This window comes from Chenopodium quinoa, unplaced genomic scaffold, assembly GCF_001683475.1.
Source record: "Chenopodium quinoa cultivar QQ74 unplaced genomic scaffold, ASM168347v1, whole genome shotgun sequence".
NCBI lineage: Eukaryota > Viridiplantae > Streptophyta > Magnoliopsida > Caryophyllales > Amaranthaceae > Chenopodium > Chenopodium quinoa.
This window is the reverse complement of record NW_018745454.1, coordinates 4,151,903-4,223,204: the sequence shown is the minus strand read 5'-3', so window position 1 is coordinate 4,223,204 and position 71,302 is coordinate 4,151,903. Positions and strand designations below refer to the sequence as shown.

The following is a 71,302-nucleotide window of genomic DNA, read 5'->3' as shown; positions in this document are numbered from 1 at the left end:
CTCTTCTCTCTGTTTTTGAAAACTTTATTTTAAGAAAACAGCCAATCCAGTTTGGTTGGTCCATGATATGGGTCCAATAGTGGTGTAGTTGGATGGGGCTTGCAAAGACCTTTCCAACGATATATAATAAGCCCAATTCCGAGGAATATTGAGGAATTTATGGCCAATTTACTAAACTGGGCCTGGTTTGAGCTTTAAGTACGGCCCAATGATCTAGGGGAGGGCCTAATATGATTTATAATTCCTAATGTAATTAGGAATGGTTTTGGTCTTCTAGAACATTCTAGAAGGTCTTATCATTCTTAATTCAATTAGGATTCTTCAGAGTTTTAATCAAGATCAAATAGCATTTTCGGCTGAAATTATATTATTTTATCTTCCAGTACGGGAAAATTATCAGATTTTCGAAAACGCGTTAAAATCCGGTTTGGCGTCCAACCCCAAGCCTTGGCGCCTGGAATCAGGATTGGCACCAGACACCAGCCATTGGCGCCTGGCGCTAGCCACTGGTCCTGGCGCCAATGACCTAGGGCTGGCGCCAAGGTGGTTTTGCGATCTTCAGACTCTGTTTTGATAAATTATCTTTTTGGATGATTTTCTCTATAAATATCATATCAAAAAATCCGTTTTCAATCATCATCTACATCTATCAATTGCCAATAATCAACTCTCTTCATTCACAAATCGTTCATCAATTCTTTTCATCTACATCTTTCATTCATCAATTTTCAATAATATTAATTCATTCATTCTTTCTTTTCTTTCTTGCTCTAATACATAATTCCGCATTCACAAGATCTAGAAACACCTAGCCATATTCGAAGTTGCCTTCGCCCTAGACGTGAAAGGTTTTAATTTCTGAGGGTTTGGTCCCAAATCTCTCTTTCAATTATTTAATTTAATTGCATTGTTTTGTTTATTATTTTCCTTGAAGTTACTAACGTGTGTATTTTGTTATTAGAAAGAGGTACGAGGCATCCAAGTAAGTACTTATTTGATTAATTGATATTATGATGTAGAAATCATGTTTATATTGTTATTATGATTCCTAGTATCATGTCTAGGGTAACTTTAATATTAAATATGATTGTTGCGATGCCTTTTATTCTCTTCCTAATATTTATTCATGTTAGTATCATGTTAGGGCTAAAGATTTGATTGTTATTGCTTAGTGACATGCTAGGATTTGTTATTAATCTTGTTAGTATCATGCCTAGGATCTTGCTATGCTTTAACATGATTATTATTAATGATGTTGATTATTTATTATGATTCTTGATATGTATTATTTTATGTTGTTATTGCTTGATCACCTTTTATTGCATGTTAAAGGGAATCGGTACTTGCAATCACACTTAATAAGATATTAATAATCTTGTTAGGTTAATTGTGATTATAATTCAAGTGATCGCCAATAATAGATTTGTTTGTGCATTAATATTCAACCAACATAGATTAAACAGGTTTAGGGTTAATCCTATTGATTGTATGTTAATCAGAAAGTGCACATGAATACGAGAAGAATAAAGTAGAGGCCTATTATTAGGGCAGGTTCAATCTCTTTTAGGTTGGATTTGTACCATCATCCTCGAACCCTTATTTGGTTCATGACCTTATGGAGTTGACGATATCTTGGATCGTTAAGGAGTGTAACCTTCACCTCGTGAACGGTTTACAAGTTCCTTAAAAACTTGTTGGCGACTCTTTTGCTCTATCTTCTTCCCTTTTGGACGCCACCGTACTTTAGTGTATGATCACAGTGGGGTTCGAGCTAGTGGGATTTTAAGGCTTGAAATTATTCCCTACAATAGCAAATAGTTGATCATCCGGGAATGAATCGTCGATTGGCAAGTTATCAAGATCACCTACAAGGATAAGCAACCGTGAAAGATGATCGGCCACCACATTTTCGGCACCCTTCTTGTCCCTAATCTCAATGTCATAGTCTTGTAAGAGCAAGACCCACCGTATTAACCTTGGCTTTGGTTCCTTCTTGGACAAGAGGTACTTCAAGGCCGCATGGTCGGTGAAGACTATGACTTTAGATCCCAACAAGTATGACCTAAACTTCTCAATTGCATGAACAATGGCTACTTTTCCGTGGTTGTGTAATTCCTTTGTGCATCATCCAAAGTTTTGCTAGTGTAGTAGATAGCATGGAGCTTCTTATCCTTCCTTTGTCCAAGAACGGACCCAATGGCAAAATCCGATGCATCACACATAAGCTCAAAAGGAAACTCCCAATTAGGGGGTTGAATGATAGGAGCCGAAATCAATGCCTCCTTCAACCTATCAAATGCTAGCAAACAATCATTAGTAAACACAAAAGGGGCATCCTTTACCAACAATTGAGTAAGCGGCTTTGCGATTTTTGAAAAATCCTTTATGAACCAGCGGTAAAAACCCGCGTGTCCAAGAAAGCTCCTTATCCCCTTCACATTTGTAGGGGGTGGGAGGCGCTCAATGACCTCAATTTTGGCACGATCTACTTCAATGCCCCTACTAGAAATTACATGACCAAGAACAATTCCTTCCTCTACCATGAAATGACATTTTTCCCAATTCAAAACTAAGTTCACATCTTGACATCTTTTCAATACTTTAATCAAATTTGAAAGGCAAATGTCAAAAGATGAACCAAAAACAGAAAAGTCATCCATGAATACTTCAATTGATGATTCAAGCATGTCGGAAAAAATAGACATCATACACCTTTGGAATGTGGAAGGTGCATTACAAAGTCCAAATGGCATCCTTCGATAAGCAAAGTTGCCAAAAGGGCATGTGAATGTAGTCTTCTCTTGATCCTCGGGTTGGATTGGGATTTGGAAGAATCCCGAGTATCCATCCAAGAAACAATAATGACTATGTGATGCTAGTCTTTCCAATATTTGATCGATGAAGGGGAGTGGGAAGTGGTCTTTCTGGGTGGACTTATTCAATTTTCGATAATCAATACACATCCTCCACCCGGTGACCGACCTCGTAGAAATGGTCTCACCCTTATCATTCTTGATGATGGTCATGCCTCCTTTTTTAGGCACAACTTGAACCGGGCTAACCCACTTACTATCGGAGATAGGGTAGATTATGCCCGCTTCAAGAAGTTTTAAAACTTCTTTTTTCACAACTTCCTTCATGTTTGGATTGAGCCTTCTTTGGTGCTCAATCGAGGAAGCATGATCATCATCAAGTAAAATCTTATGCATGCATATAGTAGGACTTATCCCCTTAATGTCATCAATTTTGTACCCAATGACGCCTCTATACTCCTTTAAAACAATTAGGAGTTTCCCAAGAGAGGTATCATCAAGTTTAGCATTGACAATAACGGGATAATTCTCACTATCATCAAGAAAAGAATATTTAAGTAAAGGAGGAAGGGGTTTAAGTTCAACCTTGTGAGGAGGCGTAGTCCAATCCTCTTTTACCTCCACATTAAGCACTTCCACTTTCTTTTCGTTGTGGAGCAAAGGTTGGTTGAGCAAAAGATCATACCCCCTCGTTTCTTCACCTTCCTCAACTAAGCCTCCCGTTAGGATAGCTTGTAAAGGATCTCCTTCAAGCAAATTTTCTTGGAACTTCTCTAAGTCCCTTTCCAATGTATCAACTCTATGAACTTCATCATACAATGGCTTTTTCAATGTTTGTGGAAATGAAAATGATATTTTCTCATCTCCCACATTCAAGGTCAATCTTCCTTGCTTCATATCAATCACAACACCCGCGGTGTTCAAAAACAGTCTTCCCAAGATTAGGGGCACCGTAGTATCTTCTTCCATTTCCATTACCACAAAATCACATGGCACAAATACTCTTCCAACTTGAACCGGTACATCTTCAAGAATTTCCAAAGGTAGCCTAACCGTGCGGTCGGCCAATTGTAAGGACATTCTTGTTGGCTTCAAGTCTCCCACTTTCAAACTCTTAGCAATAGAATAGGGCATCAAACTCACACTTGCCCCAAGATCACATAAAGCATCCATAGCCTCTAAGTCTCCAATCTTCACCGGTATTGCATAGCTACCGGGGTCACTAAGCTTTTGAGGGAGCTTGTTTTGAATGATTGCACTCACCTCCTTAGGAAGGGAGATGGTTGCACTCTCTTCAAGCCTACTCTTGTTGGATAAAAGATCCTTCAAAAATTTTGCATATGTAGGCATTTGTGACATAGCATGAAGAAAGGGGATATTCAATTGAAGTCCTCTCATGACTTCAAGAAAGTTTGAAAACTTTTCATTCAATTTCTTTTCAACAATCCTATGAGGGAATGGAATGGGAGGCTTGTATACTTTCATAGGGGGTTTTTCTACCTTTTCCTCATCTCCCTCATTCTTACTTTGTGGCTCCTTTCTCTCAACATCAACTATCTCATTTTCAAACTCATCCTCATTTCTTACCACAACTCCCTCATCTCTCTTTTGTGGCTCCTCTTCACTCATAACCGGCCCTTCATAACCTCTCCCCGATCTCAAAGTAATGGCCTTAGCTTGCTCCTTTGGTTTCAAAACCGTTGAGCTTGGGAAGTGACCACTAGGATTGGAGGATGAACTTCCAACTTGTTGCGCAATTTGAGCCAATTGATTCTCAATTATCTTGTTGTGTGCTTGAAGTTGTTGGATGTTCGCTTGCATATCCGCATTGCTTTTTCCTTGTTGTGTAATGAAGGTTTCAAGTGCGGCTTCAAGGCTAGATTTTTGAGGAGGTGGAGGAGCGGGTTGGTTATATTGTTGCCTTTGTTGGTTTTGGTCCCTTTGGTTAGGGTGACGGTAAGGAGCTTGTTGGTTTTGTGGATGAGATTGATTGTATTGGTTTTGAGGAGGGCCTTGATTTTGTTGTTTCCAACCCGTGTTTTGTTGGGGTTTCCAACCTTGATTGTAGGGTTGAGAGTATTGATCGTTTCTTTGCCCAATAGCCGCAGCTTGTTCTTGGTTAGTTGAGTTGCAATAGGAGGACAAGTGATCATTTCCTCCACAAGTTTCACAAGACATGACTTGTTGTGAAGAAGAGCTTGGAGATGTAAGGGTGGCTTGATCTAGCTTGTGAGCTAGCATGTCAAACTTTGATGCAATAAGGTCTATTGCACTAAGGTCGTGGATTCCGCCCTTCTTTGCTTGAGGTTGCCGTCTATCACCTCCGTATGCATAGTGCTTTTCCACTTCTTCAATCATCTTGTATGCATCATCCACCGATAGCTTTTTAAGACTACCACCGGCCCCGTTATCAAGGTTGGCCCTTGAAGTAGGAGTAAGACCATCATAAAAGCTTTGAACAATGATCCATGACGTGAAACCATGGTGTGGGCATTTTCTAGTGTAGTCCTTGAAACGCTCCCAAGCTTCACTTAAGGTTTCATCAATCTCTTGGTTGAAATTGGTGATTTTCCTTCTTAGTTCGGCGGTCTTTTCGGGTGGACAATACTTTCCAAGGAAAGTTCTAGTAACTTCATCCCATGTGGTCAATGATCCCTCTTCTACCGTTCTCAACCAATGCTTTGCTTTGTCACGGAGGGAGAATTGAAACATGTGCATACGGATGAACTCTTCCGCAATGTTTTTTTGCTTGATGGTTGTGCACAATTCGAGAAAGTCGTCCAAATGAGCAAAAGGACACTCATGATAACTCCCACCAAATTGATCACTTTGTATCATACGGAGGAGTTGAGGCGAAAGCTCAAAATTATTTGCATTCGTAGTAGGGAGACGTATGCCACTCCGAAGTGTGAAGGCATTGGGGTGGTCATAATCCCGTAACAATGGTGGAGGAGGATCGTTGTCACCCATGTTATCTTCTTCGTTGGTTGCAAAGATTTCCTCCGGATCGGAATCCGAATATACAATAGAGAACTCGGGGGTGCCTTGCAAAAGTCTCCTCACGTTTCTCAAAGTCCTATTTAACTCTAGATCAACGGGAATAAGCGGTGATTGCTTACTCTTCCGTGTCATGCAAGGTCAAACAAAGCTAAGAAAAACGTTAGCAATGACTATCACAAGTTGAAAACACAAATATACAAAAATAAATAAGAAAAATTATGATACAAATATACACACTTAGACTCATTCAGCAATAATACATTCAATGTGACTTTGCCTCCCCGGCAACGGCGCCAAAATTTGATAGGCCGTCGTCGAGCCTACCAAAGATAAAGTCCTATCTTGGTCTCACTAGCTAATAGCAAGGGTAATAAAGGGTCGAACCCAAGAGAGGCGTTGAATCAACCACCGAAATACTACCGCATAAATAAGCTAAATGAGGTCGAAATTGGTTTGGTTTTATGTAACAAGTGCTAGTTCAAGTCAACTAGAGCTAGGGGGAGATTAACTATATTTAGAGAGTTCTAGGGCTTGGGATATACCACTCAATTTCGTCACAAATCACAATTAGCAAGTAGCAAACAATGGTAATTAGGGGATGATATAGGGGAAGTCATCTAAAGCACCCAACTACTCTCTCAAGCTATAGGGATTACTCGAATTATGAATACAACCTACTCTCGTGGTTACAAAGCATAAAACAAGTATTAAAGCATAATCACGATGACAAAAACAATCCCTTGACTGGAAATTCCTATTCTCATGGTATTTCAAGTCAATTAAGCATAAGGGAGCTAACTCAAGTTCATCTCTCGATCCTTCGTTGAGAAAGCTTAGATAATAGTTCTAGCAATGGCCATATACAAGAACTAAGCAATTAAACCACTTAAGCTCAACTAATTAACACCTAACAATTACCAAATTAACACATGCAACAAGTAATTAGTGACTACATTGAGGGTTTTACCCAAACCCTAGAAAATTAGACTACTCACAATCCATGGAGATTAAAGCAATTAAGGATTTGAGAATATTTGTGTTTCTACAATTGCAAACTAAGAGGAGGCACTAAAAACTTCGGCCCCCCGTACAAATGAGCTTCCCAGGTTATTTATAAAGACCCCCAAATAAAAAAGACGGAGAAAACAAGAGTCGGGCACGGCTACAGGTCAGCACGGACGTGCTGAGGTTGGCACGGACGTGCATCTATACCTGTACGGACGTGCTGAGATTGGCACGGGCGTGCACCTGGGAGGCATAAGGTACTGTTTTAGTCAGGGCATCCTGCACGGACGTGCCAATATTGGCACGGGCGTGCACCTGGGAGGCAGAAGGATCAGTTTTGGCTGAGCAACCTGCACGGACGTGCAGGATCATGCACGGACGTGCAGGATCATGCACGGATGTGCTGAATAACCTGCACGGGCGTGCTGAGTTCTGCACGGACGTGCAGGCCTTGAAAACAGTAGGCAGTAGCTTCTGGTCGTGCTGGAACACTTCTGCACGGACGTGCCATACTTTGCACGTCCGTGCAGACTCTTTAAGGCCTTTATCTTCACTTTTCTTCGGTTTTGCATCATTGTTTCGGCTTCTAACCTCGGTTTATCATCCAAATGCCTCAAATGGTCGCCTTTGAACCTAAAAACCCAACAAAAACACTAACAACTCGTGAAGCAAGGGATACACAAAAGTTGAACAAAAATAGAGTAAAAGTGAACCAAAATGCCAATATACTAAGTAAACAAGATTCGAAATCACTCTAAAATCGTATCAAATAACAAGTTATCAATACACCAACCCAATTGGACTCCCGGAGGGTATTAGGGACCATAATAAAAATTTCGGCAAATTTTATTTCCGGGCGAAAAAAAGTCAAAAAATTCCAAAATTGAAGGCTTATATCCACGCTTTTTGAGAAATTTTGGAGATTTGGGACACGGTGTCGAAAAGCCTTGATATTTTAGAGAATACATATCGGGGTCATATAATGCCGTTTGGAACCATACATGATCATTATATGTTGTCATAAATATTCTTGGTAGGCTTGACTAATGATATAGGTGCAAGTTGTAAACTGGTAAATTGGTCGTTTAAAGGCAAATTGGATGGTTCCACCAAGCCAATTGGACTCTCGGTGGGTATTAGAAACTATGGTAAACATTTTAGCAAATTTTTTTTTCCGGGCAAAAAAAAAGTCAAAAAATTCCAAAATTGAATGCTAATATCCAGGTTTTTTAAGAAATTTTGCAGGTTTGAAGGCGCGGTGTCGAAAAGACTAGAGATTTTAGGGGATACATCTCAGGGTCATATAATTCCGTTTGGAACCATATATGATCAGTATATGTTGTCATAAATGTTCGTGGTGCGCTTGATTTAATGAAATCGGTGTAGGTATTAAACCGGTAAATTGGTCGTTTAAAGGAAAATAAGAATGGTTACACCCACCCCATTGGACTCCCGAAAGGTATTAGGGACCATGGTAAAAATTTCAGCAATTTTTATTTCCGGGCAAAAAGGTAAAAAAATTCCAATATTTAAGGCTTATATCCACGCTTTTTGAGAAATTTTAAAGGTTTCAGGGTCCAGTGTCGATAAGCGATGAGATTTGTGGGATACATCTCGGGGTCATATTATGTAGTTTGGAACCATATATGATCATTGTGTGTAGTCATAATATTCGTGGTAGGCTTGAGTTTATGAAATTGGTGCAAGTTGTAAACTGGTAAATTGGTCGTTTAAAGGCAAATTGAATGGTTCCACCCACCCAATTGGACTCCCGGAGGATATTTGGGACCGTGGTAAACGATTCGACAATTTTTATTTCTGGGCGAAAAAAGTTAAAAAAATTCCAAAAATTAAGGTTTATATCCACGATTTTTGAGAAAATTTGGAGGTTTCAAGGCCCGGTGTGGAAAAGCCTTGAGATTTTAGGGAATATATCTCGGGGTCATATAATGCCATTTGGAACCATATATGATCAGTGTATGTTGTCATAAATGTTTGTGGTGCGCTTCATTTAATGAAATCGGTGCAAGTATTAAACCGTTAAATTGGCCGTTTAAAGGTAAATTGGATGGTTACACCCACCCCATTGGACTCCCGGATGGTATTAGGGAACATGGTAAACATTTCAGCAATTTTTATTTACGGGCGAAAAAAAAAGTCAAAAAATTCCAAAACTGAAGGCTAATATCCACGTTTTTTGAGAAATTTTGGAGGTTTCGGGGTTCGGTGTCGAAATTTTTTGAGATTTTAGGGAATACATCTCGGGGTCATATAATGCCGTTTGAAACCATATATGATCATTATATGTTGTTATAAATGTTCGTGGTAGGTTTGAATTAATGAAATCGATGAGAGTTATAAATCGGTAAAATGGCCGTTTAAAGGCAAATTAGATGGTTCTACTCAACAAATTGGACTCCCAGAAGGTATTAGGGACCATGACAAACATTTCGGCAATTTTTTATTTTTAGGCGAAAAAAAGTCGAAAAAATCAAAAATTGAAGTCTAATATCCACGGTTTTTGAGAAATTTTAGAGGTTTCGGGACCCGGTTTCGAAAAGACTTGAAATTTTAGGGAATACATCTTGATGTCATATAATGTAACTTGGAACCATATATGATAATTATTTGTTGTCATAAATGTTCGTGATAGACTTGAGTTAATGAAATCGGTGCAAGTTGTAAACCAGTAAATTGGTTGTTTAAAGGCAAATTGGATGGTTCCACCCACCCAATTGGACTACCTGAGGGTATTAGAGACCATGGTAAACATTTTGTCAATTTTTAATTCCGGGCGAAAAAAAGTCAAAAATTTCCAAAATTTAAGGTTTATATGCACGCTTTTTGAAATTTTTTGGAGGTTTCAGGGCCCGGTGTCGAAAAGCAATGAGATTTTAGGGGATACATCTCTGGGTCATACAATTTCGTTTGGAACCTTATATGATCATTGTATGTTGTCATAAATGTTCGTAGTAGGCTTGAGTTAATGAAATCGGTGCAAGTTGTAAACCGGTAAATTGGTCGTTTAAAGGCAAATTGAATGGTTCCACCACCCAATTGGACTCCCGGAGAATATTAGGGACCGTGGTAATCGATTCGACAATTTTATTTTCGGGCAAAAAAAGTCAAAAAATTCCTAAAATTAAGTTTTATATCCACGATTTTTGAGAAATTTTGGAGGTTTCGAGGCCTGGTGTCGAAAAGCCTTGAGAATTTAGGGAATATATCTCTAGGTCATATAATGCCGTTTGAAACCATGTATGATCATAATATATTGTCATAAATATTCGTGGTAGTCTTTATTTAATGAAATCGGTGCAAGTATTAAACCGGTAAATTGGCCGTTGAAAGGTAAATTGGATGGTTACACCCACCCCATTGGACTCCTGAATGGTATTAGGGAACATGGAAAACATTTCGGCAATTTTTATTTAAGGGCGAAAAAAAGTCAAAAAATTCCAAAACTGAAGGCTAATATCCATGCGTTTAGAAAAAATTTGGAGGTTTCGGGGTCCTATGTCAAATTTTTTTGATATTTTAGGAGATACATCTTGTGGTCATATAATTCCGTTTTAAACCATATATGATCATTATATGTGTCATAAATGTTCGTGTTAGGCTTGAGTTAATGAAATCGATGAAGTTATAAACCGGTAAATTGGTCGCTTAAAGGCAAATTGGATGGTTCCACCCACCCAATTAGACTCCCGGAGGATATTAGGGACCATGTTAAACATTTTGGCAATTTTTATTTCTGAGCAAAAAAAATTCAAAAAATTCCAAAATTGAAGAATAATATCCAAGCATTTTGCGAAACTTTGAAGGTTTCAAGGTCGGTGTCGAAAAGTCTCAAAATTCTAGGGAATACATCTCGGGGTCATATTATGTCCTTTGGAACCATATATGATCATTATACGTTGTCATAAATGTTCGTGATAGGTTTGAGTTAATGAAATTAGTGCAAGATGTAAATCGGTAAATAGGTCGTTTAAAGGCAAATTGGATGGTTCAACCCACCCAATTTGACTCCCGAATGGTATTAGGGAACATGGTAAACGTTTCGGCAATTTTAATTTACGGGCGAAAAAAAAGTCAATAAATTCCAAAACTGAAGGCTAATATCCACGCTTTTTGAGAAATTTTGGAGGTTTCGGGGTCTGGTGTCGAAAAGTTTTGAGATTTTAGGGGATACATCTCGGGGTCATATAATGCTGTTTGAAACCATATATGATCATTATATGTTGTCATAAATGTTCGTGATAGGCTTGAGTTAATGAAATTGATGAAGTTATAAACCGGTAAATTGGTCGTTTAAAGGCAAATTGGATAGTTTCACCCACCCAATTGGATTCCCGGAGGATATTAGAGACCATGTTGAACATTTTGGAATTTTTTATTTTCGAGCAAAAAAAGTCAAAAAATTCCAAAATTGAAGACTAATATCCAAGCATTTTGCGAAATTTTGAAGGTTTCGGGGCTTGATGTCGAAAAGTCTTGAAATTCTAGGGAATACATCTCGGGGTCATATAATGCCGTTTGGAACCATATATGATCATTATACGTTGTCATAAATGTTCGTGGTAGACTTGAGTTAATGAAATTAGTGCAAGTTGTAAATCGGTAAATAAGCCGTTAAAGGAAAATTGGATGGTTCCACTCACCAAATTGAACTACCAGAGGTTATTACGGACCATGACAAACATTTTGGCAATTTTTATTTACGGGCGAAAAAAAAGTCAAAAAAATCCATAATTGAAGTCTAATATCCACGTTGTTTGAGAAATTTTTGAGGTTTCGGGAACCGGTGTTTAAAAGACTTGAAATTTTAGGGAATACATCTCGGGGTCATACAATGTCGTTTGGAACCATATATGATAATTATTTGTTGTCATAAGTGTTCGTGATAGGCTTGAGTTAATGAAATCGGTGCAAGTTGTAACCGGTAAATTGGTCGTTTAAAGGCAAATTGGATGGTTCCACCCACCCAATTGGACTCCCGGAGAGTATTAGGGACCATGGTAAACTTTTTGTCAATTTTTATTTCCGGGCGAAAAAAAGTCAAAATTTTCCAAAATTGAAGACTAATCTCCACGTTTTTTGAGAAATTTTGGTTTCAGGGCCCGGTGTTGAAAAGCAATGAGAATTTAGGGGATACATCTCGGGGTCATATAATATCGTTTGGAACAATATATGATCTTTATATGTTGTCATAAATGTTCGTGGTAGGCTTGAGTTTATGAGATCGGTGTAAGTTGTAAACCGTAAATTGGTCGTTTAAAGGCAAATTGGATGGTTCCATTCACCCTATTGGACTCCCAGAGAATATTAGGGACCGTGGTAAACGATTCGGCAATTTTTATTTCTGGGCGATAAAAGTCAAAAAAATCCAAAAATTAAGAATTTCGGATGTTTCGAGGCCCGATGTCGAAAAGTCTTGAGATTTTATTAGGGGATATATTTCGGTCATATAATGCAGTTTGTAACCATGTATGATCATTATATGTTGTCATAAATGTTCGAGGTAAACTTGAATTAATGATATCGGTGCAAGTTGTAAATCGGTAAATTAGCTGTTTCAAGGCAAATTGGATGGTTCAACCCACCCAATTGGACTCCCGAATGGTATTAGGGAACATGGTAAACATGTCGGAAATTTTTATTTACGGGCGAAAAAAAGTCAAAAAATTCCAAAATTGAAGGCTAATATCCACGCTTTTTGAAAAATTTTGGAGGTTTCGGGGTCCGGTGTCGAAAAGTTTTGAGATTTTAGGAGATTCATCTCGGGGTCATATAATGCCATTTGAAACCATATATGATCATTATATATTGTTATAAATGTTTGTGGTAGGCTTGAATTAATGAAATCAACGAGAGTTGTAAATCGGTAAATTGGCCGTTTAAAGACAAATTGGATGGTCCCACCTACCTAATTGGACTCCCGAAGGATATTAGGGACCATGGTAAACATTTCGGCAATTTTTATTTTCGGGCGAAAAAAATCAAAAAATTCCAAAATTAAAAGCTTATATCAACGCTTTTTTAAAATTTTTGTAATTGTCGAGGCCCGGTGTCTAAAAGTGTCGAAATTCAGGTAAACAATGATAGAGAACCAACAAAATAGTTCTAAAGTTAAGAGTTTAAGACGATTAAAGTAAATTTAGTTGGGCCAGTAAGAACTTTTGAGAAGTTTCAATTTGGGAACCACTTTGGTAGTAGTGGTGTTATATTAACATTGTACCATAATATAAAGCAATATATACAAAACTAAAATACTGGCATGACTAGCAGAAATCACCGTCCTTAACAATCTTAAATTTTTCAAGCACAACTTTGCCTTCCTTGTATTTCTGTGATGGCTCATAAGCTTTGATGTACTTCCACCCTAGCGCCTCGCCGCAGTCGGAACAGAAAACATCAGCAACTGAGTGAAGGCCTGTGAGGAGATTTCTGTTCTCCTTTGGCCCTGTAACTATATTCATTGCATGGGAGAACAAATATGCCCTCCCTGTATGTGCCTAATTTAAACAACATATACCATTTCATATAAATTAAATATTTCGCAAAATAATACTCCTTTTGTCTCTAGGTTACGCCACGTTCTCTTTAATTAATTAAAAATTAATTTTAATCGGTAAAAATTATTAACTGCACATGACGTGTATACAAGTGAATCAACAAATTCCAATTTTGATCAGGTAACACTACAAATCAAAATAATTTCAAATCAGAAAATGCTTGGTGAGACAAAACAATTAAGTCCTTATTGATTTAATACATGTTGCAATCTTTATACATATTGACCATTTACTCATAAATAATTCAAAAGTAATTAATTTGTGAAAAATGTAGATAAAATCATAAAATTTCTTTTTTTAGAAGCTCTGCAATTCTCTGTTTGAACAAATACCAGACTAAAAGATTTAAGTTTAATCCAAAAGGAGATATTTTTTCCTTAGATTTTGCTTAGATACATACAATGTTCTTGAATATATATGAATTTTTTTTTGTCTGTCTCTAATTATGCTAATCAAATACCTGGAATGATTTAGAGACAATATCATCATGCTCGGCGACATAATTTCGACAAACGAAACAGCAATAAGCCCTTAATCCAGCTTCATCAGCCATTAGATAAAACCTCTTGCACCTAAAACACAAGCAAGACTTAAACAACAGAAAAAGAAAAAAGATATATTGTTGAAAAATTATAAACTGGCAGGGTTATTTAGTAAATACAATAAAGTTGTTTTATTTTCAGAAGAAATGAAAATAAAAATCAAGTAAATACAAACCAGTACACTGAATTTCTACTGCAGTGATCACATGAAGGTGGATTTTTTCCAACTATGGAAAATAAAATTGGGGTATCAATAATTGGTGACAAGTGGATATAAAATTTGGTTGAAAAAGGTATCTTTATAAAGGAGTTATCAACTAGCTTAATATTGGATTTATGACTTTGGTTTAGCCTACAAGAATTAAAAAATTCAATTGTATAGATAAGTAGGGATATAATTCTATATTTTAAGCATTAAAGGGTCATTGTTACTTGTTTAGGTGAAGGAATTTTGTTGTGGTAATCAAGATTATAACTATTTATCAATTATTATCAGAAACTTGTTAAAATGAAAGTTCGTAGAATTTTTTAGCCTATTACGATCAATCTAGTTCGGTTTAACAAGCATAAGCCGTGGCGTGATCATGATCAGAAAATTGAAAGTTATTCTACAGCCACTAAGATCATCAAAAGAGATTTGTGAAGGGTGAGTATAGTTATGTCGACTGAATTTCTAAAAAAAAAAAAAATGACGTATAAGGTCTATATATTAAAATGTGACATATTATTTGTAGACGCAGAAAGACGTGTTATGAGTATTTAATAATGTAGGTACAATTAATAACCTACCTCAACTCCTCAAGATGAGATGGCCAGATGGGTCCTTTATTTCTTTTCCTCTTTCTGTATTGCATGCAGAGGCAGATATACTGTGCACAAACTCCACAAAGGGTATGGTAGGCACATGTAAACTCTGAGTTCAAAAGTGTTTTTGAAGCTGTTTGATATAATTGTAGATAGGGGAATAGGGTTGTGGGGAGTAATATAGCGTGGTCCTGTGTAAAACAACTACTACACAAGTATGGGAAATTAGAATGGAAAGATACATCAAATGTTAAAATAAAGATCAAAACTTTGGCATGAGATTGTCTAAACTAACAAAATCACTATAAGCTAGGGTGCAAATGATAATAGAGAAACATTTTAACCAGTATTTGTATGTAATATAGAGTATATACATTTACCTGTAATTCTTGAAAAAAATATAAGGAAAGATGTATAAGTAGGGGTGATAGAGCCTAGGGGCACAATCAATTTCTAAATGAACTAGTCTCGAGCCAAGTCAGAACCAGATCAACTTATGCTGATCACAGGGTATGTATACAGTGGGGTAGAGGGGATCGACTGACCTAGTTATTGCCAACAATAGGGTGGCCTGAGCTCATCTAACAATGACTACAACCTTACCTGAAGTTTATGACTCGGAGCCATTTGTAATCCAAACAACTAGGTACAGATTGCCGACTATGTGTTGACAAATGACAATCCATCTTCTGTGCTGAGCTGAGATTAGTATTTGTGTCTTCATGTTTTCAGGGAAACAAATACAGTTAAACATGCAAGAGCAACGAGAATAACAAATATAAATGCTTAATGCCAAGTTATACATTAATAATTCTCAATATATGTACACATTGTCCTCTCAACTGTTTCTATTTCCAATTCAATAAAAATCATCTACCAACCTACAGAAGAACTGAAGAAGGCTACAAATAAATCAAAAAGAATGTATGAATATGTGCAAAGAAACCTTAACTAAAGCTTAGACAGGCTTTCCAAAAGCTAAATTTACCACAACTAAAAAAAATCTGGCATGGAGGGTTAACATAACATTACCGCTAATAAGAAAAATTTTGGAAAAAAAAAAAAAAAAAAAACATAAAATTATTCACAATATTCACACTGAAAGAGCAACCATCTTTTTCTTCATCATCCACTTCTTTTTAGCAGCCTCTAATGCCTCTTCCCTCATTCTAGCAAGTTCTTCGAACCAGTGCTGATACTGAGTTTCGATAGAAGCAAGGTCTGCCCTTAGTTCATCATCTTGTTCTTCCTCATTTAACGAGGAGGAGGAACTGCTAGCTAAGCTAGTTAAACCAGAAATTCCACCATGTTCCATTGAAGATGCACCTTCGGAGTTTTTGGTCACCTCATTCAAGTGGGTACATCCACTGAGATGGTTATTATTTCTTGAAATTTTGTATTCTTCTCTGTGTGATTCTCCAATATCCATCTCAGGTTTTTTGACACTCAAACGTTTGCAACAATCATCGATGCAGTAGTCAAGGCTTTGCAATGCTTTACCTAAAATGCCAGAAGAATCCTCAGCAAACACATCTGCAACAAAAAGATCTATATCATGATTTCAGAATTATAGCAGATCTTGTATAGCAAATCTTGTGTAAAATTCATCCCAGAAAAGAAAAATGATCACGCCAAGGTATAGAAAAAAGTGACTCGATATCACAGTAAGTAACATTGTAAGACCAATTCAAAAAGGATTTTGCGTCAGGATTTTATTGACAAATGATTTGACTTTCCACATGCAAGGAGGAATGCTCTTAAGAACTATCTTATAAACCAAAATAAAAATAAAAAATACATAAAAATTCTGCTCACCGTCCATGCTAGTATCTCCTTTGTTTTTAACCACCGTATCATCACCTCTTTTCTCCGGTTTAGCAGAAGAATAAACAGATGATGGTTTTGAATTTATTGTAATTTTCTTTATTAAGTAATCAATAAATTCGGCTGTAAACTCCATGTCATAATCAGCCAAATCTTGCATTGCAACCATTTCCTCTGCTAATGCAATTGCCGTATCAAACTCCAGATAAAAGACAAAATCTATTTTCTTCACCTCTCCTAAAATTTTCCCAAAATGGAAATGAATAAGCTAATAATGATCAGAGATTGTACTAAATTATAAGATAATCTTTACCTACCTGAGGGGTACACAATACGCAACGTCAAGGATATGGAGTTGTCATCATGATTTTTCTTCCCTCTTAGTTGGAACAAATTTCCCATATGAGCCCTCGTGAATTCCAAAACTTGGTTGGTTGGACTGACGTAGCCATTACCAGATGAGTTGCTCCAGTGGTTAAGTTTACAATGATCAGCATCAAGATCAATGGAATGAGACGTTGATGTTGAAGCAGTGGATCTGGGAGGTTGGCTGGGCATCACAATGGGATGGCGTATGGGCTCTTTTGGGCTTTCCACTTGAAGGAAAGAGTCCTTGAGTAGCTCCTTTGCCGGCAATCTTTCTGAAACAGGAACCAAACACTTCTCAATAAACTCCTTCATTCGAAGATCTTTCACCTTGGCAAGGGAAGCTGGCTTAATGCCCTGCACATAACACCAAGAGACCATGTAACTGAGATTGTTTCTTATTCCAAATCGCCAAAATTTGGAAAAGGGTACTACATACATATTAACCTGCACCTCATGCAAGTTGTTGGTAACGTCCACATACTACTCATCAGATTTAAGGTTTTCATTAGATGTTAAACTTACACTGCCGATTTTTTAATTATTTCTGGAAGGAGGGTTTTTTTTTTTTTTTTTTTTTTTTTTTGGAAATTCATAGATACTTCTACAAAATCACTTCTACAGGCAACTTGACATATCAAACACACATTACAGCTGCAGTTACCCAATTCTCATTTACATTCCTCCAACCTCTCATCTACCTCACTTCACATACAATAGATGATAGACATCAAGTAATTTCAGGAGAAATATAGTAATACATGAGTAGATCGCAAACGACAAAAACCTTGGGTGCTTTTAGGTAAAAACAAAAGGGTCAATTTGTAAAATAGAGCTATAGCTCGTGTGCATTCTTTGTAATTTCACCAAGGAAAGCACAACGTCAAAGCAAACAAGAAGCAAAAAAATAAAAGTGAAAAATCATAGACAAACTTACAGAGGTAACCTTCTTGAAAATTTGAGCTGGATTTTTGCATTCACTATAAGGATATTCAAAAGTTACCATCTCTAACATGCACATTCCAAAAGAATATACGTCAGCGAGTTCGTTATAATCTTCTTCGTAGAGCTCTGGAGCCATGAATTCGGGTGTTCCTATTATAAAAACACAAAACAAGTCAACAAAACTCTTCTCACTATCTAAAGATGGCGAAACAAAACTTAAAGCCTCACCAATGACACTGTGTGCAGTTGGCTGCTGCATGACAGTTGCTAATCCTAGATCTCCAATCTTAACCTCTCCATTATTTCCATTGATAAAAATATTGTCACATTTCAAATCTCGGTGTATAACTGGTGGGTCATGACTATGAAGATAAGCTAAACCCCTGAGAATCTGTCTTGCCCAATTCTTCACAGCCTTCATGTCTACATTTCTGTGCTTCTTTCGATATCTATTACACCAAAGAGATAATTAATGCAAAATATAGATAATAAACAATCAGCTGTTACCCCACAAAAAAAAAAAAAAAAAAAAAAAAAAAAACACAGCTGCCACATCATTAAAATGCTACATTACTCGATCTGTCCTTGTAACCTCAAGTACTCATGTCAGGTCCTCAACACTTTCACATAAGTATCCTTCATTTATAAAATAGTTGCAATCTTGATACACTTACATGTATTCGCATAAGTATGTGAGTCTGAATAATTAAGCTGAAATGCAAGAAAAGGAACAAACTTACTCCCTCAAATTGCCAGATGTGAAGAGTTCAGTGATCATGTTCACCGTTTTCTTCTTGTCATCCACCCATGAATCATACAGCTTTATGATGTTTTCATGTTTTAATTTCTTGAGAAGATTAACTTCAGAATATAGCTTCTCCAGTCCTTCTGGAGACCGTAGAACATCATTGATCTTCACACGATTCCAAGCAACCTCTATTCCATTGACTTCGTCAAATGCCCTATAACTGCAAACAAAGGAAATGCTTAAGAAATATACAAGAAAAAATATAGAAGATGAACACGGCTTTCTCATTATGTGAAGTTTCATAGGGACAATTCCACCATCATCAGATTATTTGTGAAATGTCCTCAAGGACAGTGACTTGATACATTATGCATTAAAAATAAAAAATAAAAAAATGTCAATGCTCATAACATCAGCTAGCAAACTACAGAATAAAGAATAGGAAACGTACACTGACTTGAACGCTCCTTTCCCTAAGACTTCACCAAACTGTAGCAAAACAAATTGGAAAATCAAATCAATATTAGCAATGGCAAAAAGAAGAATAGAATATATTGAGACAAGCATCTATCTATGTATAACCCAAATAATTTTGTCAAGGGAAACTCACCAAAACTGTATGACTCGGATATGGCAAGAGGATACCAGTAGTAAGGTAGGTGAAGCATACGAATAACATAAATTACGTATGCAATTGATCAAAAAGGTATATTATCAACAAAAATACAGCTCTTGTAACACCCCCAACCCACCAAAAAAATGATGGCATAGCTTGTACCGTTGTACGGAGTATAAAAGAATCACCATCACTTGTTTTAAGATCATCCTCTACTACAAGGTGATTAGTGCAACAACACTGAATTACACTTAAATTACTTAAAGATCATAAACACATCCAAGCAAGACTACCAAACAACAGATTACTAGCACAATGTGTATTGATCAACTTATCAGCTATCAGTCTTATCACCATACTCTTTGGTTTGTTGTAGGGGTGAGTGGGGAGCGAAACTGGCGAAATATGAAAAAATAGAGACAAAAATATGACATTACTTATATGATTTAGCCAATAAAACTAAATCCAATACAGCCCCAAACGGAAAAACCGCAATCCCCTAGCCAAGGGTTAAGTACAAGCATCAAGCCTCAATACTCAATTACACATTTGTAAAATCAAACTATAGTGTTATTTTGTCGTACATTCCCAAACTAATCGTTAGCCCTTACGGCGTCACGGCTACCTACATAAGGGACCAAAATCCAAATAGTGTAAGTAGGAACCCAACAAGGGAGCAAAATTTGGCACACTTGGTGATACTTGTAAATTCAATGCAACATGAAAATATACAGTATAACGCAATAAATTTTGAGCGAATAACATCAAACAAAATGCAGGACAAATTTAAACAACAAAAATGAGCAAAAAAAAAACACGCCGAATATGAAAATTAAAAATCCAAAATTGTGACATTTAAATACCCGAACATAGCGACCGGTTGGATCTTTCTCCACAAACTCGGGTTCACCTGCCTCATTGTCATTGGTAGGAGCAGCTGATCCTTTTCCGGGCGACATCCCTGCAATTCAAAAAAAAAAAAAATATGCAGAAAATTTTTGTTTTCAATTTTTACAAAAAAAAAAAAAAAAAAAAAAAAAAAAAAAAAAAAAAAAAAGAGGTTTTTTTTAAATCCGAAAAAAGATTATTTTGATCAAAATAAGTAGAAAAATCGAATGCCGATCTTAGAAAAGAGAATTGGCATCGTTATATGAAATAAAAACTGCCCAGAAATTAAAACGGACTACCCTCTCCATTTTCATTAGAAATCATGCCCACAATTTATAAAACCCTTAAAAAGATTTGATTTTTATTGTAAATTATGCAACAATTTTGTATATACGACTATAAAATCAACACCCCGTCTTCAAAATCCATGACTCCGTTACACTGATTAATTGATAATTGATCAAATTTTTATAATCATCCCTTCAAACTCCCCCATTTAATTCAATCATTTCAGGGAAAATGAAGGGATGATCAAAAACAAGGCAAAAAAAAATGAAAATCAAAAGAAAAAAAAAATGAAGGAAAATGAAGAAGGCGGAGGTTTTGCAGAAGTGAAGGAAAGCAAACACTTGTTTGTTTGATACAGTTTTGACTTTAGAAGACTTAAACAATTTAATACTCTACTTAATTAAAAAAGTTAAGCTACCTGTAAAGTGACGTCGTTTAAGTTGTATAAGTGAATGAAATTATGTTAAGCAAAAAGAACGTCGCGAATTCCGCCGGTGAGACAACTAATTCTTGCTTTCATTCAAGGGGTTTTTTTGGATCACGAGGGAACAGATTGTATAACATGATACTTTTGAGATATTTTAATCAAAACTTTACAAAAGTTTAAAACATAGGATGTTGGTAGGTTGAAGATGTTTGTAGTAATATCCATATTTGTTTGCTCGTGAAATTAATGAATTCACTATTTTAATTTTAATTTTATTTGAATAAAGTTGAAACCATTCTTTAATAGAATTGTTGATCTGGTTTGATATGAATTTTATTGTAATGTTTTGGTTTGTATAATCTAATTTGATTTTCAAGTTTGATCAAAATTTAAACTTATTTGAACTCTAATCCGTAAAATAAAACATATCAAATAGGATTTCAGAAGATTTTTTTTTTTTCAAGTAAATGAGATCTCATTAGATTTCATGTTAATACGTATTTTTTAATTATAAAATTTCCATAATTTTTTTAACAACGAAATTAAAGATATAAGCCCTGAAAAATTTAAAGATATTTAATGAAAACTACTCGCAACTGCAAATTAAAAAGACAAGATCTGATATGAAATAAGTTAATATCAACTTAAATAAGTTAAACTAAGGGCTTGTTCTCTTACGTTGAAATTCAGTTCAGTTCAATTCAGCTCAGTTCAGTTCAGCTCAGTTTAGTTCAGTTTAGTTCAGTTCAGCTCAGCTCAGCTCATCTCCTAATTTCCTTCTCTTATAAAATATTCATTTTAGTTCAGTTCAGTTCAGCTCAGTTTAGTTCAGTTTAGTTCAGTTCAGTTCAGCTCAATTCAGTTCAGTTCAGTTCAACTGAGTTCAGTCAATGAGAACAGGCCCTAAGCTAAACATACAAACGAATGATTTCTCTGAATGGGTCAATGGATGGGGTTGGCTTTATTGATTTTAGGTTGGTACTTTGGTAGGCTTATTCAATGACCTACAGTCTAGGGTTTTAAGTTTAGCACCATGTGAACTCGCTGAATCAAAAGTTTGGTAAAAGGACGATTTATATTGTTTAGTCAATTGAAAGATAGTGACTATAATGAATAAGTTTTTATTAATACAAATGCTTTGGTGATACTATTAATATTTGTGTTGAATTGCTTCCTCCTAATAAAAAATTGCTTCCTAATGCCAAAATATTGTTAAAGTGGATAAAAGAATTACTATTAGCTAAATCAATGGACATATTTTATTTTATTGAATTAAATGTACAAATTTATCATTATTATTTTCCATGAAGCTTGGTCGCATGGATGTGAGTTGCACGACACAAAAAAAATTTAGCAATATCTCGAGTCGTAATGTAAGAAATATTTTGAAATGTACGGTAGTGTTTATTGTACCTTCCAAAAAGTATACTAGTATTATAAAACTCATGACCGTGCCAAAAATATTTTGTTTTTATTTTAGGTAATCAAGATTATTCAAGATTGACTATCATCTATTCTTCTCAAAAAAAAAAAAAAAAAAAAAAAAAAAAAGATTGACTATCATCTACAAAGGCTTTATCTTACTTGCATAAAAGTACAACTTATACAAAAATTACAAAGTACGTTCTTTAAAAAAAAAAGTACGTAGTATCTATTTATTTTTGAAAAAATAATTTCTGAAAACAATTGATAAATTTCAAATGAGAGATTTCATTTGAGAGTATTAGGGTCTGTTCTCATACGTTGAAATATTTATTTCCTTCTATTATAAAATATTCATTTCAGTTAAGTTCAGTTCAGCTGAGTTCAGTCAATGAGAACAAACTCTCAATGTTTCTATGCTTTGTCCATTAGAAATTAATTAACACACACTCCATTTCCTTTTCCAATCGTTTACTTGTTTTATTTTCTTATTTGGAAAGCTTTTACAATATTTGAGTACATTCACGGATGGTCTTCGATCCAGGTGACTAGGGGTGTTCAAAAATACCCGACCCGATTGACCCGACCCGCTGACCCGCCGTCCCGATAAATTTATGCCGGGTATTTTTTCTTTGGGAAATTCCCATTGGTACCATCAAGGTTTTGACTTTTCCTATTGGTACCACATTTTTTTTTACTTCCTAATGATACACCCCAGTTTTTGACTTACTAACTGACGTGATTAAGTCTTAATCAGACGTTAATAAGTTGGTTTTGTAGCAGCTTAGGTTTAAAAAAAAGGGAAAAGTCTATTATGCCCCCACTTAAATCATTTCCCTCCAAACAATTCCCTCCCTTTAAATGCACCACTTCCTATTTTTTTTCTCCATTTCATTTCTCCCCCATCACTGAATTTATCTTACTCTCCAATTGTGTAACACCCCAATAATTCTCCCTTTTCCAACCCACTTACTTTAAATAAAAAGAGAGGAGAATCATTGGCATGTTACCGCCACGTGTTAAAACGTTAAGGCTTTATCAAAGTATTGCAGCGGAAATCCAACTTAAATCTTAAAATAATATAATTTAGAAAACCAATAAGTCAAAGCTTACAAATTGGAACCATAAAGGCCCTTATTAAAACCAACCCAATATTCCAAAATCCCAAAACATAATTAAAATAGTAAAACATAAATAAGTTCAACACAAAGAACAAATACTCTCAATCACACCAATCCCTTGACAACGCGTATGTCAAATCCCCGAACTTCACATCATCAAGCTAACCTGTGCAATACTGCTCCCCAATAATACAAGTGTAATAATTGGATCATCACAGGGTCATTGAAAGGCGAAGGCCATGACCAAAAGAAAACACACAAAAGCACGCAATCAGCAAAGCTGAGTACATACAAGCTACAACGTACCAAGCCTAGCATGCTCAACTAATTAAAGTAAATAAACATACAACATAAATTCATTAATCAAGACTCCACACTTAAACAATTCAATCGACTCAACATACTTGCTAATCAATTCCAAACACTTGACTCTTTATATTTAATTTAATTAATTTAGTTGGAGTAAGCAATAGACGAGGTTGTCCAATCCACCAAATCATTTTGGTCCCAAATGACCATTTAAAATAAAAGTTTAGCGCGATGCAAGAATGGGCGCGACTCCATTCTCACAAAGTTAGTCTAGGATCCCATCTAACTTTCATTATAAAATAAAATTGTAAATACCAAAAGAAAAGAGGACATGTTGATCAAACAAGCCTCGGAAAGCCACGGGCTACCACCGTGTACCCCAACCCATAATTGTCAATACTCTAGAAGTGCACGCTTTCTAAAGTTTTATTGCTCATCCATGTTTCACTTTACGTGATTACAATTTTAATTAATAGCCGACTCAATCAAGAAGACCATACATAACAATCATACATCAATTCACTTTTAATCTTATTTAGGACAATGGTGATCATATCACAAGTTGACCTTTAATTCCATTAAACTTCCAAATTATTCAAAATTGTTGAACATAGTCAACCCACCTAGCCATTTCGGCTTAATCCACTTTTACTCAACATACTAACAAGTCATGCTCGAGTAATAAAATAAATAATAACCTTGTGGAATAATTAATAAATTCACTCCACTTAAACCATTCAATTTCAATCCTTTAATAATCCAAATGTGGTTAACAAACCGATCCAATAAAAATATGTCTGTATCAACATTCCATACAAACAATTAATCCAATATAATTCAACATGTTTGCATCCATAATTCCATACAAACATAATCAATTCACCAAAACTTGTCTCATAAACATAAGCACATGAATTAATTAAATGTATAACCAAACAATTTTCATCCAAGTGTTCTCTAATCATGAAACTAAGTTCTTTTCTTTGGTACCTAAACATGATACTACTTACAACGAAGTAGACATGTACGTACCTCGTATAAACAATCCTTTGTGCCACTTTTAATCACTTAAAAGTCTCCTAAGAAATAATCACTTCCTAGAAAACAAGCAACAATAATAAATTAATACTTAACCAAATTTTCAGCAATATAATTTAGATTAAAACTCCTTAAAACTTCATTAAAAACATGTTTTTATGGTTAATTATGCATTAGAAATACAATAGGAACAAAAGCCCCAATTTAATTAGTCATAAGAACCCTAAAATCCCAATTTAAATAAATTGAAACCCTAGGTTTTTAAAATTATAAAATCTGAAAATTATAACAACAATTATAATCTGAAATTATTAGTTTAAAACATAAAAACATGATTTTGATACTAAAAATATAAACTTTATACTATAAAATCAAAACCCAAAACTAATCATAAACATTAAGCATAAAAAAAAAAAAAAAAAACTTCGTTAAAAATAAAAAAATGCCCGAAAATCATATTTAGAGGCTGAATTTGGCCACTAAAGGGTGGTATTCACTACTAAAGATAGTGAGTTTTACTTAAAACATAGTTTCCACATGTAAAACACTACTTTTTTGTCAAAATCGGATGATTTCAGAACCTGATCGGGATTAATATTTACGAACCAAAATCTAAACATTAAAACACGAATTTACGTGTTCAAAATAATATGGAATTAAGTTAAACTAATTAGTAGTATAATCACCAAAATTTCAAAACATCATTACTATAAAAGCCCTAAATCGATTGTTCACAAAAACCCTAAAATCATGATTTTCAATGATTAAAAACCCTAGGTTATTAAATTTACAAAATCCGAAAATTATAACATTTATAAAATCTGAAATTATAAAGTTTAATCATCAAAATACAAGTTGATACTAATTAAATTAATTTCAAACAATAAAATCAAAACCCATAATCAATAATTATAATTACACAAATTAATAAAACAAAGGAGAAAGAAAATAAGACTAACCTTTGTGTGGGGAAATTTTTGGGGATGAATGGGGTATTTATAGGAGAGAGGGTAGTAGGGTAAGTAGGGATATTGGGCCTCATTAAATTAATGGGTCAATTAAGAAAGTAAACTGGGTTTGGTTTGTTTGTTGGACATAAATTATAGAAGGAAGGTTCATAAAAATTTCTTTGTAATAAAATCGTTTATCAACCCCAAAAATAATTTGAAACTTTTGAAATTAAATTCCGGAAAAAATACAAGTAAATATTATAAATAATATATAATTTCATTTATAATATATTTTAAAATATGGGGGATTACAAATTGTTTGACATAGCTGGTTCTTCAAGCTCTGGTTTTTCTTCTGGCAGCAGACATGGAAGGTCCACCTAGGGAGAACCTATTTCAAGTGTAGGCACTGTGGTTTCTTCATGTGGGTCACTGAAAATCAATTGATGGGAAATAGAACAGGGGAGAGAAATGTTGCTGAGTATGCTAATCTGAGAGAAGAATCCAATGAATTTACAGAGAGATCATATGAATTTGCAGCCTCGATTTAGTTTGTACCTGATTTTACTTTATTTTGTTGCTCTCAATTGAAAGTGATGTACTATGTGAAATTATTAGCAATATTAATTTGTCATGCCATATATTTGGTAGATTATTAGAAATTAAAGGTTGTACTGTTTGAATTTATGAATGACAAATGATAATAGGGAAACATCAATTATCTTTGTGTTTTATATACTTTTTGAAATTAGTAATGATTCTAACACAACCTTTTATCTAAATGAACTGATATCACAACTTTGAACAAGGGCAAAGTTGGCTAATTTCATATAACCAAAATGTAGATAGTTAACAAAGTTAAGTTCCAAACCAAAATATATCAATTTCAAACAGCAAACTACACTGTCAGAATCCAAAAATAAATACTTAAATTCCCTAGCTTTTACTGAACAAAAAATCAGCTTAAGTATCAAAAAAGAGAGTTGAATACATATAACTCTCTGCTACTGTATACAAACTTAGAGAATCAGATTAGGCTTGAGACTGGTTCAATGGTTGGGTAGGAATCTGTGAGGTATTCAATTCTGTTGGATGTTCAGCTGAGGGTCTTCCTTGATTCATGGACTTGGATCCTGCAGCCTCAGATGTTGCTGTCTTTGAAGCCTTTGCTGCATTAGATTGATCTCTGACCCTTGGGTTCTTGATGACAACAGGCTCAGAAGCCTTCAACTCTTTTCCAGTTAAGCCCCCCTTACAGGTTGCCTTATTGTGCCCAAAGCAACCACACTTGCTGCACTTCACTGTTTTGCTTCTTTTGCCTGGTTGCACTTCTCCTTCTTCTCTTTTTCTATTCCTACTTGGCCTTCCAATTCCCCTCTTCATCTTAGGGGGCATGATAATTCTACTTAAGTCATCAGAAGGCCATTGTTCTGTGTCTGGAATGGGGTTAATGCACACACTGTAAGACTGCTTATATGTCTTCATAGAGTACCAGGAGCTAACAAAGTCATGTGGGTATAACTTTGCATCAATTAGTGCCCTAATGGCATGCCAACATGGTACCCCAGATAATTGTCATGCCCCACATGAACAAATTTTCTTGTTAAGGCTCGGAGGGAACTGAGATCTACCTTCATGGATTTCATACTCCCCTGGGCTGGACTTGTACACTCTACAGTTTGAGCTTGCCTTTCCTATCTCTTTCACCAGTTTCACAATCTTTGGACAAATTTCTTCATCTTTCCAAGACTTTGCATTCTTAAGCCTTGTTGCAATTCTCACCATGCATACCCTCTTTATGCCTGCATATTCAATCTAAATTAGACTACTCATAATTTATAAACATTCAACTGAAGTAAACAAGTTATGCACAATATACCTTCTAGCAAAGTTAATACAGGCCTACACCTATTAACTCCAAGTGTGGAGTTAAAGCTTTCCACAAAATTAGATGTATTGGATTCATTGCATACATCAGGGTCAAATTTATGCTTACTCCACTTGGACTGTTCCCCCAAGTCTGCAAACCAAGACATGACTTCATCACCTCCATGTTTTTGAAGCTTCTCCATAGCTTTCCTGAATGTTATATGCAAATGTTGAGAATTGCAGAATGTGAATGCACATGTGAAAGCAGAAGTTGAGTAGTATACCTGAATGTGAAAGCAGAAGTAGCATTACAAGCTCTCCAAAACAGGACATACATGAGAGGGCCTGGAAACTTCTTTTTGTAGTTCCTACTAAGGTGCCTACAACAGAACCTTCTGTCAGCTTCTGGCCACACATTGTCCAAAGCTAATTCAACTCCATGAAACAGTGATGAATTAGATAAGTATGCATATATATATATCAAGAACAAAACTGAATAACAAAATTAAAGTTAGGTACTTGCCTTTTGCCTATCAGAAATGATTGTCCAATGCTTTCTTGAGGACTCTTTGACAATATTCAGCAAATGCCAGAAGAAATAGCTCCATGACTCCTTGTCTTCTTGGCTTACTACAACATAGGCAATGGGAAAAATCTCATTATTGCCATCTATACCCACAACAGATAGAAATATGCCCCCATAATTTCCTTTGAGGTGTGTTCCATCTACACCAATCAAAGGTCTGACACCTCTAAGAAGGCCCTTCCATTGTCCAGTGAAAGAAATGAATATGCTTGTAAACTGAAACTACTTAGGTAGGGACTCAGATTCTTTCCAAGCACAAAAAGCTTTACTTCCAGGGTTTGTTTCAATGCACATTTGAGCATACATATGCAGCAAAGAGTATGACTCATCATGTCCTCCAAAGAGCTTCTCAATGACAAAACTCTTTAACCTGTACAAAGTGGACTGTCTCATGTATATGCCATATCTTTGGAAAAGCAACTCATTTAGTGCTTTGCCAGGAATGTCAGGGTTAGCTCTGATGTCTTCCATAACCTTCTGAGAAGCCCACTTAACATTGCATATGGGGTTGTATGTCTCTAACCCCCTGCAAGTATGCACATTGGGCCATATATTCTTAATGGCTCAGGTTCTTCCATCTGAAAGTCTGCTTGCATATAACCTCCCGTGACAACACTGAGATTGGCACACTGCAGTGTACCTCTTGTTGTCAGCATACTCAACATTAATAGCAAATCTTTCTTGCACAACAAAGTCTTTCAGTGTATCCTTAAAGTGTGCTTTATCTGTATAAATCATCCATGGTCTGAGTTGAATCTTGCCAAAATCTGCATCCTCATACATCTCTCCATTCTTGTACAACCTTTTAAAGTAATCCTCATCATCTTCATCATCTAAAAATTCAAACCATTTCCCTGGTTTCCAATTATCCTTTATTTTAGGAATCCTTTAAAGCTGTACCAGCTCATCTGCAGGTATATCCCCCTTTGGTGCTACTTCTCCATCAGAATCTTCTTCATCACAATCACCCTCTCTTTCTCCAGATTCACTACTTTGCACAACAAACTGCATATTTTTCCTTCTCACCTTTATACTAGAGACTTGACCCTCCTCTTGACCCTCATTCAAACCAGAGCTAGTACCCTCCACCTCACTCTCATTCCTACCAGATTCATCACTTTGGACAGCAAAATCCATCTTCCTTCTCACCTTTAATTTTCTAACTGGACCCTCCTCTTCACCCTCATTCAAACCAGTACTAAGGTCATAATCTTGACTCTCAATCATACATGACTCAACACCAAGCATCCTTCTCTCTATGACAGCAGTACCAACCTTTAACCTTAACCCCTTTCTAATTGTTGTGGTCCTGGGAAGCTTTTTTGCAAAAACAGAGCTTTGAGATGATTTAGGAAAAATTTGGACATTAGAATCAGCTGTCTCAGTCCCTGTAATAGGTGAAAATCTTGGGCTCCTTCTCAAAGGTAAGCTCTTGAAAGCAGTATTTGGTGACCTAGGGGAAGGTGGTTGCATTGGGGTTGATTTAGTGGCAGCTTTCTTTTTTTTTCTTTGCAACATTGACCTTCTTTGCCTTTTCTATCCTTGCCATGGAAGCCTCAAACAGTTTCCTACCCTTGGTATACTCATGTTCATTTTGTTCAGGAATTAGTTCATCTACTGGTGAATCATGATCAACATACCTAGGTGGAGATGAATCATTTAAAATGATCTCTTCTATAAAAGGCTAAGAGGGATCTCTTTGTGATGATTGTGTTTGGGGTGCAGTGTTATTATTGGATTGATCAATCTTAGGAGATCCTGTTTGGGGTGTAGTGTTCTTAGTGGATTCATCAATTTTGGGAGGTTCTGTTTGGGGTGCAGTCAACTGTGAAGATTCATTAGTTTGGGGTGCATGTTTGGACTTCCTTAAGTTCATGATCATTCTATTAAGAGGACTTGGTTTTTTGGCAAACCCAACCCAAATGTCATACACATCACACTGACCTAGGCTCTGAAACATCTTATATAAATCAGTATCATCTAATAAAGGGTTATGCTTTTGATTGTAAGCATAATTAAAGGAAGGGTTGATGATAGGAAACTCGGGGTCTATGTCAACATTGTCTTCAAATTCAAGAACCAAGTCAATCAAATTGCATGTATCTAAGTCAACTTTAAAGTCAATATGTTTCCCAAAGTAATGAAACCTTAACACAACCTCATTACTATCACCCATTCTGCAAAATAAGGCAAACAAAGTACACAATTACAACATGCACAAATACTCTACACACTTTAAGCAACGCACATTCACAGATTCACCTATCAATCAAACATGATCAAGCCATATCATCCATATACATCATATACATTAACATATACATCAACAAATTAACCTAAATTAACATGTAGATGTAAATAACCAAAATTCGCATAATTACACAACATATTCATCAAGAAATTGGTCTAAATTCACTCAAAACAAAACACCAAACAAAATCACCAATTTTTTTAAAAATTGAACAGTAGTAGTACTAACATACCTGAATTATGGAATGTATCAATCTCCAAGCTTTGAAACCCAACGAAAATTGCAACAAATCTCTGTAAACCCTAGGTTCTCCCTTCGATTCAACAGAGCAAATTAGAAATAATTTTGAAATTGGTTTGGTTTATGTCAAATCGACATAAATGGAAGGGGAAGGGTTTTAATCGTTGGAGGGAAGGGTTTAAAAGGGGGTAAATTAGTCTTTTTAAATTTTTTTACCCAAAGTATATTTTAACCTAGATTCACTAACTTATTAACGTCTGATTAACAGACTTAATCACGTCAGTTAGTAAGTAAAAAACTGGGGTGTATCATTAGGAAGTAAAAAAAAATGTGGTACCGCTGGGAAAAGTCAAAACCTTGATGGTACCAATGGGAATTTCCCTTTTTCTTTTTTTACAAAATTTTCGGGTCGGGTACCTGACCCGATAAAAATAGAGTATAGCGGGTCGGGTCATGGGGCAACCTTACAGTTAGTCGGGTACCCGCTGACCCGCTATTTTTTTTACTGATATATAAAAGAACAATTAGGGTTTCTCTAAACACTTTGCAGCCTGCCAGCCACCAAGTTCTCCTTCTTCCCTCTCTCTCTATCTCTCCTTCGTTCTCCTCTACCTCTCTCTGTGTGAAGGAAGGCCCCTTAGCAGCAAACACCGCAGGTACCGCTACACCTCTATTGTCTCTCCTCCATCTACATACAACCGCATCTAGTCATCTACTATTTTCCTCTCCGTTTTCAATTCTCAATTTCTCACAACATTATAATCTCTCCTCCATCTTATTCCTAGATTGAAGAATTATTATCTCACAACTCGTCAATCTCTTCTCCATCTCACAAATCAATTGCAGTCCATTGCTAGTAAGATGTCATATGAATTTATCACATTGTAAATTTTTAATGAGTTCGTGCGGTGGCAGCACAGGTGCGGTACGGTGCTTCTGCATGTGGTGTGCGGTGGCGGTGCTTTCGAATGTGGCTGATTTCAAATCCCATTCTTTGGTTTTATCGGAGTTTTTTTTTTTTTATATAATTGTAATTGTGGGTTAAGTTTGCTGTAAAACTAATGTGTAAATTAAGTTTGGAATTTTGGTTTTTAAATTTATGAATGTTATGGAGTATGAATTTTGAAATTTTGATTTACAATCAATTTGTGTTTGATTGAGTAATAGATCTAATAATTTGAGCTATTTTCCTTCCAATTTTACTTAATCAAGATTCTTAAAATCCGGGTACCCTATGTCCCGACCCGAGAAATTCGGGTACCCGAGACCCGGGTACCCGAGTTTCTCGGGTCGGGACATGGGCCGGCTGTCCAACTACCCGATAATCCGGGTACCCGCAATTTCGGGTACCCAAAAACCTGGGTACCCGGATTTGAACACCCCTATGGGTGACCCCATTACACTCTAACATATTTCAAAACGACGTCGTGTAAACCACATCAACATTCGACATAATTTACTGTCGTCGGCAAAACACAAAATTGCAGATCCCAACCCATCAATTTCCCAAATTCCCATCCTCACCATCGCGCGCAATCTCAGTGTCGGCAACAATGGAAGACGAAATCACCAAAAATGGCGGAGGAGAGAGAAAATGGCGAAAACGAAATCACAGCAACAAACAAACAAAAGCAGACATAGCCGACACATTGCGCAAATCATGGTATAGATTACGCCTTTCAGTGCGCCACCCTTCTAGGGTTCCGACGTGGGACGCCGTCGTTTTAACGGCGGCGAGTCCTGAGCAAGCTCAACTCTACGAATGGCAGCTTAATCGCGCTAAACGCCTTGGTCGGATTGCTGAATCTACGGTTACTCTTGCTGTTCCGGATCCTCATGGTCATCGTATCGGGTCGGGTGCTGCTACTCTCAATGCTATTCATCAGTTGGCTCTTCATTATCAGAGGATTGCGGCTAATAATGGAGATGATTCGGTAATTATGTTGTTTTTAGTCTTTTTCATTTTGGTACAATGTATTAATTTAATGATCCCACTTATGACGTGGTTTAGTTGGTAAGTAAAAGTTAAATGTTGCGAGTATTAAGAAACGGGTGAGTTATGTTACGTTATAAGTTCAGATGGAGTCAACTCAAAATTGAACAAGTGGAAAAGGTTGAAAATATGGGATGGAATAGGAAGTTAAGACAGTTTTTCATAAGATGGGTTGTTTTATAAGTTATTTAAGACTTTCAAGAAGTTGGAGAAGTTGCATGATAATCATAATTTGATTTGTAATTAGTAGGAATTGCTCTATTATCTTTTGATTAGACCTGCCAACGAGACTGGAAGGTGATTATTATACATATTACATAAAGGAATCCTTTCAAGCTGTAATTCCTTTATTTGACACTAGATCTATATCCACACAATTCTTGTTACATTTGCCATGAAAATGTTAATTTTATGGATAAAAAAAATTAATTTAAAAGAGAGTAAAAGTAAGGGTTTAGGTGGGTATTAAGCTACTCAAAAGTTAGCTTATTTCTTAAGAATTGAAATTTATTCATTTACAATAGATAATTAGATTCATAGTTTATCTTTTAAGTAGTAAGAAAAAGAATGTTATTTTGGGACCATTTGTTTTGTTTAAGGAAAAGAGAGTATGAGAGAAATCATGTGGGCCAAAGGTTCATGTTTACTATGCAAGGAAATATTTTAAATTGGTATAATTTCATGAAATGGCCCGAAATAGTAAGTGGGAAGAAATATATGAAATAGAGGTACTAGATGCATAAAATGGTGTATGTACTGTATGGTATGATGTAGCTTTGATCCCTGAGTAGATGAAGCCCTTTGATTGATGCATCTAATCATCTTACTTTTAGGGACTTAGTTCAGAGCAGCAGAGTGACTAATTCTTATTTTAAGTCGAGTATGCAGTTCACGTTTTTCTGTGGAGAGAATGGACAATTTGATGCTTGCTTTCTTTATAGACTTCATGGTAACTAAAGTTTGGTGGAAAAACAGCATTTTCAGACAGGAGAGATCTTAAAGGTGTACACCACCTTGATTTGTAACTTGTGTGCATGACACGGTTGATTCCAGATCTTATTAAATTAATTTTGTCACACAGATTGTAACATCAGGCGAACTTTTTCTGTTCTATGGATCTGTCCATGCACTCCATATTAATTTATCTTGTAAGGAACCACTTGTTAATTTTTTTTTTTTTCCCAGGGCATGTTGTACATACTTTGCTGCATTTTACTGAATCCTTTTATGTTAAAGAATGTTTCTCATGGACTATGTTTCCGGCTTTTTTCAGTTATTATCACAGATCAGTTATTGGTTTTACCTGGACTCCGTCTCTTTTATGTTACTTATTGGTGCTTTTTTGCGTAGGCTGTGCAAAGAGCTGATGGAAGTCTTGACTCTGCTTCTCCTGAAAGGTTTGACAATGGAGTTCCTGACCTGCTGTGCATTGATTTTTTGGCAAAAAAAACATATACTATTGCTGCATGCTGGAGGTGACTCTAAAAGAGTCCCATGGGCAAATCCTATGGGGAAGGTTTTTCTGCCACTTCCATATTTAGCAGCAGATGACCCTGATGGGCCTGTACCTTTGCTTTTTGACCATATACTTGCAATTTCATCCTGTGCAAGGCAGGCTTTCAAAAATAAAGGTCATTAGTAATTCTAGCATTGAAATATTGAATCTTTGTTTTCACGTCATTTCATAACTTGACTATATTTTCTAATATAAGCAGCATATTCTGTATAAGCTGGATTTTTCTTTGAAATATCAGTATCTGCTAGGGTTATTAAATTACGCATAACTCTCAAAATTTTAAGGATATCGCAGTCGGAGGTGCCCAACTGCCCATTATGAGGGGCGAAGTGAAAGGAAAGAACAAAGCATGCATCCTAGGCTAGTAGGCTGTGTAGAGGACTGTATTTTGTTCTCTATTTCCTGCCAAGCTGTGCATGTCATTTCTTGGCTACTGTAACTTTAGCTTTTCTTCGTCTAATTAGTAATTAGCAGCATATAGATTAGAGCAAGTTTATGTAGCTTTGAAATCTTCATGTATTTCTAGGTTAATGATTTCTGCTGAACAATGAATTTGTTTATTTTTTATTTTTATTATTATTTTTTTTATTTTATTATTATTTTCAAATTTCTTATAGCCTGCATAATGATCTGTTTAAAACCATGTCTTGATATGTAGGTGGGTTGTTCATTATGACGGGAGACGTACTTCCTTGTTTTGATGCCTCCAATATGTTTCTGCCAGAGGATGCGTCATGCATCATCACAGTTCCTATAACTCTTGACATTGCCTCTAATCATGGTGTTGTGGTGGCTTCTAAAACTGCAAATTTAGATGCTATTTCTTCTGTCAGTTTAGTTGAAAATCTTCTGCAGAAACCTAGTAAGGAGGAGCTTGTTGAAAGTCAGGCTCTTCTGGATGATGGCAGAACATTGCTTGACACTGGAATTATAGCAGTAAGAGGTAAAGCATGGGTTGAGCTTGTCAACCTTGCATGCTCTGGCCAATCATTGATTCTGCAGCTTCTAGATAGTAAAAAAGAGGTAAGCTTTCATTCAATTATAAGCACGTCTTTTTTTTTTTTTTTTTTTTATTTATTTATTTATTTTTTTTTTTATCTTCTAGGCTCTCATGGTTACTTGAAACATATCTTGTGATCTGAAGTCAGTAAAAGTACTGAATAAAAAATAACTTTCTAGCAGTGAGGGCTGTATATTTTGTTTCCATGGGGTTGAATCGGTTGATCATCTTCCTTATGCTGTACATTCCTTGATTTTTCATGTTCTCATTTATTATGTTATCCATATTAGCAAATGTGAAATTGTATGCTACTGAATTCCTAACCAAATTACCAGAAGCTGTTGTATGGACATGTAATTTATTAGCAGCATATATATTTGATATTGGTCAATAAATTCCTAATAGCTTACAGTTGATTTATTGAAGTATTTTTAAAAGCATTTCAGTTTAATCAATTTCTTGGGTAGTGAATTCTGCGGATGTGTCTTCTATAAGGTGCGAGTTGCCTGTTACTCTTAGTAAACGCGAATTGCCTGTCAGTTGAAAATATGCTCCTTTTTTGCCTTTCTTTGAACATCAAGTTTACGAATTGCTGTTGTATGTGCCTGTTCCAAGGTCTTTGAAGCATATTCTGACATCTTTCTTTCTAAGGGCTCTTAAGAAGGCCTGTGGGAATCTCTTGAAGTTACTGTCTAAGTTTTTTCCATTTGTGAAAGGAGGTTTCATTCATCTTGCTACATTCAACTTTGATTCTTCTTTGCTTCTCCTCTTCCCTTTGGGGCGGTGTTTTTTTTTTTAAAAAAAAAATTCCTTCTAGTGTCTCCAATTTGTTTAAGATGAAATTAGTTGGAGATTTTCTTATCAGAATGCTTGTATGGTTGAGATAGTTGACTTTGTTGAGTTGTTGCTTTATTTTCTCGTAATAAACACAGCAGTCTTAATTCATGTTGTATATCTGCAGATGAGCTTGTATGAAGATTTAGTTGCAGCTTGGGTGCCTACAAAACATGAATGGTTAAGGAAGCGACCATTGGGGGAGGAACTTGTCAATAAATTGGGAAAGCAACAAATGTTCAGCTATTGTGCTCGTATGTCAAAATTATCTAAAACATGAAGACTAGTGGTCATATATTCATGTTATCAGTTACGTGTTTGCTTATGCTGCATTGACTCATATTTTTGTATTTCACTTTTCGACTAATTCATCTAGTTCTGAAGTCTATTTGGCTTTAGTCATGTCTTTAAAGCACTTTTACCAGGGGATACATAGATTAATGAAACACACCTTCAGTGAACATATAAAGAAATATGAATTCTCAGTCTAGTCGTCAATCCTTTCTTATTATTTTTGTTGTTTACTCACCCATTGATGATGCATGACTCCTTACTGTTGTTGGAGTTGCAAAAAAAAGGGGAAAGAGCAGGGAGGAAGGGAGACACATCATTCCTCTTATTGGCCCTTGTCTCTGAATGATTTAATCCTTGCATCTCATGAATCATGAATGCTTCATGCAATTTAATATTCTGATTAATTTTTATTGCAGATGAATTACTCTTTTTGCATTATGGTACATCAAGTGAAGTATTGGATCATCTTAGTGGTGCTGACTCTGGACTTGTAGGACGTAGACATCTTTGCTCAATACCAGCAACCACTACATCTGACATTGCAGCCTCAGCTATTATTCTATCCAGTGAAATTGCTCCAGGAGTCTCAGTTGGTGAAGATACTCTCATTTATGATTCTTCAATTTCTGGTGGAATACAAATTGGCTCCCTGTCTGTTGTTGTTGGTATAAACATTCCTGGGGGTGTGCAAGATCAAGTTAGATTTATGCTTCCAGATCGCCACTGCATTTGGGAGGTACCATTGTCTGGCTGTAATGATCGGGTTATTGTGTACTGTGGTCTTCATGATAACCCAAAGACTTCGATGTCTAAGGATGGAACATTTTGTGGGAGACCGTGGAAGAAAGTGTTGCGTGATTTACACATTCAGGAAACTGATCTCTGGAGTTCTACAAGTGACAGTGAAAAATGTTTATGGAATGCAAAAATATTTCCAATCCTCCCTTACTTTGAAATGCTTCAATTAGCATCATGGTTAATGGGATTGTGTGACCAGAAAAATCAATCCTTGCTTATTTTATGGAGAAATTCTCCTCGAATGAGTTTGGAAGCATTGCATAGATCGATTGACTTTCAAAAAATGTGCTTGGGTTCCAATACTCATCAAGCTGATCTAGCTGCGGGTATAGCAAGGGCATGCATTAGCTATGGATTGTTAGGACGAAACTTATTTCAACTGTGTGAAGAGATACTGCAAATAGAAAAGTCAGGAGCTGAAATCTGCAAGGACTTCTTGGCAATGTGTCCCAGCCTCCAGGTGCAGAACTCAAATATAATTCCTAAAAGTCGTGCATACCAGGTGAAAGCTGACCTTCTCCGGGCCTGTAGAGATGAGATGCTGGCAAATGATCTGGAAAGCAAAGTTTGGGCTGCAGTTGCAGACGAAACTGCATCAGCTGTTAGATATGGTTTTAAAGGTAAACTTGATTTGAGGATTGATTACCATTATTCTGGGTAATCTGATGTGCTTTATCTATTTTGCGAATTTCTATTTGTCTACAGAGAATCTTCTGGATGCATCTCATGGCATACCCGCGTTAATACACCAAGGCAACAATCTTGACATTGGCGCAGAGGAGCAAAACTTGCTCCGGAGTGTGAAGGTTGAATTACCTGTACGTGTAGATTTTGTTGGGGGTTGGAGTGATACTCCACCATGGAGTTTGGAGCGTGCTGGTTGTGTTCTTAACATGGCTATCTGTCTGGAAGGTTCTCTCCCAATTGGCACGACCATAAAAACAACTAGGACAGCTGGTGTATTAATTAGTGATGATGCTTCAAATGAGCTATTTGTCCAAGATCCTACCTCCATTGTCCCTCCATTTGATAGTGATGATCCATTTAGGCTTGTCAAGTGTGCATTGCTTGTTACTGGTGTCATTCATGACAAGAACTTTCAATCTATGGGCTTGGATATCAAAACCTGGGCCAATGTTCCACGTGGTAGTGGCCTAGGGACATCAAGCATTCTTGCAGCTGCTGTAGTGAAGGGACTTCTTCAAATAATTGAAGGGGACGATGAGGAAGACAATGTTGCTAGGCTAGTATTGGTACTAGAGCAGCTTATGGGAACAGGGGGAGGCTGGCAGGATCAGATTGGTGGGTTATATCCTGGTATTAAATTTACAACTAGCTTCCCTGGAATTCCTTTGCGGCTTCAAGTCATTCCTCTTTCGGCATCCCCTGAATTGATGTTACAATTGCATCGGAGATTGCTTGTGGTATTTACTGGTCAAGTAAGTAGTTATGTTTCTTGTCTACTGTTCCATCTGTCTAAAATGAAGACCACAACTATTATTAATAAGAGGCTTGGACACAGAGTCACAGACCCCATTGTAATGCCACCACAACAACAATCCCTTCAACTAGTATTTCATTCTTGTTACTGAAAAGATCTTTCATTGGTGCAAAACTGCCTTTTATATATTACAAATGTTTTTAATTTAATTTCTTCTACTTCATGGAGAATTCTAGTTTGAGACATATAGGTGTTATGATATTATTAATTCTGTTAAGAAAGCTGTCATACTGTGCTGTGATCTTTTACATTCATTTGGGAAATTGCCTTTGTTGTGGGCGTGGGTGTTTTTGGCTTGGTTATATGGATGCCTAAAACTCTTAAATGCAAACCAGTTTTTCATTTTGTCGTTTTCCCTACTTCGTAATCATGATTTTTGACTAGTAGTTTAACACACTGCAGGTCCGACTTGCACGCAAAGTATTGCAGAATGTGGTGACTCGCTACCTAAGACGAGATAATCTGCTTGTATCCAGCATCAAGCGTCTTGCTGAACTTGCAAAAATAGGGAGGGAAGCTCTCATGAACGGAGATATAGATGAGTTGGGTGATATCATGATGGAGGCGTGGAGGCTGCATCAAGAACTGGATCCATTTTGTAGTAATGAATCTGTTGATCGATTTTTTGAATTTGCCGAACCTTATTGTTGCGGCTACAAGCTTGTGGGTGCTGGTGGTGGGGGTTTTGCGTTATTGCTCGCTAAGGATGTGGATCGTGCTGACGAGCTGAGACATCTTTTATCTCAGACCTCGGATTTTGACGTGAAAGTCTACGATTGGAATATCTTTTCCGAGTTCTAATGTACAAGTCTTTTTTGGTCTTTGCATCACTTCACCCGTTATATTCTTTCCCCCAATGATGTGTTTTACTGCCCTTAATTATTGGCATGTATGTTATAGTATTGTGCACAGAGCCACAGAAGATACAAAAGATTGTTAGGTTTGCTGAGCAGGTTGATGTATTCATTTGGGAACCATTCATTTGTTATAGTTAGTATGTCAGTATGTGTACCTAATGCTCTGCTGAGGCGCTGAGCAGATTGATGTACTTATTTGATACATTTAGTATGTCAGTACATGTATGTACCTAATGCTCTTCTCTTATATATTATTGTCTATACTAATAATGACAATTATATGAGAATTATGACCGATTTGGATTCTACCGATTTGGATTCTCTTATTTGAAGTGCGTTGGCTCAAGTGGTAAGTAACTTTATGTCGCTTAAGGGAGGTGTGGGGTTCAAGCCTCTCCCACCATAAGTCAGGTGTGCTATCCGAGTCGGATCCGGATGGTGAACCAACAACCTTAAAATGTTTGCGTGTGTTGTTTATGATGCACTGGCGCATTTTGGCTTAGGATGCCAAATAATCTAATCTAAATGGTACAAAAGCTGCATTGTAAATGGGAATCTAATTGCTTGCGTTTCACTTATAGAATCATCAGAGTAATCATGCCCTAAAACGAAGAAACACATCCATTGATTACATCAAATGGCATAAAAGCTAAAATCCAACCCAACATTAAACAGGTCAAAATCTCAAAGGCTAGACCAAAAGGCAAATCACCCATCATCATCATTATCATCCCACCATTTCATTTTCCGCTTCTTTTGCTGGGTTTTTCTGATTAAGACCTACTCACATTTTAATAAAAAATTAAAATTATGAACGACAAATGATTTGATTTGTAGTTGGTGGGTGTTTGCTTAACTAATTCGGTTTTCATTGGAGATTATCAACACCCACATTTTTATAATAATCCATTCTTCTAATTTTTGACGAAATTCCATTGACTTAGGGAATTGAGGGTTAGCAGAAGAAGTAGAGAGAGAAAGAGAGGAGAGAGAAAATGGGGTTGCTGAGTCACAAGGTGGAGAGGGAAGAGATCAAATCAGGGGATCACATTTACACTTGGAGAGCTGTCTTCACTTACTCTCACCATGGTACTCTTCTCTTACTTTTTTGATTCTATTTTCATACTAATTTCAAGGTTATATTTTGGTTAATTTATTGTTTAATAATAGTAATAAGTTTGGGTTAATACAATGTTTTGGATTATCCGCCTTTTATTTTTGCATTTTTCTATTTTTTTTGTTTATTAAGGCTGGTGGAATTAGAATTATTTGCAATCTGATTTGGGAGAATTTTGTATGTTGATTGCTATAGTTTGATTTTGAAATGGGGTTTAACCAATTTGCCTTACTTGTAAGAAAGTTTGATTCTTTCATGGAGGTATGCAATTTTTTGGAAGAAAAGAATCAGGTAACTGTTTGTTGCATGTTCTCCAAACTAGAATACAATCCTTTTCATTCATGGCTGAGAGATTGTGTTAGGGGATGTATTGCCCATCTCAAGTATGATTATTGTTGTATAGAAGATTTTGGAGGTGAAAAACCGAAAGTGGAGATTGATCAAGCTAGGAAATTGTGAGTGGGTTTAGTGGCCTGTTGATTTAGAGATTGTGATTTGGGGGTTGTTTATTAGTATTTTGAAAGTTGAAGCTAGTTGGAAAGCTAATTGTATTGGATAAATTAATATAAATCAAAATTATTGTGGAAACGCATTCTATCTTTTCAGGCTTGGGGCCATGTAGGACACCGCGAAACATTCTTGTTGTTATGTTAATGATAATGTCTAATGAGGACAATAGAAGGATAGTGTGCTTGTCATGCTTGACTCGATTGTTGGAGTTTTGGGACAATGCAGAAGCTGAATCAGACATGACTCACTCCTTGGTTGAGTAGAGATTATCCTGATATGTTCCTGGTATGAAATGCAGGAAATCAGTAGTGCATTACCAAAAGATTGTGTGATTAAATCGTTTTTATTATGACATTATCACATAATCAACTTTAGACTGTTGGTTTATTCTATTAGCATTATTGCCCCATAGGATATATGTATGTAGGTGGCATGACTGAACACCTGTCTCTCACCTGGTCACTATCGATTGTGCGTTAATGTGAGATTAGTCTCAAAATGCAATTGTAATGATCTGATTTTGATAATTATCTGTTCATATGGATAGATAACCTGTTTTTTCCTTGGGGATAGTGTTTTTTTTTTCAAAAATAATAAAAATTAAGTATATTTTTATGAGAAGCCATCTAAAACTCTCTTTGTTCTCTAATTCCTCCTGTTCTTCAAGGTGGATATATACATGAGATTCCAGTCACCCCCTGCATGAAGTTGGCATGCAACTAACTCTGTTGGACATGGTTTTGAGAATACACTTCACTGTTGTGGACTAAATGGCATGCTTTAAGTTTTCCATGCCAGTTTTTTATGATATTTAAAACATGCGTACCTTTACTGTTCCTATGCTCTGAATTAAGTTGATAACTCTATTAAGTGGCTAAACATTGACTGGCCCCCAGCCCTTCCCCACCTGTTTAAATTGAAACAGCGCACAATGCTCTGACTAGAATTTGTTATCTGTTGTTGAAGGCATATTTGTCGGTGGAAGCAAAGTTGTTCATTTTACTCCTGACCGTGATCGAAATCAGAATGCAGAGGCTTCTGACGATTCTGATCTTGTGAAGGAGACTTCATGTCCTACTTTCCCTGATTGTGGATTCAGGCAACCAAAAAGTGGAGTTGTCCTCACCTGTTTAGACTGTTTTCTTGGCAATGGATCACCCTACTTATTTGAATATGGAGTAACCCCGTCTGCCTTTATTGCCAAAGTAAGGGGTGGGACATGCACCACTGCCCAACCTGATCCACCTGAATATGTCATCCACCGGGCAATGTATCTTCTTCAAAATGGGTTTGGGAACTATAATGTGTTCGAGAACAACTGTGAGGACTTTGCATTATACTGTAAAACTGGTCTATTGTTAATTGATAAAGTAGGGGTTGGAAGAAGTGGTCAAGCTTCTTCTGTCATTGGGGCCCCACTGGCTGCTCTACTTTCTTCTCCTCTCAAGTTGTTGATGCCAAGTCCTGTGGGTGTAGCTACTGTGACAGCCGGGATGTACTGTATGAGCCGTTATGCTACAGATATTGGGGTCCGTACTGATGTGATTAAGGTAGCGGTAGAGGACCTTGCTGTTAACCTCGGTTGGAATGAGGCCGAGGAAGAAGAAATTCCTGATGAAGGATCTTCAACTGCACTGATTACTCTGTGACATACATGACTTATCTAAGTCAAGCGTTGAGCCAAGTACATATATCTTCTCATTAGAATTCACAAGTGTCATATGGGTGTCTGTCATGAATAATTCTATTTTTTGTCACGTTGATATTTATCGTCTGTTTGAAGCCTTGTAAGTTGTAACTTCTGTGAATTCCAAATCAATGAAATCATGGAAGTTTATGCTCAAGTGTGAAATAATTATTTGTAGATTTTTCAGGTATGGATGATGGTAGATAATTGTTAGGAGATACAGTATTTTCGTGTTTGAGAAATTATACACATAACCATGAATTAGGGATTTTCTCAGCCTAAATATCTTGGAAGGTAACCTTATTATGTGATATTCAGTTCAAACCATGAGCTGCATGCATGCAAACAAGAAAAGCTCTAGAATGATCTATATCTATATGTATTCTGGCAGATGATTGGTAGCATGTTGAAGATTTCAGACATACATGATGTCGAAATTATAGATCGGGAATGTCTGGTGGCACTGAACACAGTATATTACGACCAGATGATCTGTACATGAAGTAAGCAAATCAAATGTTCTTGGTCAATGACTGTCAAAAGTTTAGACCTCTTCAATGGCCTTCATTATTTCTTGGCCTTGGGTATTTGTTTGCTTATTCTGATTCGGAATCTCTTGTAATTTCTTTTCTTTCTGGATCTTGAATTCTGCCATGTTTGCTAAATTATCAACTTCTTTGACAACTTCTTCAATTCTGGCTACAATTTCGATCAGCAAAGTCACTAGCATACCTAATGGCAACACCTCCAACATAGTTGCTTGGTTTGGGGTCTCTAACTTCTCACCATTATTGTCAGTAGAGTTTTCAGCTGTTGTCAATGAAAGAACATCACAAGGGAGGGATTTAAGATCATTTTGGAATTCCTCTACTCCAAAGATCATTCTGTCAACTAAGAAATCGATACTGGATGATCTTTTCCTTGTCTTGATTGTTGTGGCTAAATCTTTCAGCACCTCTGAACAGAACAGGCTTAACTTTGTGCATCTCTCTGTGATATATTGCTTCAACAACTCAGGTGCCTGTATTCATCACAAAGCAAGTTTTATTTACCGTGACAAAGTTCTGTTTTCTGTATGATTTGAAAGCGTAGTGCAAAATTTAAATTTTTTTTTTTTCATTTTTATCTGTGCATATGTTTGTGCTTATGCAGCAAAAATCCATAGTGGATCCGCCACTGCGCAATAGTTTACCTGCATTTCAGAATCGATGCAACTGTTTAGATTATCAATGCAATAAGCACAGCTGCGTGCTGCTGCACCAATTTTTTGGTACTGCTTCCATGGATAACCAAAGTAGAAACGTCCATGTGCTGGCTCCCATATTGCAAAATTCACCTGATTCAGGATCATGACTAGTTAGTTTTAAGTTAACATCTTCGATTTTGGGTTGTCCTGTGACTGTGATTGCTAGGCAAGTAAGTAGCCACATATATATGGATGTTTAAATTCTGTCATTTGCTTACCATAGAATCCTCAGATGCCTTTGAGTTCAGCACACACTTGTATCCCTGCAGCTTTTTGGTCTCATCATCCTTAGGGATCTTTGCAGTTTCTTCATTATTGCTGAAGTACTCGGCTATATAACCTGTGTGTGAATATTATGTTAGACATATGGCTTAGTTATAGTTATAAGTGAATTTTGACATTTACTTTAAAGCATTAATCATTTTGTGTGTGGTGTATTACCTTCTAAGGAATTGGCAAGTTTTTCGAGGTTGCTAATAGTTTGATTGTGAAGCTGATCGCCTGCCCAAACAGGCCATAGCAGCATACTTATGAGGATGCAGAGGGAGACTCCAATTGCAATTGTGCTTACCCTTTGGTGAGCCATCATGATCAAATCTTCCACGCGATAGCCTGAGATTGAGACTAGGCTGAAGGTGAGGATGAATATCATGGCACCATAATCAAATCGAGCCTTCACCGTGGGAATGAAACGAGTAAAGGTGGCAGTTGAAGCTGCATACATGAAGCAAGGCTCATCATAAATACAAGTTAAGTCTAAATTTTATTATCTTCCACTTCTCAATAAATAATTTATACAAATTACATCTTACTGATTTAAATCCTGTCTTCTTACTACTAGTCTAGCCTAATTAAGGTTAGAGTTGAGTGCAGTTAAAACTTTTAATAGACCTTGTTTACAGCAGTATCAATAATAGTACTTCTAAATTTTATACAACCGGTGTTGGGTTTAGTCATTTTAGCTAAGGACCCTAGTGACTACAACTCCACTCTTAAGGATCACATGAATATGACAGGATTCAAACTTGTGACAATCTGAACGTCGCAAAATAGGATTTCTATTGAGATCGAGTATTGACTTATTTAACTACACTAAGCAACCACCAATTTCTATTATACACCCGGTGGTGCAATTGTATTACATGCATGGTACAATCATGCACATGGTATAATCGATTGTACTACAAAAATACATTAAAATTCATATGATTTTCACAAGTATTGAAGTTGTAATGAAGTAGCTTAATATACTAATATTGAAATAATCAGCTTACCAAAAATAAACACAGAAGCTCCAAGGAAAATAGGCTGATATTGTTTATCACATTGATTTGCAATCCAATGGATCCCAACTCCTAATGATCCTGCAACAACAGTAGCAACAGTTCTGTTGACGCTTTTGTATATAGTTGATCCTGTCATTTACACATTCATGAAATTCAGGTTAGTAATCGTAGCTTAGTACATAATACATATACACATCAACACATACAATATACATACGCGTATATGAAATACTTGTAAAATTAGAGGGAATTAATTTGGGCCTGAAAACTTACCTACAGTATATTCACAAACCACAACCACAGTCATAATGGCCCACATTGCATTTTTACCAACACCATCATATAAAGGCCTCATATAATACAGAAGAGACACAACAGAAAGTGCAAGTCCCACTTTCAGACAATGAACAAACTTCTTAGGATCAGTAACACCTATATTCCATGAATTCACCAAAAACTTCCATGTCTTCATAACAATCATACTATGTAACTTCTGCAATATTCTTGCTGCTATCCCTCTTTCCGGCTCTAGAACCTTCGTCGTCCCATTAGACACGTTCATCTTCCATTCCAACCTTCCACCAGACACCATTATTGTAGCTAACAAGTAAGTATACACAACTTTGATTCAAGTAGTTTACGAAATTTCGTAGGCCTTGTGTTAGCTTGTCTACTACTTATCATATAAGTACGTTCTGTCGTACGATTAAGAGCAGGTTTAGTAAAGAGCTCTCAACTCTTTTTGGCAAAATGTAATGATAATGTGAGTGAGTTGCTATGAGTTTGGAGATAGTCTTACTTCCTTTTATATTAAGAGGAAGCATGACCTAAATTAATTCAAGTGTTTTTAACTCATATTCCACTATCATTTCTATTATCCAAAGAAATACAAATTTTAGGTCCTTGAAATTGTCCTTTATGATAAGTGGAGATGAATATTGGAGTCTGACGGATGATCATGTTGACATCATGGGAATTGACACCACCTTATCATTGATAATCCTTCTAAATTGGAATTGTTTATGCCTGATTATACATTTCTTGTCATGTTATTTATGTACTCCGTAATTAATACTTCTTCCATTTTTTTTTTTACTTGCAATACAAGCTCATAACACGTCGTACTCTAGGAAGATATAAGATAATATAACAGAAAAATTAATCAAAATAATTTATACTCACAAGCTATGGTCTCTATCCAACTCTTTCTAGCTTATTTCGGATGCTAATATAAAATACTCTCTCCGTCCCTTTATTAGACCTAAATCTAACATTTAATACTCACATAATAAAGAGAAATAGGCTTCTAATTTAGAGACGGAGGGAGTAGGTACTTATCTTGAAGCCGCGTTACAAGTTACTGTAAAGATACGAGGTATTATACAAACAATATAGTAAAATATACGTAGTATACGTACAGAGTATATGGATGAACCACTAGCTTATGAGTTGTAATTGTTGTGTATGTGTTTTTAGTGACCTCATGCAACAAAACATCAACTTCAAGTAATTTATATAAATCCAACCTATTCACATAAACTTTTTATTTTATTTGCTCCAATTTAATATAGCAGATTTATAGTGCTGCCTCCCACGTATCTCTGTCTGCAGCCTGTGTAAATATTTTGTACGAATTCTTGCACGTACTACTGCAACTTTCTGTATGTTACTCAAATGTTTAATTTGAAAGTAACTGTCTCAGCTTGGCACACAAATTGGTTTTTTTTTTTTTTTTTTTTTTTTTTTTTTTTGTGATAATGTGCTTTGATCTCTGCCTCTACATAATAGGTCACATTGTATACTGTTTTAGATGTTCTAGCAAGTCCGGAAATAAGGAGTAATAGTCTAAACTGTAAATTTATTCTGGAAAACAAACTTGTGAGCGCCCTTGATGATATTATTTAGGCCAAGAAAAGACTTAGCATGTAATGAATATGTTTTCACTGCTCTTTATTTATCGTTAGAAGTTCAAACTATTATGATCTCACTAAAGACTTTTCTTATTCATGCTTCAATTCAAAACAAAGACAATTTTATTCGTTGTGGTCGGTCGATACTGTGGTTTGGAACAAAGCAGACAAGCAGAAATGAGGATCAAGGATAATAATAATCATGGTATGTATTTCAACGTAATTCTTAGAAAAAATACGGATATTTTTAAAAAATAAAGGAGGTACTTCAATAATTGATTATCAATTTGCATACCCAAGTATTGTGATCAAGTTAATAAAGGTGCATGTGAATGTTTAGTTATTCATTCATTGCATGCATATTATGCACGAAAAGGCTGAAGTTTGGCTGTGGTATACAGCTAGTATATGTGAATTAACAACTGTGGATTCTTCAATACAGAAAACTGAAATAAATTACTTCTACTTTCTAAATTACGTTTAAAATCATGTACAAGTACAGTTGGGTGTATACATATTTTATGTACTTTCAAGAATCATCCAATTTGGAGTATTTTGCATCAAATATATTTTTAAGTGTTTCTATTTCATGACCTATATTGGGGATTAGATTTCCCTCAATTCATTCTCCATTTCTCCAGTTCCAATTCATGCATTTCTCTATATTCTTTTTATAAATCAAGGATCATGTTCATTCTTCTGTACATAATTGAAGATCCGGTTCTAATTCATGCATTCTCGTACTTGGGTTTAATTTAAAATCGTAATTTTTTCATTATATTCAATTTAATTATTAAAAAAAGTTGTACAAATTAGATCCACAAAAAAAAATTTAATTCACTAGTGTTTCTCTCAGACATTCTACTGCATTTTCTTCCAAAATGGCACAAAGCTTACTTTTTTGAAGTACACATTTGGATCCAAAAGTGTGGAACTTTGTATATAAAAAAATATTGTAAATGATCAAACAATTTTGGACAGAAACAAGCAACTTCATTCCTAAAAATTAGAATTTATAGACTAAAGCTTCTTTTTAATGGGGGGTGCCAGAATAAAGCATAAATTGTTGCATGAAACTAAACGTGCAAAGGAAAGTTCGAATAGAATGACCTAATATTACTAAGAATAATACTGCATTATAGTTGGGTTGACTTTTCGTACGTCATTACATATGAAAAGTTTGCTTGAACAAGAAATAATAGGGTTAACCTAATTTGACACTTCTTTTTTTATTTATTAGTGCGTTTAATTGAAGTGGAGAAAAAGCTTTCAATGGGTGATTTCTGAAGATAAATTATGGTCATCCAATTGATTTCTTAACAATTTTAACATTAGCATACATTTTTTTTATATAACCTAGCTTTGTAATGTTATTATTATAATCTATCATGTGATATGCTAAAATAATGTTATACTTTAGAAGAGTATATACTAAAGTTATAGTATGGAATATTATATTTTATGACGGTCCATGTAAAAAAAGATAAAAACATGAATTGTCCACCGTTAAATGTCACATAGGTGACAAAATAGCATAGTAAACTACTAATTGGCTACGTGCCACTAGTAAGCTGAGATGAAGATTATGATTTCTATGCGTATTATTGTATAAGCGGACTATTTCTCTCCACAAACTTGATGTAAAAAGCTAACTCGCCTATCAAATGTTAGTTTTTGATGTTTATTTTTCATTTTTTTTTTTTTTTTAATTTGGTCTAATCACTCGTTGCCATGTTTTCTAATGCATGACAATGAATGTCACTCAACTTTGTTCCCATGTATTTTTTTTTTTTTTTTTTTTATATTTAGATAAATTATCATATCAACCTTTCTATAATAACCATCTTACAAAAAATAAATAAATAAATAAATAAATCTCTCCATTTGGTTTGAACGTCTGTAAGATATTGATCAACATACTTGTGGCCCATGATGAACTAGACTAACATATATAGTATACTTAAGGAAATCCCTCGTTTCAAATTATTGGTGAATGGGAATCCAGAAGTGAAATGTTTTTGATTTTATAAGCTTGGGATGAATACCAAAAAAAAGAATGTATGGTTAACCTTAGAAAATTAAGTGTGTTGCCACTCCTTGATCATAACAAACGATAACACAGCTGCCAAAAAAAAAATAGTATAAATAAATAAATTAATAATAAAAATAAAAAAATAAAAAAACAAACAAACAAACAAAAAAAAACGATAAGCAATGAAACGATAAATTGGTTACAATTTCACCATTTTAAAACACGTTTTATACCAAACATAATCTTAGAATTAATTCTTCAGTCCTTTAGTTGATAGGTAAGATCGGAATATGGGATTTTTCTTCATCTATGCCCTTTAAGAACACTTTGGCGATATGATGGAATATGTGTGGTTCATTGATTTGTGCTTAGGGATAGAGATGTTAATTCGGGTAAACGGGTCGGGTAAGAGTGGGTCGGGTCACTCGAGTTGGGTCAATTCAGATTAATTCAATAACTTATGCGGGTCGGATTTGGGTTGGGTCATGCTTGAGTCGGGTCATCCTTCTTATCGAGTTTGGGTCGGGTTTAGGTCGGGTTAATAACAGGTCGGGTTACATTCGGATCGGGTAAACAATAGGTCGGGTTTAATTCGGGTTTTCACAAGTTAAAACGGATTAGGGTAATTCTCGGGTTCGGTTCAAGTCAATAATTTGCGGGTTAGAATCAGGTCGGGTCATTCTTGGGTTTAAGTCGGGTTCGATTCAAGTCAATAATTTGCGGATTATAATCAGGCCGGGTCATTTTCAAGTTGGGACATTCTCAGGTTCAAGTCAGGTTCGATTCAAGTCAATAATTTGCAGATTATAATCAGGTTGGGTCATTTCCAAGACGGGTCATTCTCGGATTCAAGTCGGGTTATGTTCAAGTCAATAATTTGCAGGTTACAATCAGGTCGGGTCATTTCTAAGTCAGGTCATATTCGGGTTCAACTACCTATAAATAGATAATTATTATTTTTATCAAGCTAATTATTTCCTTTGACTATAATATATATGGAAATATACTAGGGAACTATAGTCTATAATTTAGAAATATAATTATCTCCTTTGACCATACAACAAATGTATACTATATTTAACTATTAAATTTGAGGATGATGCTCCTTTCTTTTGCTGGCCTGGACCAATTTGGTCTCCCAAAACAAAATTCTTTGATCAACAGTACAATTATAAGTTGATCTAAATTGCATTTAAGGTGATTTTAAATCGGGTCAGGAACAATTTAGGTTGAATTTAGATCGGGTCAATAACAAGTCGTGTTAATTTCGAATTGGGCTAGTAACATATCGGGTTGAATTTTTGGGTTGGGTAAGTAATAGGTATGATAAAATTCGGATCGGGTCAATAATAAGTCAGGTTGAATTTGGGTCAGGTCAATAACAAGTCGGGTTGATTTCGGGTCGGGTTTGTAATAGGTTGGGTTAAATTCGAGTCGGCTTAGGAATGGGTCGGGTTGAATTCAGGTCGATCAGGTTAGTAACAAGTCGGATAAAATTCGGGTTTTGACGGGTTAAAACGAGTTTGGGTCAATTTCGGTTCAAGTCGGGTTTGGTGCAAGTTAATTAAATTGGTCGATGTAAACCGGTAAATCGATGCAAGTTTTAAACCAATAAATTGACCGTTTAAAAGCAAATTGAATGGTTCCACACACCCAATTGGACTCCCGGAGGGTATTAGGGACCATGATAAATATTTCGACAATTTTTATTTCCGGGCGAAAAAAAATCGAAAAATTCCAAAAATGAAGGCTAATATCCATGCTTTTTGAGAAATTTTGGAGGTTTCGGAGCCCGGTGTCGAAAAGTCTTGAAATTCTATAGGATACATCTTGGGGTCATATAATGTCGTTTGGAACCATATATGATCATTATTTGTTGTCATAAATGTTCGTAATAGGCTTGAATTAATGAAATCGGTGTAAGTTGTAAACTGGTAAATTGGTCGTTTAAAGGCAAATTGGATGGTTTCACCCACCCAATTGGACTCCCGGAGGATATTAGTGACCATGGTAAACATTTCGACAATTTTTATTTCCGGGCAAAAAAAATCAAAAAATTTCAAAATTAAAGGCTAATATCCACGCTTTTAAAGAAATTTTGGAGGTTTCGAGGCCCGGTTTAGAAAAGTATTAATATTTTAGGGGATACATCTCGGGGTCATATAATGCCGTATGGAACCATATATGATCATTATAAGTTGTCATAAATGTTAGTAGTAGGCTTGAGTTAATGAAATCTGTGCAAGTTGTAAACCGATAATTAAATTGGTTGTTTAAAGGAAAATTGGATGGTTCCACCAACCCAATTGGACTCCCGGAGGTTATTAGGGACTATGGTAAACATTTCGACAATTTTTATTTTCGGACGAAAAAAAGTCAAAAAATATCAAAATTAAAGGCTAATATCCAGGATTTTTGAGAAATTTTGGAGGTTTCGGGGCCCGGTGTATAAAAGTATTAATATTTTAGGGGATACATCTCGGGGTCATGTTGTTTGGAACCATATATGATCAATTATCTGTTCTCATAAATGTTCGTAGTAGGCTTGAATTAATGAAATCTGTGCAAGTTGTAGATCGGTAATTAAATTGGCCGTTTAAAGGCAAATTCGATGGTTCCACCAACCCAATTGGACTCTCGGAGGGTATTAGGGACCATGGTAAACATTTCAGCAATTTTTATTCCCTGGAAAAATAAATTCAAAAAATTCCAAAATTGAAGAAGACTAATATCCACGCTTTTTTGAGAAATTTTTTAGGTTTCAAGGCCCATAGTCGAAAAGTCTTGAAATTTTTGGGGACACATCTCGGGGTCATATAATGTTGTTTGGAACCATATATGATCATTATATGTTGTCATAAATGTTTGTGGTATGCTTGAGTTAATGAAATCATTGCAAGTTGTAAACCGATAAATAGGTCGTTTAAAAGCAAATTGGATTGTTCCACCCACCCAATGGGACTCCCGGACAGTATTAGGGACCATGGTAAACATTTTGGAAATTTTATTTCTAGACGAAATAAAGTCAAAATTTTCAAATTTGAAGGCTAATATCCACGCTTTTTGAGAAATTTTGAGTCTTCGGGGCCCGGTGTCGAAAAGTCTTGAAATTCTTGGGAATACATCTCGGGGTCGTTTAATGCCGTTTGGAAGAATATATATGATCATTATTTGTTGTATAAAATGTTCGTGGTAGATCTGAGTTAATGAAATCGATGCAAGTTATATAAAGCGATAAATAGGTCGTTTAAAAGTAAATTGGATGGTTCCACCAACCCAATTGGACCCCCGGAGGGTATTAGGGACCTTGGTTAACATTTAGGCAGTTCTTATTTCCGGGCAAAAAAAGTCAAAAAATTCCAAAATAAAAGCCTAATATCCACGCTTTTTGAGAAACTTTGGAGGTTTCGGGGCCTGTTGTCGAAAAGTCTTGAAATTTTATGGGATACATCTCGGGGTCATATGATGTTGTTTGGAACCACATATGATCATTATATGTTGTCATAAACGTCTGTGGTAGGCTTGAGTTAATGAAATCGGTACAAGTTGTAAACCAGTAAATTGGTCGTATAAAGTCAGGTTAAATGGTTCCATGATATGTCTATTTTATATAGTGTTTTACCCCCGTCCCGTGGTCATTATTAGTAGTGTTTTTGGCTCTTTCGGGCCACTTTTATTACTAATATGTGTTTTCTAGTGTTTTCGTAGTTTTGGTTAAGTTTTGCAGGGAATTGCACCTTTGGAGCATTTTCCCGGGATTTTTATGAAGCGACTACGAGCATTGGAGGAACACGACCACTTTTGGAGCCCAAGGCCGGCTAGAGCCATCGAGCCGGTGATTAAGGGCTCGGTTATTTGGATCACGAGGCAATTGGACCATGTATTCGAGACCCGAGAGGAAATATGGATTGGGCCGAGAAATCTAGCCCAATCGAAGTCCAAGCCTTGAAGATGAAGACCGGGCCCGATCGGGCAAGCATACGCCCGATCGGGCGGCTGCGCGCATGAATGCTATCAAGGAAAGGCGCGCCCGATCGGGTGAGTGTAGGCCCGATCGGGCGCGGCATATTAGACTGGGCGTGGTAAAAAAGGCGGGCCCGATCGGGCGCGTGTTTTTCCTAGTGTCTGATTAAGTTTAGTTAATTCTTGTTTTAAGAGAAGTATATATACGTTTTGTACGGATTATTTACTTACCTTTTTTTCTCTTAAACTTTCTCTCACTACTTAGTATTTTTCTCTCTCTTAAATTCTCTCTAACTCTTGTTCTTAATTCATTCATTAATTCCAGATTTGTTTTGGTACAATTTCTTCCCTTCTTAATTTCAGCTATTTTAATTATTTTCTTGATTATGTTCTTATTTATTTATTTGATTGGTTTAATTATGATGATTAGTGAGTAGTTTAATTCTAGGGTTTATGGGGATCCATAATTAATATGAAGGGATAGTTTGTTATTATTGATTGTTGATATTGCATGATAATTTCCTATTGAATTGTTTTAATTCTTTGCAATTAGATTATGAATCGAGCAGATGTAATTTGACTGTGAATGTTTAGCAATATTGATTTGATGAATCGACCAGATATTGATTTAATATTAAAGGCTATTTTTAATAGGAACTTAGGTCTAATAAATTGCGAGAGCCTGTTAGATCTATGTCGGAAAATCGAGTAAAAGAAAAAAGATATGTCAAGCGAAGCTCGCCCGATCGGGCGAGCAAAAGGGCGAAAATTCGTTCGCGTTCGCGCCCGATCGGGCGGAGCTCGCCCGATCGGGCGCGCAACTTGAGTCTTGGAATTTCGCTCTTTCGCCCGATCGGGCGCGCCTACAGACCGTCCCCCCTTTATTTTCTTTTCTCTTCTTTCTTTCCTCATTTTCTCCTTATTTCATCTTCTTCATTCACTTTCTCTCTCTAAAACCTCCATTTTCAAACCTTAAACTTACACTTCAATCCAAGATCTTCTCCAATTCTTCCATCCAAAATAAAAAATTCTTACATATTCCATCTCCCCTCATCCTCCTCCACATTCTACACTAATTTTCCCCAATTTTCTCTCAACTTTTCTCAAACCCTAAGAGAGAGAATCCTCAAATTTTCTACTATTTTCAAAGATAATGGCCTCCAAGCGTTCAAGGAATCAAAGGGGTGAGAGCTCTAGTGCACCACAACCAACAATCAACCCGGACCTTCAAATTCCGGGATGGGAGGAGGTTGTAATCACATCGGAGGATCAACGGGTTCGGATGATCAACCTCATCGATCGTCAGGTAATTTCTACCCGTTTCATTCATCATCCTACATTAGCTAGGCTAGGTCTTGATAAATACGTAGAAAAATTGTTTAAGGGCATAGGCATGAGTGGTTTGTTTCAAATGTGCCATGATACTTATGATTATTTAACATTGGAATTTATCTCAAGTTTTAATGTTATTAAAATGAATGCACTTATCACTCATGTACAATTTCGATTGTTGAACAACAATGTGCGACTAACTTTAAAAGAATTTGGGAAGTTGTTTGACTTAAAATCGGACAAGCCTATTGAACCCTCTCAAGACCACACCGCCGTGGTTTATAAGAGGTTAACCGGGGAGGATTTAGTGAACCTCCAACATGCCAAAGGGACGTGGATTCAACATCCCGTCCCCAAACTTTGGCAAAGATTTGTCGGCCTCACCATTTTTGGGAGGCATGAACCGGAAAATGTTCGGAGGGATGAATTGGAACTATTGGCATCCTATATAATTCCTAACGCTGAAAAATTAAACATACCCCATAGGATAGCCAATCATTTCCAAAGGGCGGCCAACGCGGCCGAGGCTAGTAGGTCTAGAGCGCCTATTTACTTTGGGGGGTTAGTGACCCATATAGCTAGGAAACACTTAGGTTGGAACCCCGATGGCCATAGGAAAGTTGTGGGATCGAACCTAATGGACCTACCCTATTTAGGGAGCTTGAATTGGGTACAACCGGTGGGGAGTGATACTTGGTGGATTGTCCACCGACAATCGGGTAGGAGGGATCAAGCCTTTACCTTACCCAACCCCGCCTTGACCAAATTTGAGAGGGGGAAGCCCTCTTACACTTTCGAGTTAGATGGTCAAGGTGAGGTTCAACCTCCTTACCCCTCACCACAACCTCACCAATCCCCCATTCACCACTCACCCCACTACCAACCACCCTCACCTTTCACCTACGGCATGCCCACTTCCTCGGTCGATTACAATGTCGACCCAAATGCCCCATATGACTTTTCGGCTTTTAGGAGCCAACTAGACCGCATTGAGACGGGGCAAGGGAGGGTTGAGGGCATGATGCAAAACCTAGACTCTAGGTTAAGCACCCTAGATGGGCGGGTTGGTCTTATTAAGAGGAACCTTGGGAGGGGCCTTTACCCAATGTATGATGATTATGCCCGTTGGGGGGCTACTCCTCCCGATTCCCTTACTCCCGATTGGTTCCAATACCCCCAAGGAGGGTATTCTCACCCCGGTGCTTATGGTACTTATGTGGACTACTCTTCGGTCCACGGATATGGGGGTATGGGTGGGAATGTAGACCCTAACTACTATGCCGGTGGTTCGGGGTATGGTTGTGGTGGCTCTAGCCATGGAGGAGCCGGCTCTAGCCACGGTGGGGGGTACTCTAGGATGGATGAGGACGAAGAGTAGGCTACTCTCCCAAGTCAATGAGGGCATTGCTTGATTTGGCTTGGGGGGGTGTTCTTTCACTTGGAAATTCTCTTCATTTTCTCTCTTTATTTGCTTTCTAGTATAGTTTTTATTTGCTTTCCTAGTGTAGTTTTTTTATTGCTTTTCTTATTTATGAAAAATACAAAAAATTGAAAAAAAAATTCAAAAATACGTTCCAATGAATTGTAAATCATACTTCACTGTGCCCCATACTTGAGAAAACTTGTTTTGATTCTTGGTATTTGATGATGAATTTTGTGGATTTATTGGTCATGATTTGAAGTCTAATTGTTTGGATTCCTAAACTCGCGTCAATTTTTCCCAACTACTTGTGAATATAGTGCTTGACTAGTTGATTTGGTGAGGAAATGTGTGATATTTCCATAATTCCTGGTATGTCAATGAATTTGAGTATTGATTTGCAACTATGAGTAGTGTTTCATGACTTTTTATTATGCACATGAGGAGGACGAAGGCGTTCATTCTTTTAGGTAGCCTTCATAGTATTTAGATACATCTGTTCCCTTCTTGTCACCCATGTTGTTGCTTGTGCCCTTTTATTGTTCATAGCCACATTACAAGCCTTAATTTCCCCATTGGTTACTAGTCCCAATCTTGGCTTGGAGGAGCTATTAGTGAGTGAGGTGAGGGAGTTTGTAGTGTGCACTTTATTTGCACAATTTGGGTGGGTTTTGAGAAGTAATTTGTTTTGATCATATTTTTGTTTTTATGAGGTTGAAAGTTGTAAATATTTAAGAAAAATAAAAGTGTGATGAAAAAAAAAGGAAGTTCAAAGAAAAAAAAAGTGAGAAATTTGAAAAAAAAAAAAAAAAAAAGTGAACTTCTAAGAAAAAAAAAAGAGGAAAATGTTTGATGTTTAAATGTTCTAAGTGAAGGTTAATCAAAAGAAAGAAAAAAAAAAGGGTTGAGTTTCAAGTTAAATATTTCAAGTTATGAGTTCAAAGTTTGTTATTCACTCTTGTTCTACATTATCATATTTTTATGAGTGAAATTGTGAGTGTTGGGATTGTTTTTATTGTTTGGAGCATATATTTGGTGGTTTGCTGTTGGAGTTGGTTATGTTGGAGATGTGTATGATCATTATTTTTTATCATGGATTTATTAGGATTTGGCTCCCTTAATGCATAGCTTTTCTCTCACATAATCCCAAATTTATCCTACCTTTACCCTAGCCTTACATTACAAGCTTAAAAGACCTTCCGACCTTGTGCATAGAAGTTATGTAAATGTGAAAGTGTTGCTTTTCAATGCAAGTTATGACTTGGCATATTTCAAGTCGACTAGTAGGATGAGCGTTCAACGTTTTTATACACACGAGAGTGTGAGTTGAGAGGGCATTGTTCACATTAAAGGGGTTGGGTGGAGAGCGATCGAGTACATTCTTTACTCGCCACATAAATGAGAGTCGAGTGTGTGAGCACTAGTCTTGAATTCTATATGCTCTTGTGGTTTGCTCTACTTGACAATTGTTGTGGAGGAAGGGTGATTAGATGAATAAGATTGATTGATGTTGAAGCATGTTCATTTAATTTTACCTTGAATTGTTGGCTTTTGATTTGTTTATTGGGGTGAAGTATGTTTTATATGTTCATTGATGAGCTCTTTGCTTAGGGACAAGCAAAGGTTTGGCTTGGGGGAGTTTGATATGTCTATTTTATATAGTGTTTTACCCCCGTCCCGTGGTCATTATTAGTAGTGTTTTTGGCTCTTTCGGGCCACTTTTATTACTAATATGTGTTTTCTAGTGTTTTCGTAGTTTTGGTTAAGTTTTGCAGGGAATTGCACTTTTGGAGCATTTTCCCGGGATTTTTATGAAGCGACTACGAGCATTGGAGGAACACGACCACTTTTGGAGCCCAATGCCGGCTAGAGCCATCGAGCCGGTGATTAAGGGCTCGGTTATTTGGATCACGAGGCAATTGGACCATGTATTCGAGACCCGAGAGGAAATATGGATTGGGCCGAGAAATCTAGCCCAATCGAAGTCCAAGCCTTGAAGATGAAGACCGGGCCCGATCGGGCAAGCATACGCCCGATCGGGCGACTGCGCGCATGAATGCTATCAAGGAAAGGCGCGCCCGATCGGGTGAGTGTAGGCCAGATTGGGCGCGGCATATTAGACTGGGCGTGGTAAAAAAGGCGGGCCCGATCGGGCGCCCCTTCGCCCGATCGGGCGCGTGTTTTTCCTAGTGTCTGATTAAGTTTAGTTAATTCTTGTTTTAGGAGAAGTATATATACGTTTTGTACGGATTATTTACTTACCTTTTTTCTCTTAGACTTTCTCTCACTAATTAGTATTTTTCTCTCTCTTAAATTCTCTCTAACTCTTGTTCTTAATTCCTTCATTAATTCCAGATTTGTTTTGGTACAATTTCTTCCCTTCTTAATTTAAGCTATTTTAATTATTTTCTTGATTATGTTCTTATTTATTTATTTGATTGGTTTAATTATGATGATTAGTGAGTAGTTTAATTCTAGGGTTTATGGGGATCCATAATTAATATGAAGGGATAGTTTGTTATTATTGATTGTTGATATTGCATGATAATTTCCTATTGAATTGTTTTAATTCTTTGCAATTAGATTATGAATCGAGCAGATGTAATTTGATTGTGAATGTTTAGCAATATTGAATTGATGAATCGACCAGATGTTGATTTAATATTAAAGGCTATTTTTAATAGGAACTTAGGTCTAATAAATTGCGAGAGCCTGTTAGATCTATGTTGGTTAATAAATTGCGAGAGCCCGTTAATCATATTATCTATGCATTGTTAATTATTAATTACTTCGTTCTATCTCGGAATATTAATTATTGGTGAACCTGTGACCTTAGGCCTTCTTATTATTGTTTCTTTTCTCCTCAAACTCATTCTTCATAGTATAGAACTCACACTAAAAACATCGGTTACTTGGATAATTTAGAATATAATAATTAATTAGAACTAAAAAGACTTGTTTCCCTGTGGAGATCGACCCTACTTTCCTATCTACTTTACTTAGAGGACTTAGGTATTTATTTTTGATTAGGGGATACGACTTTACCCTGTCATTCCACCCACCAAATGGGACTCCCGGACGGTATTAGGGAACATGGTAAACATTTCGGCAATTTTTATTTCCAGGTGAAAAAAATCAATATTTTCAAAATTGAATGCTAATATCCACGCTTTTTGAAAAATTTGGAGTCTTCGGGGCCCGGTGTCAAAACGTCTTGAAATTCTTGGGATACATCTCGAGGCTATTTAATGCTGTTAGGAACCATATATGATCATTATTTGTTGTCATAAATGTTCGTTGTATGCTTGAGTTAATGAAATCGGTGCAAGTTATAAACGGTACATAGGCCATTTAAAGGCAAATCGGATGGTTCCAACCACCCAATTAGACATCTGAAGGGTAATAGGGACCATGGTAAACATTTCGAAAATTATTTTTTCCTTGCAAAAAAAGTCTAAAAATTCCAAAATTAAAGGCTAATATCCACGGTTGTAAGAAATTTTGGCGGTTTCGGGAGCCGGTATCGAAAAGCATTGAGATTTTAGGGAATACATATCGGGGTCATATAATGTCGTTTGGAACCATATATGATCACTATTTGTTGTCATAAATGTTCGTGGTAGGCTTGAGTTAATGAAATCGGTGCAGGTTTTAAACCAGTAAATTGGCCATTTAAAGGCAAATTGGATGGTTCCACCTAGCCAATTGGGCTACAGGAGGGTATTAGGGACCTTGGTAAACATTTCGGCAATTTTTTATTTTCTTGCGAAAAAAGTCAAAAATTTCTAAAATTGAAGGCTAATATCCACGCATTTTTAGATATTTTGGAAGTTTCGGGGCCTGTTGTCGAAAAGTCTTGAAATTTTAGGGGATATTTATCGGGGTCATAAAATTCTGTTTGGAACTATATATGATCATTATTTGTTGTCATAAATATTTGTGATAGGCTTGAGTTTATGAAATCGTTGCAAGTTATAAACCGGTAAATAGGTCGTTTAAAGTCAAATTGGATGGTTCCACCAACCCAATTGGACTCCCGGATGGTATTAAGGACCATGGTAAACATTCCGGAAATTTTTATTTCTGGGCCAAAAAGTAAAAAAAAAAATCCAAAATTAAAGACCAATATCCACGCTTTTTGAGAAATTTTGGAGGTTTCGAGGCCCGTTGTCGAAAAGTCTTAAAATTTTGAGAAATACATCTCGGGGTCATATAATGCTGTTTGGAACCATATATTATCATAATTTGTTGCCATAAATGTTCGTGGTAGGCTTGAATTAATGAAATCAGTGCAGGTTGTAAATCGATAAATTGGTCGTTTAAAGACAAATTGGATGTTTCCACCCACCTAATGGGACTCCCAAAGGGTAATAGGGACCATGGTAAATATTTCAGCAATTATTATTTCCGGGCGAAAAAAGTCTAAAAATTCCAAAATTAAAGGCTAATATCCACGTTTTTTGAGAAATTTTGGCGTTTCGGGGCTTGGTATCGAAAAACATTGAGATTCTAGGGAATACATCTCAGGGTCATATAATGTCGTTTGGAACCCTATAAGATCACTATTTGTTGTCATAAATGTTCGTGGTAGGCTTGAGTTAATGAAATCGGTGCAAGTTGTAAACCGGTAATTTGTACGTTTAATGGCAAATTGGTTGGTTCCACCCACCCAATTGGAATCCCAAAGGGTATTAGGGAATACAGTAAACATTTCGGCAATTTTTATTTCCTTGCATAAAAAAGTAAAAAAACTCCAAAAAAATTTCCACGCATTTTGAGAATTTTGGGATGTTTTGAGTCCCGGTGTCGAAAAGTTTTCAAATTTAAAAGGATACTTCTCAGGGTCATTTAATGTCATTTGGAACCATATATAATCATTATATGTTGTCATAATTGTTCGTAGTAGGTTTGAGTTAATTTAATCGGTGCAAGTTGTAAACCGGTAAATTGGTCGTTTAAAGGCAAATAGGATGGTTCCACCTATTCAATTGGAATCTTGGAGGGTATTAGGGACCATGGTAAATATTTCGGAAATTTATATTTTCGGGCGAAGAAAAGTAAAAAAAATTCCAAAATTGAAGGCTAATATCCACGCTTTTTGAGAAATTTTGGAGGTTTCGGGGCCTTGTGTCGAAAAGCCTTTAGTCCTTTAGATTTCAGGGGATACATATCGGGGTCATATAATGTCGTTTGGAACCATATATGATTATTATATGTTGTCATAAATGTTTTTGGTAGGCTTGAGTTAATGAAATCGGCGCAAGTTGTAAACCGGTAAATTGGTCGTTTAAATGCAAATTGGATGGTTCCAGCCAGCCAATTGGACTCCCGAAGGTTATTAGGGACCATGATAAACGTTTCGACAATTTTTATTTCTGGGTAAAAAAAGTCAAAAAATTCCAAAATTGAAGTCTAATATCCACGGTTTTTGAGAAATTTTGGAGTTTTTAGGTAGAGCTATCAATTCGAGTAAACGTGTCGGGTCAATTCGGATTAATTCCATAACCTATTCGGGTTGGGTTTGGGTTGGGTCATGCTTGATTCGGGTCACGTCGGGTCCTACTTCTTATCGGGTTTAGGTCGGGTTAATAACATGTCGGGTTACATTCGGGTTGGGTGAGCAATAGGTCGGGTTTTCACGGGTTAAAATGGGTTAGGGTAATTATCGGGTTCGAGTCGGGTTTGGTTTAAGTTAATAATTTGCGGGTTAGAATTAGGTTGGGTCATTCTCGGGTTTGAGTCGGGTTCGGTTCAAGTCAATAATTTGCAGATTATAATCAAGTCGAGTCATTTTCAATTCGGGTCATTTTCAGGTTCAAGTCGGGTTCGATTCAAGTCAATAATTTGCGGGTTATAATCAGGTTGGGTGATTTTCAAGTCAGGTTATTCTCGGTGTCAAGTCGGGTTATGTTCAAGACAATAATTTGCAGGTTACAATCAGGTCGGGTCATTTCCAAGTCAAGTTATACTTGGGGTCAACTAACTATAAAGAGATAATTATAAATTTTATCAAGCTAATTATTTCCTTTGATTATAATATATATGACAATATACTAGGGAACTATAGTTTATAATTTAGAAAGATAATTATCTCCTTTGACCATACAACAAATATATACTATATTTAACTCTTAAATTTCAGGATGATGCTCCTTTCTTTTGTTGGCCTGAATCTACTTGATCTCCCTAGACAAAATGCTTTGATTAACAATAACAAGGTGGTCTAAATTGCATTTAAGGTGATTTGAAATCGGGTCAAGAACAATTTGGGTTGAATTTTGGTTGGGTCAATAACCCCAAGTCACGTTGATTTCTAGTCGGTTTAGTAATAGATTGGGTTGAATTTTTGGGTTGGGTTAGTACTAGGTCTGGTAAAATTCGAAACGGGTCAATAACAAGTCGGGTTGAATTTAGGTCAGGTCAATAACACGTCGGGTTAATTTCAGGTCGGGTTTGTAACAGGTTGGGTTAAATACGGGTTGGGTTAGGAACGGGTCGGGTTGAATTCAGGTCAAGTTAGTAACAAGTCGGGTTAAATTCGGGTTTTGACGGGTTAAAACGGGTTTGGGTCAATTTCGGTTCAAGTCGAGTTCTGTTCAGGTTAATAATTTACGGGTTACATTCGGGTCGGGTCATCTCCAAGTCAGTTCATGTTCGGGTTCGGATCTCACATACTCGGGTCAACTTGGGTTTAGGGTTGGTTTCAGGTCGGGTTTGGGTCAACATTTTTTCGGGTTCAGATGGATCGATTAATAATCGGGTTTGCGTCGCTATTTCGGATCGGGTCAACTTTTGACAGCTCTAAATAAGGATAGGGACCTAGCTATGTTTTCTAAAGACAGATGAATACAGGTGCGGTATGATTTTTTTTGTAAATAGTCAAGACGTACACATATATTTAGTTTGATTTACAACTTTTCCATGTATCATTAATTATTTTCACCAAGACATAAAATAATCTCATGAATGTAATATTATACTTCAAACTTCATACTTCATAGTACTTATTCAATTACTCAAATCCTAGTTTAATTCGTAAATTGAATATCGTACTCCATGGTCTTCAAAGCACATTTTTGACCTTTGTGATTTGATGCACCTCACACACACAAGAGTCACAAACCCTTTCAATATTATTATGGGTAGAATAAAAATGGGTCTGGTAAAGTTGTAAGCAAAATGAATACAAAGTAGACAGTAAAATAGGTCCATTGGGCTTAAGAAATCCAATTCAATGCAACCCACACTAATTGGACCACTGGTTAATCATTTTAGATTTTTAGGTCATTGGACCTAAAGTCAAAAAAGTCGGCTATCAATACCACAAACCAAAATCAAACCAAGAAGAAAAAAAGGAAAAAATATCAAGCCTTCTTTCCCTTTTTTTATCATTTTTATTTATGTGGGAAGGTGTAAATTAGAGAAAAAGATCATCAAAAATGCATGTTTCCAGGAATTAATCCACCCACTCATCATCAAATCAATTTAAGAGAGGAGAGAGAAACTCATAAATTCTCCAAATTAATCAATTCTATCAAATCAAATCAATTTCTTTTTTTAAACCTAATTCAATCCAATCAAATTCAATTCAATTCAATTGAAGTCCAATCAAATCAATTGAACTCAAATCAATTTCGAAGAAGTTTTGGAGGTTTTACAGAGTAAGCTTGTACAACAATGGCGAATTTGTATGTGAAAGCTTCGCCACCTGCGGATCTGAATAGGAACACAGAGTGGTTTACATATCCTGGAGTTTGGACAACATACATCTTGTTCCTCTTCTTTTCATGGCTTCTTGTTCTTTCTGTCTTTGGTTGTTCTCCTGGCATGGCTTGGACCGTCGTCAATCTCGCTCACTTTCTTGTACGCTCTTTCTCTCTCCTCTTTTTCGTTAGCTTTTCGCTACTTTTTTTTTTGCTCAATTGTTGCAATTGATTTATTATTTGATTATGCCGTGGTTTAATTCGCCTCTTAGAATTCTGAAATTCATCAAATTTTGTTCAATTTGAGCTCTCGTGAATGTTGTATGTGATTGAATTTTACTAATTTTAGTCTTTGTTCTATATTTATGTGATTTCTAGAGTTACAAGAGTTTTTAGGTTAGTTTATATTTGCACTTGTTAAATGTCTTCTTGAACTTCATTGTCTGAGAGGTAAAGATTTAAGATTTTTTCGGTGTGTGCTCAATACCGCGACTGAAAGAACAGATTTTTCGGGTTGCAAAAAGCTTTTGTTGTATCATGTATGGGTGAATTTTTAGTACGGAGTAATGGAGTTTATTGGTTATTCATTCTTGGGTGGAGAGAAACTCCTCTTTTGCTTGCTTTACAATGTTGATATGAAATGTTATTATTCAATTACAAATTAACCTGCACAAGATTTTAAAACCAAAGTGCACTCTTTATAGTCATGGTTGTCAACTTGTCACAACTCACAACAGTTTTTTGTGGAAGAAATTTGATTCAACAACTGAAGCACACTCAGTCACAACTGTTGTCTGTAAAAAAATACTCGATCAAATAGCTGAAGCCCTCTTTATGGTCACAAACTGTTATCATGGGAGGAAAACTCGTTTATTTTTTATTTATTTTTTTTTTTTTTTTTTTTTTGTCAAAGAATCATGCTTTATCTTTTATCACTTAGCCCATCCTTATTTTCCAAATGGCAATTAGCTGGAAGGGGAAAGATTGAACACACACACGTATAGTTATTTTGGTTTGGAGTGTTTATCAAACCCGATTAGTGGTATTACTGCCATGCCTAGCTCTGTCAACTGATCTTTTTGTGCAATACATGAAAAGGTTTCCTTAGGCTCAATTGTTATCAGAGATCTTTCTATGATAGGGTTGGGCCTTGGAGGTAAACATGCCAACCTGGTAGATTCTAATGAGTCCAATGGAGAGAAGGCTTTAGAATTGGTTAAGGAACTTGTTTCTGTAGTCCAATTTATGCTATTTGATCTCCAAGATCATTATATCTTTCTCTGCATATTGCACATTATGTAGTTGAATCTATTTTTGAGCCTTTTGACTAATTCGATAATTTGAATTACACACCGTTGTTTTGTCTCCCTATGCCACTTTGTCAGTTAAAATGTTAGATTCAAGTAGATAGTAAGGAGTCAAAAGTAGCATAGGAAATTATGAAATCAACATGTTTTATGCTCAATGTGGTTGGTTTTGAAGTCCTAACCTTCAATTGTTCCCTGTAAAAGCATGGTATGGGTAAGAAAATCATAGGCAAGAACCTCACTTTTGATTTTATCTTTAATTTTTAAAAGCAAATTCATATTTCGACCACTCAACTTCAAATGCAATTATGACCTGCTAGTCCTGCTACTATCCAAATTTCTTTAGTCTGTTGGAAAACATGCTATGCTATTTCTTTCAATAATGATTGCCAATCAGGGTAGCTTTGTCAATCTGTGGGGCTGTGGATTGCTAGTAAGGGCATTGCTGTTGTTTAGGATTGTACTCAAAATTTGAATGAAAGACATACTTTGGGAAGAAAAAAAAAATTATAGTTGTTGCTTATCATCTTCATATTCCCTATATCCTTAGAAGTGACAGAAATTATCTTGCTAACCTTGTTTTACATGTGCAAGACACATATCAAAACCTTAGCTGAATATTGATTTGTGTATTGACTTTATTCTCCTTAAATATGATAGGTAAAAATAGGAAAGCTAATTTTTAATGTTGTGTACTTTTATTGAGTTGGACATGTCACTTGTAAAAGGTGAGTGAGAGTAACATGATTTGATATTGAAGCAAAGCATTGTGTTTATTTGGAACTGATTGAACTCTATTTATTTAAAACTCTAATAATAGGAAAAATCCTATCATTTAGCTACACTTTAGTCTTAAATTCAAAATGATGTAGAAGATCCGGCATGGGAATTACTAGGTGTTGAGGGCATTGGGGGCTAGGTAGCTGTTTCCAGATCTTCTCAAATCTCAGAGTATTGGATTGGAAATGTTTGTGCTTGATAAAATTTGGCATTGCGGCAATTGCTTACTTGTGTTGGTTAAGTGATCTTCTCACCCTATCCCCAAATTTTTGCTTTGAAAAGTGTAGCTGACCCCACCTATTGAATTAAGGCTTTGACTGATTGATTGATTGAATAGTGGAAGAACTCTGAATGGTTGTATATGTATTTATACGAGTTTGATCAGCTCTAGAATTGTCTAATTTCTTCAGGGAATTTTTCTTGCGATTCTTTTATTGAAATTCTATTATTTTTCATTTTTCCTTACCTTTTCGGCTTTTCCTGGTGGTAGTGGGAGAGCTATGAACTATGAAAATAGAATTAGTGTAATACATGAAATCTGTTTTGTTTCAGATGTTTCTACTATGGATCTCTTTTCTGTCCAATTGATGTTCTTACTTTTCTGATCAGGTCACATATCATTTCTTTCACTGGAAGAAAGGTACCCCATTCTCTGATGATCAGGGAATATATAATCGTTTGACTTGGTGGGAACAAGTTGACAATGGGAAGCAGCTTACACGTAACAGGAAATTTTTGACTGTTGTGCCTGTTGTGCTGTAAGTAACTCCCAAAAAACTTAATATTTTGATTTTATTGTAATTGATGCATAGTTGTTTTGATTAGTTTTATAATGAAATGCTAGTACCCTGAATGTTGTTGTTCTGGTCAGTAGTTATTCTTCTCTTGTGGAAGCAGCTGTAAACTGCTTTTTGTGAACAAGTGAACTATAGGATACTTCATCATTAAAAGGGGTTTGGTAGACATAGAATTCCAATATTGCTTGAGTTGGTGAAAATGTAGAACACCTTCTGGTGGATTTAACTGACGCAAAATCTTTCAAATCATTTGAAATGGTGAGGAAGGGGCTCATCCACTTATTAAACCCTTTAGTAATAGTACTTTCGTGGCTTGAATTTTGTGTCAAAATTTGTACTCAACAGATTGCGTGTATTCATGAAATTCTCCAACATACAGAAAAGGATTAGGGAATAGAATAGAAATAGGGGGGTTTTCTATGATATTATTTAATGACTATCGTAGACATTACAAACATACTAGTCAAATTAAAATGGCTACTAAGTCATGAGGTCAAGTTTACCTGAATAGTGTAGCCATACAACCTGGCTAATGGGGATGAGGTTTTTTAGAGCTCAGATAATTTTAGAATCCTCATTTCTGAATCACCAGATTGGTTTATGTAAAGGGGAGAGGAGGAGGGGGGAGGGGGGTCCTTGGTGTTAAGATAGTGGACAAATAGCACTGTTGGTGTTTAGAGCTCGGATAGTTTTAGATTCCTCATGGCTGAATCACCAGATTGGTACATGAAAATAGAAGGAGGGGAGGGATTCCTTGGTGTTAAGACAGTGGACAAATAGCACTGTTGTGGGGAGTAAAGGTTGATGTTACTGTTGGAGTAGTATTTTAAGTCCTTCACTGCTGTATCATTTTGGATTTCCTTCAAATGTAGAAGAGGTTAATTTGATCGATATTTTCTTGTTACCCATACTTTCTTTAACATTTATATTATATTCAGTAGAAACCAATTAGAGATGTAAATAACAATGATAGAATTTATTATTTCTCTATTAAAAATGTGTTTAAATAGTTCCTTATATATCCAAAAAACCCTTATTGGGTCAGTTAATAAAAGTGAAAGGAATTGGCCCATATGTTCAACGTGACTCCTATCTTTAATTATATGGAAAAGGTTGTGTTGCATTTGGTACACTTCAATCTAGCATAATTGATTATTGTTAGAGGCATTAGGTAATGGTGATGGTAATAATTAGTGAGTGAGGTTTGTGTTCTTTATGTGGTATTGCATATCATGTAATTGTTTTTGTAAGCAGCTTTCTTTTGTGAAAGCTGTACGGATTAATTCAGTGAACCACTATGCTGTAAATAAACTGCTGAATGTGGTTTGAGAGTCAAAACATGGAGACATAGGAAGTGATGTTTTTGAGTGTGATTCCATGATGAAGGAGGTGAATTCCCTTGTAACCACGAGGAATAGGCATAGTAGTCAATGCAATGTATCACATATCTCATGTTTTAATGTCCATCGAAATTATTTGCCAACCTTTTGTGAATTCTGTCTTTGCCACCTTGGTTTTGGGATGATTTGAGGTCTTCTTTTTTGTCTTTCTTTAGATGATGTTTAACCTTTCTGCCAATTGCGACTTAAGGTCATGAGCTAGAGGCTTTGGTGTGGTCATTTTTGGTGGTTTTCTATCTTTCTTTTTTACCCTTCTTACTCTTCCCACCATCCACCTAGTAATCTGATGTCTTGATGGATAAAGTACATCTCTAATGCCTTAGGTGACTACTTATACACTACAGAAAAAGGTACTGTACAATTTGTACAAATTAAGAAGAGAATGGAAACACCAATTTGGCTAAGATCTGGATATGGAGAAATGAAGTCAAAATAAAGACCCAAACAAATCCTCCTGTCCAACTGTGTACAGAATTTCAAAGACCCAAACAAAAGGCTTAACCTAATAATCTGAAGCCCAAACCATGTTCACTGTGCCACACAAATTTCTTGAGCACTTTGAAATGGTTGATGTATGATAGGAGAGGCTGAGATGAGAAACACCTGGAACAATCCATTGTTTTAGCGAATATGATTATGGACTCTCAGACTCTGGAAATGGTAAAGGAAGGTCAATCGGTCAAAACCTATTAATTAAAGGTGATCAACATCGGCCCGACTCGCTAATCCGGCCCAATCTGTCCCGAAAATAGGGCGGATTTGGGCAAGCCTAAAAACACGTTTTTAGTTAAAAACTCAAACCTGGCCCTACAAGCCCGCAACTTTTTGCGGGTTTGGGCATGAGGTATGATGTTAAGGCCCAACCTGGTCCGAAATTTTGGGTTGAGTTATAAGTTGCATCACTATAGCATCTGGAACCCTTCAGACTAAGACATGGGTTTTTGAAACAATTTAAAGTAACTGCTCAAAAATTCTGGCAAATTACCTCAATAATTGAGATTTGAAAAAGAGGCCTTTGGAAGAAGCTAATGACTAACTTTAAATAATTGGAAGCTTCGTTGTGTTATTCTGACTTCATCTCTGTTGCTGGTGTTTTACTTCTTCACATCCCTCAATCCAACCTTTTCTTTTTCTTTTATTATAAATGAAAAAAGATTGTGTCTTTTTTTTCCCCCCTTGATAGAGATGATGTGCCTTTATTCCACATCTTTTCTTTGTAATGTGCTTCCTCAATCATGATATAGTTGTTGAAGAGGAGATTAGAAAATTGCAAATTTTATTTTCATGGATTTTGTCGCTTGGATTATGGTGCTAATGTTTAAGATGGAGTGTGAAGATGTATTTTACAATCTCTGTTACTTTTGGGCTTGCCAAGGCAATATATTTGTATTAAAAAATGTCTATACCACATTTTTTGCAAGGTGATGAACTCGGCAAGCTGTTACTTTATTTCTTCAACTTCCCATGGTAAAATTTAAAGGTGGGGATTGGGGAATTAAACAAGGCCTTGTTTTAAAAGTGAAGATATTTCAACCTAGTTTGTGTAAATGGTTTTGACTATTCATCGCTCTAGGGATAGCTATCAAGCCCTAAGGGGTATCTAGATTCTAGGCAGCTCATAGGAGGTTGTAGGTCCATTATTATGAGATTGAAATATTTTGTCTTGGGCCATGTGCATCAAATCACCACCTATAACTTAGTACTTAAAGAGTAACAGTGACACTGTGACTACCCATCTACTGCGTAACACAAATTTTGCTGGAGGCAACTTATGAGGTCCCAAATCAATTGTAGTGGCCCTTTATGCACCCTTTGTTGAGATTTGACACCTTGGTAGAGTGATCATCATAACTCGGAGCTGCATTTTTGAGGCGTGAGGGCACTGTTGGCCCAGGGATGTTTAAGGCTTCCTACCAAGCATGATCTTTATATCACTGCGCCCATCCTCTTCTTTGTTGCCTGGATATTAGACATAAGTTCTCCCGTGTTTTAAATCTTGTGCAGCTTTTAATCTGTCTAACAGGCATCATAATTTTTCTAATTTCAAATTATTATTTTTTCCCCTTGAAGTTGTCTGTAAAATATAATTCGTGATAAATTACCAGCGATTTTTTTTTTTTTTTATAGACTAGCAGGGGCTAGCAATGACTTGGAAGTATTTTGATTTCCTGAAACTGTTTTGCTTCTGCCATGTGCTGTTTTAGTTGGTGGGGGTACTGTGATAAGGAATTTTTAATAGTTTATGACCTGGTGCTTCTTACGGAGTTCAGAATATGATGTCTGAGTTCTGATGCTGTCTTTATTGTTTTTTCAGTATAGAATGTGACACCTAAATCTTGATGTACCTGATTGAAATATATAATCGGAGAAGTATGCAGCTTAAGAATTCTGTAAACAATTATGATCTCGTATTAAAATTAAACTTATTATTTGTTTGAAGTGTCTAGAATAATTCAAGGCCTTATAATGAAGTTAGTGGTTATATAGTCTTCCTTTGTTTTCATGCCTTAGCAGCTAAGGCATTGTGAGGGTCTTTTTTCTTTCGCCTGTTCCTTTGGTTCTTTTAGATGTTGAAGTTCTTTTGCAATCTTCTTAATATAAGCACCTTCATTTGATTAGAACAGAAATTCATACAGTTAGATATCTGTTGGTTATATACTGAAGAATATTTTGTTTACAGGTACCTGATAGCCTCACATACAACAGATTACCAGCACCCAATGCTTTTCTTCAACACCATTGCAATGATCATCTTGGTTGTAGCCAAATTCCCACATATGCACAAGGTCCGGATCTTTGGTATCAATGGTGAATAATAAGGGCATCTAAGGCAGTCAGCTCGTTTTAACACTCAAAGGTGACTTCTGATCCTTTCTCCAGCTGCCGGAAGGACACTACTGTATAGGAAAACCAGAAAGGAAAACGGTTATGGATGATGTAATGCTTTTGTATCGCCTAAACTTCTGCCTCTACTCTCCAAAGAGATGATGAACAAATAAGTAGATACTATCTTTTGTACAGAATTGTCGCATGTTCTTTTAGATTTTCTTTTTCTAATATGAGCATGATTTTGGTTTCTCATTGTTATATGCCATAAACCTTTTTATTTTGTAATGGAAGAGAAACTGTTTTACTAGTATCAATTACATTATACTAAAGGCGAAACTTAGAGAACACTTGGCAAAATATTATAAAAAGTTTTCCCTCCAAAACCACTTACTAAAAAAAACCTAATTGTAATTAAATTATGACTTTTAGTTTGTATAAAATCTAATATAAATGTCCATACAAACAAATTGCCCATTATAACTATTATATGTTTAATTAATTTCTTAAACAATATTTCATACTTTTTACTACTAAGTCTATTTATAATATTAGGTAAAATTTAT

The 71,302-nt window shown here is 36.1% G+C and overlaps 6 protein-coding genes across 9 annotated transcripts; 3 read left to right on the top strand and 3 right to left on the bottom strand.

Annotated features, from left to right (window-relative positions):
* Positions 1-12,974: 12,974 nt before the first annotated feature.
* On the bottom strand, positions 12,975-14,308 carry LOC110714506 (protein yippee-like At4g27745). Of its 2 annotated transcripts, none has more exons than XM_021893038.1 (3): positions 14,117-14,308; positions 13,854-13,965; positions 12,975-13,333 (listed from the first exon to the last, which is right to left on the bottom strand). In XM_021893038.1, exons 2-3 carry the CDS (start codon positions 13,944-13,946, stop codon positions 13,100-13,102), a joined length of 327 nt encoding a protein of 108 aa, XP_021748730.1. In that variant the 5' UTR covers positions 13,947-13,965; positions 14,117-14,308; the 3' UTR covers positions 12,975-13,099. The 2 variants fall into 2 exon arrangements, with proteins under 2 accessions (XP_021748730.1, XP_021748729.1); XM_021893037.1 differs by having other exon boundaries at positions 14,111-14,306.
* Positions 14,309-15,518: 1,210 nt separating this feature from the next.
* On the bottom strand, positions 15,519-21,166 carry LOC110714051 (probable serine/threonine-protein kinase WNK10). 3 transcript variants are annotated; one of them, XM_021892510.1, is made up of 8 exons: positions 20,833-21,166; positions 20,102-20,199; positions 19,074-19,111; positions 18,615-18,842; positions 17,867-18,323; positions 16,881-17,286; positions 16,555-16,800; positions 15,519-16,272 (listed from the first exon to the last, which is right to left on the bottom strand). In XM_021892510.1, exons 2-8 carry the CDS (start codon positions 20,195-20,197, stop codon positions 15,833-15,835), a joined length of 1,911 nt encoding a protein of 636 aa, XP_021748202.1. In that variant the 5' UTR covers positions 20,198-20,199; positions 20,833-21,166; the 3' UTR covers positions 15,519-15,832. The 3 variants fall into 3 exon arrangements, with proteins under 3 accessions (XP_021748202.1, XP_021748204.1, XP_021748203.1); XM_021892511.1 differs by lacking the exon at positions 20,833-21,166 and having other exon boundaries at positions 15,833-16,272; positions 17,867-18,024; positions 18,103-18,323; positions 20,102-20,790; XM_021892512.1 differs by lacking the exons at positions 16,555-16,800; positions 20,833-21,166 and having other exon boundaries at positions 20,102-20,790.
* A 9,979-nt stretch (positions 21,167-31,145) lies between these two features.
* Positions 31,146-39,725, top strand: LOC110713928 (bifunctional fucokinase/fucose pyrophosphorylase-like). The gene is given in 9 exon segments (XM_021892377.1): positions 31,146-31,283; positions 31,413-32,561; positions 33,971-34,063; positions 34,065-34,251; positions 34,795-35,159; positions 36,098-36,224; positions 36,681-37,682; positions 37,768-38,501; positions 38,966-39,725. Coding segments are annotated over 8 exon segments (3,288 nt in total). The 5' UTR covers positions 31,146-31,283; positions 31,413-32,180; the 3' UTR covers positions 39,365-39,725.
* A 282-nt stretch (positions 39,726-40,007) lies between these two features.
* On the top strand, positions 40,008-42,891 carry LOC110714158. Its single transcript, XM_021892630.1, has 2 exons — positions 40,008-40,509; positions 42,014-42,891. Exons 1-2 carry the CDS (start codon positions 40,416-40,418, stop codon positions 42,694-42,696), a joined length of 777 nt encoding a protein of 258 aa, XP_021748322.1. The 5' UTR covers positions 40,008-40,415; the 3' UTR covers positions 42,697-42,891.
* Positions 42,892-43,134: 243 nt separating this feature from the next.
* On the bottom strand, positions 43,135-46,053 carry LOC110714157 (aluminum-activated malate transporter 10-like). The gene is made up of 6 exons (XM_021892629.1): positions 45,540-46,053; positions 45,255-45,395; positions 44,422-44,694; positions 44,199-44,320; positions 43,927-44,070; positions 43,135-43,755 (listed from the first exon to the last, which is right to left on the bottom strand). The coding sequence occupies exons 1-6, from the start codon at positions 45,856-45,858 to the stop codon at positions 43,279-43,281; spliced, it is 1,476 nt and encodes a 491-aa protein (XP_021748321.1). The 5' UTR covers positions 45,859-46,053; the 3' UTR covers positions 43,135-43,278.
* A 17,237-nt stretch (positions 46,054-63,290) lies between these two features.
* Positions 63,291-71,049, top strand: LOC110714033 (ORM1-like protein 3). The gene is made up of 3 exons (XM_021892494.1): positions 63,291-63,786; positions 66,323-66,471; positions 70,591-71,049. Exons 1-3 carry the CDS (start codon positions 63,601-63,603, stop codon positions 70,724-70,726), a joined length of 471 nt encoding a protein of 156 aa, XP_021748186.1. The 5' UTR covers positions 63,291-63,600; the 3' UTR covers positions 70,727-71,049.
* Positions 71,050-71,302: the final 253 nt, after the last annotated feature.

Bases quoted from the DNA above. Each gene is read 5' to 3' on its own strand.
- LOC110714506 (XM_021893038.1), bottom strand. From the start codon at position 13,946: ATGGCTGATGAAGCTGGATTAAGGGCTTATTGCTGTTTCGTTTGTCGA. The intron at 13,334-13,853 runs GTATTTGATTAG...TGTTTAAATTAG, and splicing joins TTGTCTCTAAATCATTCCAG to GCACATACAGGGAGGGCATA.
- LOC110714051 (XM_021892510.1), bottom strand. From the start codon at position 20,197: ATGTCGCCCGGAAAAGGATCAGCTGCTCCTACCAATGACAATGAGGCA. The intron at 17,287-17,866 runs GTAAGTTTGTCT...TGTTATGTGCAG, and splicing joins TTTTCAAGAAGGTTACCTCT to GGCATTAAGCCAGCTTCCCT. The intron at 16,273-16,554 runs GTGAGCAGAATT...TTTTTGTTGCAG, and splicing joins AGGAGATACTAGCATGGACG to ATGTGTTTGCTGAGGATTCT.
- LOC110714158 (XM_021892630.1), top strand. From the start codon at position 40,416: ATGGGGTTGCTGAGTCACAAGGTGGAGAGGGAAGAGATCAAATCAGGG. The intron at 40,510-42,013 runs GTACTCTTCTCT...CTGTTGTTGAAG, and splicing joins CTTCACTTACTCTCACCATG to GCATATTTGTCGGTGGAAGC.
- LOC110714157 (XM_021892629.1), bottom strand. From the start codon at position 45,858: ATGGTGTCTGGTGGAAGGTTGGAATGGAAGATGAACGTGTCTAATGGG. The intron at 44,695-45,254 runs GTAAGCTGATTA...TCATGTATGCAG, and splicing joins AGCTTCTGTGTTTATTTTTG to CTTCAACTGCCACCTTTACT. The intron at 44,321-44,421 runs GTAATACACCAC...ATTCACACACAG, and splicing joins ACTTGCCAATTCCTTAGAAG to GTTATATAGCCGAGTACTTC.
- LOC110714033 (XM_021892494.1), top strand. From the start codon at position 63,601: ATGGCGAATTTGTATGTGAAAGCTTCGCCACCTGCGGATCTGAATAGG. The intron at 63,787-66,322 runs GTACGCTCTTTC...TTTTCTGATCAG, and splicing joins TCAATCTCGCTCACTTTCTT to GTCACATATCATTTCTTTCA. The intron at 66,472-70,590 runs GTAAGTAACTCC...TTTTGTTTACAG, and splicing joins ACTGTTGTGCCTGTTGTGCT to GTACCTGATAGCCTCACATA.